This window comes from Dermacentor andersoni, chromosome 3 (assembly GCF_023375885.2).
Source record: "Dermacentor andersoni chromosome 3, qqDerAnde1_hic_scaffold, whole genome shotgun sequence".
Classification (NCBI taxonomy): domain Eukaryota; kingdom Metazoa; phylum Arthropoda; class Arachnida; order Ixodida; family Ixodidae; genus Dermacentor; species Dermacentor andersoni.
The window spans coordinates 110,632,083-110,704,171 of NC_092816.1; the positions used below are offsets into that span (position 1 = coordinate 110,632,083).

Here is a 72,089-nt window from a genome sequence, read left to right on the forward strand (position 1 = left end):
GGCGATTTCAATGCCAAGGTGGGCAAGAAGCAGGCTGGAGACAAGGTAGTGGGGGAATACGGCATAGGCACTAGGAATAGCAGGGGAGAGTTATTAGTAGAGTTTGCGGAACAGAATAATATGCGGATAATGAATACCTTCTTCCGCAAGCGGGATAGCCGAAAGTGGACGTGGAGGAGCCCGAACGGCGAGACTAGAAATGAAATAGACCTCATACTCTGCGCTAACCCTGGCATCATACAAGATGTGGACGTGCTCGGTAAGGTGCGCTGCAGTGACCACAGGATAGTAAGAACTCGAATTAGCCTAGACTTGAGGAGGAACGGAAGAAACTAGTACAGAAGAAGCCGATCAATGAGTTAGCGGTAAGAGGGAAAATAGAGGAATTCCAGATCAAGCTACAGAACAGGTATTCGGCTTTAACTGAGGAAGAGGACCTTAGTGTTGAAGCAATGAACGACAATCTTGTGGGCATCATTAAGGAGTGTGCAATAGAAGTCGGCGGTAACTCTGTTAGACAGGATACGAGTAAGCTATCGCAGGAGACGAAAGATCTGATCAAGAAACGCCAATGTATGAAAGCCTCTAACCCTACAGCTAGAATAGAACTGGCAGAACTTTCGAAGTTAACCAACAAGCGTAAGACAGCTGACATAAGGAAGTATAATATGGATAAAATTGAACAAGCTCTCAGGAACGGAGGAAGCCTAAAAGCAGAGAGAAAGAAACTAGGAATTGGCAAGAATCAGATGTATGCGTTAAGAGACAAAGCCGGCAATATGATTACTAATATGGATGAGATAGTTCAAGTTGCTGAGGAGTTCTATAGATTTATACAGTACGAGTGGAACCCACGATGATAATGGAGGAGAGAATAGTCTAGAGGAATTCGAAATCCCACAAGTAACGCCGGGAGAAGTAAGAAAAGCCTTGGGAGCTATGCAAAGGGGGAAGATAGCTGGGGAGGATCAGGTAACAGCAGATTTGTTGAAGGACGGTGGGCAGATTGTTCTAGAAGAACTGGCCACCCTGTATGCACAATGCCTCATGACCTCGAGCGTACCGGAATCTTGGAAGAACGCTAACATAATCCTAATCCATAAGAAAGGGGACGCCAAAGACTTGAAAAATTATAGACCGATCAGCTTACTGTCCGTTGCCTACAAAGTATTTACTAAGGTAATTGCAAATAGAATCAGGAACACCTTAGACTTCCGTCAACCAAAGGACCAGGCAGGATTCCGTAAAGGCTACTCAAGAATAGATCATATTCACACTATCAATCAGGTGATAGAAAAATGTGCGGAATATAACCAACCATTATATATAGGTTTCACTGATTATGAGAAAGCGTTTGATTCAGTCGAAACCTCAGCAGTCATGGAGTCATTGCGAAATCAGGGTGTAGACGAGCCGTACGTAAAAATACTGAAAGATATCTATAGCGGCTCCACAGCCACTGTAGTCCTCCATAAAGAAAGCAACAAAATCCCTATAAAGAAAGGCGTCAGGCAGGGAGATACGATCTCTCCAATGCTATTCAGAGCATGTTTACAGGAGGTATTCAGAGACCTGGATTGGGAAGAATTGGGGATAAGAGTAAATGGAGAATACCTTAGTAACTTGCGCTTCGCTGATGATATTGCCTTGCTTAGTAACTCAGGGGACCAACTGCAATGCGTGCTCACTGACCTGGAGAGGCAGAGCAGAAGGGTGGGACTAAAAATTAATCTGCAGAAAACTAAAGTAATGTTTAACAGTCTCGGAAGGGAACAGCAGTTTACGATAGGTAGCGAGGCACTGGAAGTGGTAAGGGAATACATCTACTTAGGACAGGTAGTGACTGCTGATCCGGATCATGAGAGTGAAATAATCAGAAGAATAAGAATGGGCTGGGGTGCGTTTGAAAGGCATTCTGAGATCATGAACAGCAGGTTGCCATTATCCCTCAAGAGAAAAGTTTATAATAGCTGTGTCTTACCAGTACTCACGTACGGGGCAGAAACCTGGAGGCTTACGAAGAGGGTTCTACTTAAATTGAGGACGACGCAACGAGCTATGGAAAGAAGAATGATAGGTGTAACATTAAGGGATAAGAAAAGAGCAGATTGGGTGAGGGAACAAACGCGCGTTGATGACATCTTAGTTGAAATCAAGAAAAAGAAATGGGCATGGGCAGGGCATGTAATGAGGAGGGAAGATAACCGATGGTCATTAAGGGTTACGGAGTGGATTCCGAGGGAAGGGAAGCGTAGCAGGGGGCGACAGAAAGTTAGGTGGGCAGATGAGATTAGGAAATTTGGAGGGTCAACATGGCCCCAATTAGTACATGACCTGGGCAGTTGGAGAAGTATGGGAGAGGCCTTTGCCCTGCAGTGGGCGTAACCAGGCTGATGATGATGATGATAGTGAGGTGTTCGCGTAATATTGTACTAGACAGCATACTACCAGAAGTCAAGGAAAAAAAGTGACTCCTGATGATCTTGGCTATGATTCTTTTGGAGTCGTTTGTATTAATGAGGACATGTTCTGTAATGAAAACTCTTCATGGTAAAGTGATTGATAAGTAGCTAGGAACAGCTGAATATTTGTATGTCTCACATGGAAACGTGTTTTCAAGGAAGGCAGTGACTGGAAGGTTTGTCGACTTTGGGAATGAACATTACATTTAACATATATGTTAATATCTGACTGATCCAAATCATGCATATTATGGAATTGGATGACATTTTGTTTAACAGCTGCTGTTGCACTCTCATCCACTGTAGCGCTCGCAGCTTGTGCTAGAAAAAAATTTAGAGGACGCTTAAGCTTCGCTTTGAAGAGAATCGATTGTCAATTAAGGAAATGTGCAGTGTGAGCGGGGGCGCAAATTTATCCAGCTTGAAACACCCTTGCTGAAAAACCTTAGGGCAAAGCTTTGAATTTGCTGAATACAAATAAAAAAATGAACAGAGAACTTGTCATTATAAAACACAATTTAAATTCCTCTATCTTCACGACACTGCCTATGTAATGCACCCCTCATGTAATGTCCCGCCAGGGACCCTTGAGGTTCAAATAAATAAATAAATAAATAAATAAATAAATATGTGTTTGCCCGGGTAGACGCCACTCAACGCTCTCTTCAGCCCCCGTGTGCCGGACCTAATCTCGCCTTCGCAACTAGAAAACATTCACCACCTCTTTAAACGGTTGCGACACTGTCACGTCCGTTGACCACCTCAAACCGGTTTTCGTTGAAAGCCATCTTCCTGCATCGTCTTTCGTCACCACTCCTCCTGCCTTTTTTCTGACAAGCTCACCTTCAAGGACTTCACTTCGAGGTCCAGCTTCTCTTTGCACTGCACAGTGGCGCGACTCTGTCTATAAAGGCCTGTTCCTTGTAGTGACGTTCATGGACAATGAAAGGCGAAGTTTCTCGAGCAACAGTGGCAATACAGCAGGCTGGATTTGACCCTAACAAGAATTCGTGTCATGTGAGCCTCGTCTCTAGACCATGTTCGCAGACGGCCAGGTTCTCGACGGCACCCAGGCTCATGATATGGTTGTCAGATTGTCTACTTCCCTGCGCCTTCCGTGATCTGACAGGTCATTGCCTTCGCTGAGGGCACGTGCCGTCCGCCTACTGGTACTGTTTTGGCAGTACGCTATCGTCATCTCGAACATTTCCACCTGTTGCACGCTTGATTGCAGAAGAGTGCCGCGACCAGTCCCCGCTTCCCGCCCGGTGCATGAAAAGCCTTGTCCTTCACAGTTACCTCGCTGTTTGCATTTCTTCGGTGTCAACAACTTGCACGTGCTGTCATGCTCTCTTGCCATGTCATCGAGAACCACCGTTCACTTTACTCGCTTGGGTTTACTGGCCGTATTCATCACCGCGCAAGGAAGATATGGGGCGCCCATAACATAAAACTATTCAAAGCTTTTCTATTCCAATTCTGCAGTCAGCTCTCTGCGATTGGTCGAAAGCGTTTTTGGACTACCCCCACGTCACCTCTCTGTGACGCGACGTCACGAATACGACGATAGGCCTCCGTCCACTATGACGTGTACACACTGATTATGCATGATTGGACCCAGCGAAAGAACAATAGTTCTTTCTGATTCGATGCCTTTGGCAATTAGACCTCGGCTGTTGGTCAAAAGCTTTAGGGCTGTACCCACTTCACCTGCCTGTCATACGACGTCACAAAACCGCGAAAACTGACCGCGTCAGTGACGTGTACGCGTTAAAGATGCATTATTATGCCGAAACAAAATTGATTTTTTTTCCTGAATAGACGCAGCCTGCCCCGTTCCGAAAGGAATAAAAGATGGCCGGCACCGATCGCTCAGTTACTAGCTACTCGTACCTGCCGGAGAGCACGGGTTTATTTGCGTACAAAAATCTTTTTGCGCGGCCATGTAACGTTTTCGAGCATTTTCGGCACATTTACGACTTCAATGTGGTGACTCTTCTTTGCTGAGGATCCGTTTTAGCAGCATTCTCAACCTTCCATTGCGTGCCGCCGCGATTTTCTACCAGCCACCGCAAGCTATGTAAGGAAAAGCGGACCAGTCCCAGACGCCGACACCATCTTCTTCATCCGGTTATAAATTTTCAGTGCGCTGGCTTGGCCCCATCGATACCCTGCCCACTTGAGTGTGCTCCACGCCTCTTGTCAGCCAATTAGATAAGACAAGGCGTTCAGTGTAGGCAATGTTATTCGCTTTTAAAGCAAATAATAGTGACCTCCTATAAATCAGGAGAGCGTTTCATTGGTCTTTTGAGACAACCCTGTCGGTCCCCGCCCGATGCTTACGTCAGCGGTTACACATATTTGACGTCAGGAGATCGGAATAAAAGTACATTGGAACGGTTATACGTTATAGGGCCCATGTACAATTTTGTTCAAAAGTTCTCAGGCTGCAGCAACCGTGCCCGGAGCAGCCAAGCTCCGCGATCGCGGGCTGCCATCAACAGCGATCGCAGATGCTCGCTGGCTGCGGGGATAAAAGAGAGCGAGAAGGAACATCGCTCCGCCTTTATCACTGCTGTACTCTCAGTGTTCGTAAAGTGGCCGTTCAGCTAGTGGGACATTCAGCTGCGCTGTTACCTTTCGTGATCCCGCCGCGCGAGTCTGCTGCGGACAAAAAAGAACTGCCGCCAAGGAGCCGCCGTGGCTGTCCGTAGCCTACTCTTTGGCACCGCGAAGGTTAACCGGGGTGTTCTGGCGGGGCAAAGTCTCGTGTTTAAAACGTGACAGCAATTTTAATGGGAACTATCCTCCGCGTTCGTATTGGTCTGCCTGTTGTCATCGTGTGTGGGGTGGGGTGCACTGGGTTTATTTTTTAGTTACCTTCAACGTGCGCGGATTTGTTTACCGAATCAACCACCGTGGTGGCTCATTGGATAAGACGTTGTGATGCTAAGCCCAAGGACCTGGGTTCCATCCCGGTTGCGGCGACTGTTTTTCTGATGGAGGCGAAGAACGCCCGCGTGTCGAGATTTCAGCGCGCGTTACAAAACGTCAGGATCGCGGGACACATGAATACGTAGCCCTTCCCTACGGCGTGCTTCATAGCCCTGGCATCCTACACCTCGCCTCCTGAGCATTTCCCCAACCACACACCAAGGACTGTGAGTTCAATATCACTGCATGTTATGAGTTTGCACTCCTACTTTTCGAGCTAAAAACATCTTATGCAATAAAGCCAAACCCAAGACTTGGGCTGGGTGAGGCGACACAACTGGCGTGAAAAAGCTCTAGAGCGCTCACTCGGGAGCACGAAGATATTGAGAAATCGATCCTGGCGAAGCTGCACATCCCCAGGATCACGGCTTTCTACCGCGCGGAGCGCCCTCAGTGAGGACAAAATTTGCAAATGGATATTGCGGTTTAAGTCACTAGTTTTCGCCGCAACACAACATGACAGCAAGAAGGACACCCTTCTTTATCACCGATGGGCTCTGTAGAGCTGTCATGAGCAGAGATTATTAATATGCATCAGTATCCTGGGTACCTCTAATTGCGAACCACGGGCATTAGGACGCGCTCTTGTATTCGGCTGAGCTCGAGGTCGGGGCCGCTCCTTCGCTAGCTTTTCTGCCTTCAACAAATGTGAGAAATAGGAGAACGCTTCATAAACTTTATCAAATGGGTGCACGTATCATGCCAAATAAGCAGTGGTTCTGTGGGTGTGCACGGGTAAGCTTTCGACGAAGATCGAATGTCAGAATTTATACCTCTGCGGCAGATATCGCGCCATTCTCGTCCTTGAGCTGGGCACTACTTGCATGACGATTCGAAATGCCTAATCGACATATTAACAAATATTCATTGATTAGGTTTCTCCTTATTTTAAGGAACACATTGCAATTAAGAAATTGTGAGCGGTGAACCTGCAGAGAATATCCCCATCAGACGATTCTATGGATGACATCGTTTTCAAATTGTTGCCTGCCTTCAAGTTCGCCATAAACATACAATGCGGTTCCACGTACTTAAAAAAATATGGTTCATCCCTCTTTCATAGGAATCGGTGGAACACAAAGTGAAACGTGCCTTCACAGAAGCGGTTGCATATTTGATTCGTGAACTCACGGCTAGGTGCAGCGAAAGGCGAACAATTTGCGGCTCGGATGCGGCGTTGCAGGTTCGCTTGGCGAGCGGCTTCCTGCTAACGAGTCGCTGCGGCGAAGGTACGAAAATTTAGGTACGGCTCCGCAGTGTCTAGGGCAAGCCAGTTTAGATGCGACGCGCTCAGCTTCAGGAATGCGAGTGGTTCAGTTCGTAGCGTGCACCGCGAACGCGCGAAGGCGTTCTGCTTCACGCTGGGCTGTCTGTCACGGCAGCAAAGCGAGATTCACCCGTCGAGGCCATTGACTTTCTGCGCAGCTTAGAGCCGCAGTTTTCAGAGTTCGTGCCATCGCGTGCGAAGTAGTGGGCAGTATATAAGCACTGTTGATGCATGTTGAAGCTCCATTTCGTAGGCGACGAGGCACCACCGGCTAATCGGACGTGAAAGACAAAGCATCATATGCGGAAACTACGTCGTAAGCTCAGCAGAAGGCCTGCACTGCATCCACTACGTTGCACCACGTTGCAGCCTCCGCTGCGAAGCGCTGACCTTCGGCGCTCGTTAGTGCCCTGATGCAGTACTTCGCTTCACCGCTACTAGATGGCGGCACCATGCCTCTGAAGAGAGAGCCTATTTTACATGTTCGCGCCGACGTCACATCTCTTACAGGATGTTGACGTTGTACCACGGCATAACATACTTTGGTCTTAAAAGAAACGACAACACTGTTTTATACATTCGAGCACGATAGGAACTGTACAAACAATGAATTTCGTCGCAGTGTTAAGGAATTAACATCTGAAACTGATATCCTAAGAACAGGTTCCAATTGAATCCGTCTTGCTCTCTGCCTGACTACAATTTGTAAATTGCAGTCTGCGCAGAAAGGTTACCAATTCATAATTTAATTTGAAGAGGATTGTTCACTGTTGTATTATTCATTTCGATTTCTCTTTTAAATAATATCTGCCTCTTTTGACTAATACAGTGCAAGAATTGTAATTGTGCTTCCTGCCACACGTGATGTTTGTATATTACTTAAAGCCTTCGGAGAAACACCCGTTACATTTGTAGAAATGATTTCACAACAGAGGCGGTGTGGTCAATACACAGAATCTCACTATATAAGAACAAGTACCCCGAATGTGCACACATTTTATTTAAGTCGAACGTAGGAGCTATTCGCATGAAAAGCCCGAATTTTCGGTAAAACTTTCTTGACCGTTTCTTGGCACAGAACTGGCTGTGTCGAATCTTTGCAATAACGGCGTATTCTATTAGCATGCGCAATTTCAGCAATCCATAGGATCGGCTTCACAAATGTGACAGGCTTGTTTTGTTGTAATACATTATTTTCCGCTTGGAAGATATACGCAGACTCCTTTGTCACTGTTCTCCGTTAAACACATACACATGGGACCGCAGTCGTTGGTAGTATTACACTGAAAGAGACAAATGCGAGTTGTAGGCCAAAGGTAAAAAAGAATGTTACGTTATTGTTTAGACACATCGTCTACTTGTTTGATACATACGATTGCGTATTACAAAATAATGGCTATTTCTATCTACCAGCGGCTGCACGCGCCACGACTCTACGTCAGGCACGGACTGCAGGATTTATTTCGGGGGGGCAACCCAAGGTAACTTTTCTATGCAAATGAGAGGGATGGTACATTTACTAGCACAAATGTGAATAATGCCCACCATTCGTCATAAAGACGCGTAAACCCGCAAAAGAGAATTGAAATAACGTGTATCTCACAGCTATAATAAGCCTGTGAGATACACCTCTTCTTTACTTGGCAAAGAACCACATCAAATGGGGTCGCGCATGAAAGATGCGAACGAAGAAACTTGCCAAGAACAAGCTAACTAGCGAAAGTGCAAAATGAAGATTTGTAGTAGCGTCATTTGAATTATCTCTGGAAGAATTATAGAGAAATGTATATTTGCGGAACAACCACAGTTTTTTGGGATCCCTCCTTTACAGCTCTAGCAAATGCCAAAACCGACTCGTGTTCTTATTTGGGAAGCTGCGTAACGACGCGTGGTCACCAGTCCCGTAAAACCGGGTAGAACGGAGGACGCTGCTGTTCTAGACGTAGTGCGACCATAGCGGAAGGTTAGAGAAAAAAACCCTATTAGCACAGCAGGGAAGTGGCTACGTCAGGCGGCTCGACTGATAACTGTAGAAGAGTCATTCAAAACACGCAGAATTATTCTGCACTTCCGGCGGCGTTTTCTCTACTTCCTTATTAAATAAAAAGATGGTGATCCATAAATATTTTCACAAATAATTTACGCTTTTCATCCCCGTTTGGCTGTCGCCTTGGCTTTCTCCCTTAGTAGATCGCTTAATTTTTCATCTCCTTGCGACACTTGTTTCCAGTTGCCAATTTTGCATGAAAAGTGCTGTACAATTAGGGAAGAACCAGAAAAGGTAAGGGGTGAGGGTCATATTTCTTATAGGTTGAACGGTTATTACAGGGCTGATGATGGACGTTGTTTCGCAATATTTTTTTTTCCACCTTATCTAACCCATATCGCGGATATATGGTTCCGAGCATCTGCCAGAGTCGCGGCGAGCCGTTACTCGAGGAAATAATGAAGGCGAAAGAAAAGTTAAACGCAAATGGCATTTTCTCTGGCGGCAACTCGTTCCATCAGCATACAGACCAGCTCACTATGAACTGAGTTCCTTTCCTGCCCCTGGATCAGTCTAAACAAAGAAGGTTGAACTAATGAAGCAACAGCGATGCGCGTGATCGTTGAATAGATGGTGACATAAAAATTGTGTTGGGCGTTATAAATAAAATAAAATATTGTATTTAAAACAATGAACTACGGCCTGCCTGCTGCAATACATGGTGACAACGGAATTTACCTTGAGTTAATTGCGCGGGCACCGAATCGATGCGAAAACTGGCCTCCACACCCCAGGAGATGCCAATAACTACCGCCATCCAAAAGGAGTGAGAAACTTGACACCCATTCCGCTCTGTGAAGATGGAATGGGAGCGAAAGCTGACGAGCTCTCAAACGAAAAGCAAAGCATTACCTCCGCTGCGGGTCGGCCTGAAGATAGTGCAACACCGGGCCGACTCGCGGCGGAGGTGAACTAAGCGTTAAGCAGCCCGCATACGCGAGCCAATCCCGAAAGCAATGCAACGCGGTGCCGACCCGGGGCAAACGTGAAGCAGGCGTTAAGCACTCCCCGTAAGTGGGTCCATCCCAAAGATAGCGCAACAACAGGCCGACCCCCGGCGGAGGTGCAGCAGGCATTGAGAACTCCCCATACGTAGGCCGATCACGAAGATATTGTAATGCCGGGCGTGCCCGCCGGGGAAGTTAAGCAGGCGTTAAGCGCTCCCCATACGTGGGTCCATTCCGAAGATAGTGCAACACCAGGCCGATTCTCGGCGGAGGTGCAGCAGTCATCAAGGACTCCCTATACGCAGGCCGATCCCGAACATATTGCAATACCGGGCCAACCCGCGGTGGAAGTTAAGCAGGCGTTAAGCTCTCCCCACACGTGGATCCATCCCGACGGTAGTGCAGCACCGGGCCGAATCTAGGTGGAGGTGAAGCAGGCGTTAATCACCCCGCATACATGGGTCCATCCCGAAGGTTGTGTAATGGCGGGCCGACCATCGGCGGAGGTGAAGCAGGCATTAAGAACACCCCATGCTTAGGCCTATACCGAAGATATCGCGAAACTGGGCCCAATCGCGGGGGAGGTTAAGCAGGCGTTAAGCACCCCGCATACGTGGGCCAATCCCGAAGATTCCAAAGGGCGAGTTATAGGTTCCCGAGTCCACAGGAGTATGTGCCATTGATCTGGGACCCTTTTTGCACATCACCAGGATCGAACCACGTTGTGATTTTTTTTGTTAACGGACGCCGAAAATAACTACGCAAGATAGTCATAAACTGCTTTCGCTGTAAAGGCAGCAGCATGTTGACTGTCGAGTAGATTGATTTGTCGGCGCTTTAGGAATGTGTGTTAGGAGTGGTGGCGTGGGCGGATAGGGGGCGGGGTTTTTTTTCGTCCCCCCCCCCCCCCCCCCTGTGCACGTGCCTAGCTGTCGCGTTAAAAGCTTTACATGCGCTGCTCAGTGCGGTCCTTACATGTATTTTCGTTTGACTAATAAACAATGGTACGACAAGATGAGTCGCTCCGGAAATCAGCATACGCCTTTTTTTCTGTTCCTCGGCAACAATATAGCAGAAGTGGTGAACCTACACTACTTATGCAATCATCTATAGCTTGCTCTATTTTGTCTAATATTCATTTTGTTGATAATTGTGCTGGATCTTATAACAAAGTGTCTAAGATTTATCATTGTGGTCTCTGATTGTCAACGCCTATCTCGTGATAGCTGTATTTGAGTACGAAGTTGAGAGTCGTAGATTTCCTTTGCGAATCTTGATGTTCGAAAAGTATTATGCGGCAATTTCAGTATATATACCATGAAGAATCTTCACAGTGAATAACGAATTGGCATTAGGTAACATACAATTCATAACCTATTTCAAGTAGCCACCGTGTCAAATCAGTACCACCTACTGTAATAGATGAAATTTGTGCGTTAAATCGTCGTTTGCCGGCACTTTATTAAAGTTATTCCTATCCTATCCTTGTGCAATTTTTGACCCCGACACGTTCGCAACACCCCGATATTTGTGTGACTTTAGAATTTACTAGTATAACCAAATACGCCAAAGATGACACTGTGAAGGAATCTTTAAGCCGTCAACAAAAATTAAGAATTTCTGAATGCAGATACCTATGATGTATCTCAGTCCCCAGTCCCCAGCAGCTGCGAAGCTACTGACCACGGCGGCGGTCAGACCTGCGACGCTGCAGAGGGTGCTAAGAATCACTGGCTCCGGACAGGCCGCCATTGGAATATGAACCTGGCAACGTTTAACGCTAGAACGTTATCTAGTGAGGCGAGTCTAGCAGTGCTATTGGAGGAATTAGAGGGCAGTAAATGGGATATAATAGGGCTCAGTGAAGTTAGGAGGCCAAAAGAAGCATATACAGTGCTAAAAAGCGGGCACGTCCTGTGCTACCGCGGCCTAGAGGAAAGAAGAGAACTAGGAGTCGGATTCCTGATTAATAAGAATATAGCTGGTAACATACAGGAATTCTATAGCATTAACGAGAGGGTGGCAGGTCTTGTTGTTAAACTTAATAAGAGGTACAAAATGAAGATTGTACAGGTCTACGCCCCTACATCCAGTCATGATGACCAGGAAGTCGAATGCTTCTATGAAGACGTGGAATCGGCGATGGGTAGAGTGAAAACCAAATACACTATACTAATGGGCGACTTTAATGCCAAGGTAGGCAAGAAGCAGGCTGGAGACAAGGCAGTGGGGGAATATGGCATAGGCACTAGGAATAGCAGGGGGGAGTTATTAGTCGAGTTTGCGGAACAGAATAATATGAGGATAATGAATACTTTCTTCCGCAAGCGGGATAGCCGAAAGTGGACGTGGAGGAGCCCGAACGGCGAGACTAGAAATGAAATAGACTTCATACTCTGCGCTAACCCTGGCATCATACAAGATGTGGACGTGCTCGGCAAGGTGCGCTGCAGTGACCACAGGATGGTAAGAACTCGAATTAGCCTAGACCTGAGGAGGGTACGGAAGAAACTGGTACATAAGAAGCCGATCAATGAGTTAGCGGTAAGAGGGAAAATAGAGGAATTCCAGATCAAGCTACAGAACAGGTATTCGGCTTTAACTCAGGAAGAGGACCTTAGTGTTGAAGCAATGAACGACAATCTTGTGGGCATCATTAAGAAGTGTGCAATGGAAGTCGGTGGTAACTCGATTAGGCAGGATACCAGTAAACTATCGCAGGCGACGAAAGATCTGATCAAGAAACGCCAATGTATGAAAGCCTCTAACCCTACAGCTAGAATAGAACTGGCAGAACTTTCGAAGTTAATCAACAAGCGTAAGACAGCTGACATAAGGAAGTATAATATGGATAGAATTGAACATGCTCTCAGGAACGGCGGAAGCCTAAAAACAGTGAAGAAGAAACTAGAAATTGGCAAGAATCAGATGTATGCGTTAAGAGACAAAGCCGGCAATATCATTACTAATATGGATGAGATAGTTCAAGTGGCTGAGGAGTTCTATAGAGATTTATACAGTACCAGTGGCACCCACGACGATAATGGAAGAGAAAATAGTGTAGAGGAATTCGAAGTCCCAAAGGTAACGCCGGAAGAAGTAAAGAAAGCCTTGGGAGAAATGCAAAGGGGGAAGGCAGCTGGGGAGGATCAGGTAACAGCAGATTTGTTGAAGGATGGTGGGCAGATTGTTCTAGAGAAACTGGCCACCCTGTATACGCAATGCCTCATGACGTCGAGCGTACCGGAATCTTGGAAGAACGCTAACATAATCCTAATCCATAAGAAAGGGGACGCCAAAGACTTGAAAAATTATAGACCGATCAGCTTACTGTCCGTTGCCTACAAAATATTTACTAAGGTAATCGCAAATAGAATCAGGAACACCTTAGACTTCTGTCAAGCAAAGGACCAGGCAGGATTCCGTAAAGGCTACTCAACAATAGATCATATTCACACTATCAATCAGGTGATAGAGAAATGTGCGGAATATAACCAACCCTTATATATAGCTTTCATTGATTATGAGAAAGCGTTTGATTCTGTCGAAACCTCAGCAGTCATGGAGGCATTAAGGAATCAGGGTGTAGACGAGCCGTATGTAAAAATACTGAAAAATATCTATAGCGGCTCCACAGCCACCGTAGTCCTCCATAAAGAAAGCAACAAAATCCCAATAAAGAAAGGCGTCAGGCAGGGAGATACGATCTCTCCAATGCTATTCACAGCGTGTTTACAGGAGGTATTCAGAGACCTGGATTGGGAAGAATTGGGGATAAAAATTAATGGAGAATACCTTAGTAACTTGCGATTCGCTGATGATATTGCCTTGCTTAGTAACTCAGGGGACCAATTGCAATGCATGCTCACTGACCTGGAGAGGCAAAGCAGAAGAGTGGGTCTAAAAATTAATCTGCAGAAAACTAAAGTAATGTTTAACAGTCTCGGAAGGGAACAGCAGTTTACGATAGGTAGCGAGGCACTGGAAGTGGTAAGAGAATACATCTACTTAGGACAGGTAGTGACTGCTGATCCAGATCATGAGAGTGAAATAATCAGAAGAATAAGAATGGGCTGGGGTGCGTTTGGCAGGCATTCGCAGATCATGAACAGCAGGTTGCCATTATCCCTCAAGAGAAAAGTGTATAATAGCTGTGTCTTACCAGTACTCACGTACGGGGCAGAAACCTGGAGGCTTACGAAAAGGGTTCTACTCAAATTGAGGAAGACGCAACGAGCTATGGAAAGAAGAATGATAGGTGTAACGTTAAGGGATAAGAAAAGAGCAGATTGGGTGAGGGAACAAACGCGAGTTAATGACATCTTAGTTGAAATCAAGAAAAAGAAATGGGCATGGGCAGGACATGTAATGAGGAGGGAAGATAACCGATGGTCATTAAGGGTTACGGACTGGATCCCAAGGGAAGGGAAGCGTAGCAGGGGGCGGCAGAAAGTTAGGTGGGCGGATGAGATTAAGAAGTTTGCAGGGACGGCATGGCCGCAATTAGTACATGACCGGGGTTGTTGGAGAAGTATGGGAGAGGCCTTTGCCCTGCAGTGGGCGTAACCAGGCTGATGATGATGATGATGATGACCTATGATGTTGGCTAGTTAGCGGAGTGGCAAAGATGTTACCAAACGACACTCATCACCAAAACTTGCGGTCAGGCTGAAAGCTGTGAATTTTATTGTACCCAGCAATTACAACTGTCAGTAAAAAACCATATAAGGTGCTTGCGGTGATGTAATCAGGGCAAGTGCCTTATCTTAGACCTTTATATGCAATATCCAACTTATACAGAGGCATGGACAGTGTAATTAGGTATTCTAAAATTGAAAAGATGGTGGAAAATTGCAGTTTGTTGTTTCTTGTTACTCCCGCCTGCTAGTCATCAACATCGCAGCACACCTTCGTAGCTCACAGAAATATTTTAGAAATGCAGAAGCAACATTGGAGCGAACAACATATAACCTGCTACTATCTTATTTACACCAACATATGTGTCATTATAGCTAGGTTGCCGAAGCCTAATGATCGTACCAAAACTTTGCATTTGCGATCAGCTAAATTTCTTTATTAACTTTGTCCGCTTATTTATGGCCAAAAGAGATTAACCGGAGTTAATTGAGCGCTACTGTAAAAGGGATCTATTACACTAAAAGAAAACCTTTTGAGTAATTAAGTGGTCAGATGCCGGACCGTTATCTAAAACGTCGTCAATTTTCCGAATGGAGAAAGCCTGGTATTGTTTCCCTACAATGACACAGTGTATATTTATTTATTAAATATATTGGGTGCAACATTTAAATAGAAGTGTGAGTCGTAGAAATATGGCGTATACGTGAGCTTCTCGCTGCGAGTCACAGATTGCGGCAAATGAAACCGTAGAAAACTCGTTACATGCCGTCGAAAACATTACTTACTTGGACGGACAGGCACTCTTCTTCCAGAGACCTTCCTGACACCACTGGATACTTCAGGCAGCCGCCTCTGTAATGGGAATGGTAAAATATGTGATGGTGGTCGGTATGCTTCATGGATCTTCAGCCGCAAAACTGGTTCTCATAACAATTCGAACAAAACCAATGCAAAACATTGTGAATCGATACTGCGCCAAGTACTGACATATTATCGGGGCTTTCATTCCAATCTGATCTTTGTACCAATTATGTGGCACGAACCGTGCGCTCAGCTATAAATTTGAGATGTGGACATGCGAAACTACACCTATACAAGGACGAGGCAAAGATCAAGATACCCGTCGCAGCTGAGTGCTGGTCTCATGTGCATATACACCAGGCAGCTGCGGACGCCTGCCTTGCACTGCAGACCGCCATGCCAGTGCTACGCGCACCCGCACTGCACCAAATCCTAGAGGCAGGTAAAGCTGTGTTTCAGAAGCCAGAACTAGCGTTGATACGAAAAATGCCACACCTTGAAGCTGGAACAATAGGCCGCTGAATGTCGCAATGATCACCGCCATTGAAAGTTCTACTAGCGTGGCTGTTTTTTTTTTTTTTGTGGCAGAAACAACGTCACTGTATGCTGTATATTTCCGTCACCTAAATGCTGCTGTGGTTAGGAATGCTTGCCTTTCCTTCAACTGAAGTAGGTACTGCCCCCCTTGGAGAGGATATGTGTATCCACAGCACTCAACGATGCTCGTGTATCTAACTAAGGGGGCGCGGCTGAGGCGTGGGAGGGACTGGCGAATATCGCCACTTTATGTAATTGTTCTGGAAGCATTATTTTAGCTTTACCGCAAGAACCTTTCTTTGGTGCTTTAACATTCCTTGTGATTGGCGGCCAAACTTTCTCGGCTGAGGGTACGGGCTGTCGCTCAACGATATTGAGGAGCACGTACGCAAACCTTGAAATTGCGGCGTACGGAATGTGAAAAGAGAGTTTCGTGGCGTCTGAAAAGTTAGACGCTCTGGTCTGTGAAGGCACTGTGCACGTTCTCCGTGTCCTGATCTGACGGTCGAGGCACGCTTACGCCGCCGAAACCACCATGGTAACATCAAGAACAGACGAGGCTATACAAGACAAATTCAGCACCTCTGATGGATGGATTATAAAAGTTGGAATAAACCCAGGAAACTAGGAAAAAGTTATTTAGCTTCGTGTTAGGTTTGGTCAGAAGGTGTGAAAAATGCGAAGGCTGAAGGTTTTAGAAAAAAATTATAAAGACGGGTCGATGTGACTCAGTAAATGACAATGAAGGGTGATCTTATGTGCAAGTTGAGTTACTTGTGCTTGTGTACTAAACTGGAATTCCGTCCTTGAAACTTGTTCACATATTGTTTCTTTCAAGAAAGACAACAATTTATTTGTAAATAAAGTGCTTATGATTTCACGCAGGTTTGATTGCAAAGAAATTTGTGAGTACTTCTATACGAACTGCGTATCGCCAGCATTGTTCAGTGGACAAACTTTTGCCAATCTCCGTGAATACGGGGCGATGTCTGCCTTCAAAGAGGTAAGAAAAACGGAAAAGTAGGTGACATCAAAAACAGTATTGAACTGACGCTTTTCTAGGGTGAAATCGATTCCAGTGCAGTTTTTTGCAATACGTTAAAAACAAGGTTGAGTCCGTCTACTTTATGAGTAATGATACCATGGTTAAATTAGTTGGCGTATCATTTAAGATGCAATACGAAATCTAAATTTTAAGAAATTATATGTCAGAATGAATAAGTAAAAGGCCTAAAAATTGTGATTTGACTGATGATGACTTTATCATGAACTTAAAAGTTCGGCAGCATGTTACAATCCTGTAACACGTGAAGGCGAAAGCCTGTTGCACACGTGGTAGTGCATTAATGCAAGAATAATGAAAGGAGGGGTCATTATTCTTGCAAGAGATAACGAGCCTCGAACGCATATCGGCTGCGCTTTTTGTCGATGTGAAACGCATCGATGTGAAACGCTATGATAACGTGGCGCATGAAGCCATCCTTGATTCCCTAGAAATTAATAGAATTTCTGGACGAGTGCTTCGGTGTGTTCGGAGCTATCTATTTAAAATATCCTTCTTCGTACGAAGAGCGCATGGTCGAACCGCTGGCCACTGTAGTTGTCGTGGCGTCCCGCAGGGCGTGGTTTTTAGCACTAAATCTGCTCCTCAATCTGTTAAATCTTGCAATCCTAGGACTTGCCAGCATTCTACCACATACAGCCAACCTTCCCATGTATGCTGAAGACTTAGGAATATGGGCTTCGGCAGTTACAAGTGTCCAGGTGTGTGGACGGTTCCAAAAAGTTGCCATCTTGACATCGTCGTACCTGCGTGCGCAAGGCCTCAGCATTTCAACCGATAAGTGCGCCTTAGTCGCTTTTACCCGCAAGTCCATGAACACCATCATCATCAGCCTGGTTACGCCCACTGCACGGCGAAGCCCTCTCCCATACTTTTCCAACAACCCCGGTCATGTACTAATTGTGGCCATGCCGTCCCTGCAAACTTCTTAATCTCATCCGCCCACCTAACTTTGTGCCGCCCCCTGCTACGCTTCCCTTCCCTTGGGATCGAGTCCGTAACCCTTAATGACAATCGGTTATCTTCCCTCCTCATTACATGTCCTGCCCATGCCGATTTCTTTTTCTTGATTTCAACTAAGATCTCATTAACTCGCGTTTGTTCCCTCACACAATCTGCTCTTTTCTTATCCCTTAACGTTACACCTATCTGTTTTAGGCTTGTAGCGCAGCTCGGAAGAGCAAAAAAGGAAGGAGGTAGGGGTAATCAAAGTGAACAGAAAAAAGAGTGAGCGCTAACTTCCAACTGACGGTTTATTTCGTGACACAAGACTACTTATACACTCGGCAAACCATATGACATCAGGAGACCTCAGCACCAGGGATTCTCAGCACCCATGCTGCGTCGCAGGTGTGACCGCCACCGTGGTCAGTCGCTTCGCAGCTGCTGGGGACTGAGGGCCGGGGTTTTATTGTTGTGTTGTGATTGTTGAGACCTGGTATCCCATTTCTATCGACCACCGAACAATTTCATACGCTAATTCGCGCCGATTCCTGGGCGCTATAATTGAAAGAGACATTTCATGGAACCCCCACATCTCATACTGGAAGAAGAGGCTTACTTCTATCGCCCATATGCTAAAGTTTTTGGCGGTAAAACACGGGGAACATCCGTGGCATCTATGCTTCAACTATACAGGACGCTCTTCCTAGGATACTTGAGATACAGTACGCCAGCGCAGTCCAATGCTAACAAACGAACATGTATGTCCTACAGAGCATTCAAGGCCAACCCCTTCGAACATATCTGGGGCTACTTCGATGTGCTTCAACCGTAGCAACAATGGCCACCGCGAGAGCTCACCCAAAAACTACTTATATAGCTGTCGACGCTTTCCGCGTGCATGTTCGCAATGTATTGAGAGTTCCTAAGGTCCTCGCTCACTTGCTTGAGAAAAGACCCAAAGCACTGTTTTTCGGATCAGTTGCAGCTAACCAGTAGACCTTGTCATAGAGATACTTTCACGCAACAAGAACACCAACGCCTTTTTGGTGCTTGAAAAGCCTCCTGTGTAACCTGCTGTTCCAGGAATTGTGAAGAAGGCTAGCTTGATCACCATGGCTCTGAAGCAGATCACAGTCGAACTTTTGCATTGTTCGTACGGTAACCGAATCCATGCTTACTCGGACGGCTCGGTCTTGGAAAGTTCGGTGGGCGCCATTGTTATTCCATCTCAATCGGTCGTCGTTAAGTTTATAACTTCACACTTCACGACATCTACAGGTTTCTAAGTGGCCGCTCTTCGCTCTGCTACAGAATAAGGAATACATGGAAAAAGAACTGCCTAGCAAACGAACAATACTTTGGAATTTGAAAGCGGTCCTCCAAGGATGTCATATGGTTTGCCGAGTGTATAAGTAGTCTTGCGTCACGAAATAAACCGTCAGTTGGAAGTTAGCGCTCACTCTGTTTTCCGTTCACTTTGATTACCCCTACCTCCTTCCTTTTTTGCTCTTCCGAGCTGCGATACAAGCCTAAAACAGTCATGACATACCAACTAGCCCAAACTGCCACGCGTTACACCTATCATTCTTCTTTCCATAGCTCGTTGCGTCGTCCTCAATTTGAATAGAACTCTTTTCGTAAGCCTCCAGGTTTATGCCCCGTAGGTGAGTACTGGTAGGACACAGCTATTATATACTTTTCTCTTGAGGGATAATGGCAACCTGCTGTTCATGATCTGAGGATGCCTGCCAAACGCACCCCAGCCCATTCTTATTCTTCTGATTAGTTCCGTCTCATGATCCAGATCCGCCGTCACTACCTGCCCTAAGTAGGTGTATTCCCTTACGACTTCCAGTGCCTCGCTGCCTATTGTAAATTGCTGTTCTCTTCCGAGACTGTTAGACATTACTTTAGTTTTCTGCAGGTTAATTTTTAGACCCACTCTTCTTCTTTGCCTCTCCAGGTCAGTGAGCATGAATTGCAATTGGTCCCCGAGTTACTAAGCAAAGCAATATCATCAGCGAATCGCAAGTTACTAAGGTATTCTCCATTAACTTTTATTCCCAATTCTTCCCACTCCAGATCTCTGAATACCTCCTGTAAACGCACTGTGAATAGCATTGGAGAGATCGTATCTCCCTGCCTGACGCCTTTCTGTATTGGGATTTTGTTGCTTGCTTTATGGAGGACTACGGTGGCTGTGGAGCCGCTATAAATATCTTTCAGTATTTTTACATACGGCTCGTCTACACCCTGATTCCGTAATGCCTCCATGACTGCCGAGGTTTCGACAGAATCAAACGCTTTCTCGTAATCAATGAAAGCTATATATAAGGGTTGGTTATATTCCGCCCATTTCTCTATCACCTGATTGATAGTGTGAATATGATCTATTGTTGAGTAGCCTTTACGGAATCCTGCCTGGTCCTTTTCATGACAGAAGTCTAAGGGGTTACTGATTCTATTTGTGATTACCTTAGTAAATAGTTTGTAGGCAACGGACAGTAAGCTGATGGGTCTATAATTTTTCAAGTGTTTGGCGTCTCCTTTCTTATGAATTGGGATTATGTTAGCGTTCTTCCAAGATTCCGGTACGCTCGAAGTCATGAGACATTGCGTATACAGGGTGGCCAGTTTCTCTAGAACAATCTGTCCACCATGCTTCAACAAATCTGCTGTTACCTGATCCTCCCCAGCTTCCTTCCCATTTTGCATATCTCCCAAGGCTTTCTTTACTTCTTCCGGCGTTACATTTGGGATTTCGAATTTGTCTAGACTATTTTCTCTTCAATTATCGTCGTGGGTGCCACTGGTACTGTATAAATCTCTATAGAACTCCTCAGCCACTTGAACTATCTCATCCATATTAGCAGTGATATTGCCGGCTTTGTCTCTTAACGCATACATCTGATTCTTGCCAATTCCTAGTTTCTTCTTCAATGTTTTTAGGCTTCCTCCGTTCCTGAGAGTATGTTCTATCCTATCCATATTATACTTCCTTATGTCAGCTGTCTTACGCTTGTTGATTAACTTCGAAAGTTCTGCCAGTTCTATTCTAGCTGTAGGGTTAGAGGCTTTCATACACTGGCGTTTCTTGATCAGATCTTTCGTCTCCTGCAATAGTTTGCTGGTATCCTGCCTAATGGAGTTACCACCGACTTCCATGCACACTCCTTAATGATACCCACAAGATTGTCGTTCATTGCTTCAACATTAAGGTCCTCTTCCTGAGTTAAAGCCGAATACCTGTTCTGTAGCTTGATCTGGAATTCCTCTAATTTACCTCTTACCGCTAACTCATTAATCGGCTTCTTATATGCCAGTTTCTTCCGTTCCCTGCTCAGGTCTAGGCTAATTCGAGTTCTTACCATCCTGTGGTCACTGCAGCGCACCTTGCCGAGCACGTCCACATCTTGCATGATGCCAAGGTTAGCGCAGAGTATGAAGTCTATTTCATTTCTAGTCTCGCCGTTCGGGCTCCTCTACGTCCACTTTCGGCTATCCCGCTTGCGGAAGAAGGTATTCATTATCCTCATATTATTCTGTTCCGCAAACTCTACTAATAACTCTCCCCTGTTATTCCTAGTGCCTATGCCATATTCTCCCACTGCCTCGTCTCCAGCCTGCTTCTTGCCTACCTTGGCATTAAAGTCACCCATTAGTATAGTGTATTTAGTTTTAACTCTACCCATCGCCGATTCCACGTCTTCATCGAAGCTTTCGACTTCCTGGTCATCATGACTGGATGTAGGGGCGTAAGCCTGTACGACCTTCATTTTGTACCTCTTATTAAGGTTTACGGCGTGGTAATTACGACCAGATGGCGTCTCAAGTCAACGAAATTTACCATTTCGCTTGTGAACGAAGACATCATATGATCTTTCAGCGACTGCCGGGACATTGTCGCATTTTTGGTAATCACTTCGCCGCGTACGCTGCTCGACGTGCCCAGACTGCAGCATCGACACTCCTTATACCTTTATGGAGAGTAGACGCTGCAAGAGAGCTTCGAAACTTCACGCGTAATGTAACGTTGAGTTATTGGCATACATCGCGGAACTCTAACCGTCGATTATACAGCCTCGACCCATCACCGAAACTGAAATTAAGATCAAACCACGCACGACGTGTCGCAGCCCTGCTGTGTCGACTGTTGGTAGGAGTAACATCCACGTACTCCTGTAACTATCGTATTGGAATGGTTGACTCACCGATGTGCGCTAAGTGCAAGTGTGAAGAGACCATCATTCATCTTCTGAGCCATGGCATCACATTTCATCAGTTCAGAAATCCATTCGAGCGCTTCTTCAGTACGGGAAGGCAACAGCCTTGAGTACCTGACTGTAGATATGCTGCACCTAACTTAGTGCGTGTGAAGATGCGATGCAGATTCATGTCTTCTCTCTCTCTCTGTCTTTCACTTCGCTTCCCTTCGCCACGTGTACGGTAGACAACTGGACTGAGTCCTGTTAACCTGCCTTCCTTTCCTTCTTCCTTCTTTCGCTCTCGTTCGTTCATTCTTTCTTTCTTTCCGGCTTTCTGTCCTTTAATTTCTTCCGTTCTTTATTTCCTTGTTCGTTTTTTCATTTTTCGTGCTTTTGTTAGTTCTTTCTTTCTTTCGTTTGTTCATTCATATTCTGTCATTGCATCTTTGCTTTCTTAAGGGGGTATGAGCCATTCCTGATAACATTTGACAGTGGAGCAGGCGCCGCTTTTTTCGGGTAACAGCCATTGCGACGAGCCCCTTAAGGCTTTCGCCTTAAAACAATGTCGTTGTACCTTTGGATCGTAGGATAGAATACCGAATTCTTGGAGAAATTTGTCTTTATTTTAACCTTGTTATCGGCTGCATGTACAAACTGTTTTTAGACGAGCTGATTTAGGGGTCGAATCATTCTTTACCGATATTGAACAAAATTTAAGTGCCAAGCTTATTACAAGGTTATTACCAGCGATGCTAGTTAACACAACGTCATAAGTGTAGGATTACGCGTTTGTCAATTGAATCTTGACACCACATTTTTAATTGGAAAACGATGTATGCGCGCGATTGCGAAGCTATCGACATACCAGCTGGCACCTAAGTGTTAACAAATCAAAACTATTCGCTCGGTGTTCAAAGATATAATACCATCGGTTATTTCAAAACTGGGGTGGGTGGTGAAAGTGAACTTCTTTCATGAGCCAGCAAATACATTGTACCGGCTGCTCCTCAGGTCCAAGAAGGTTCAGTTTCACCAATGCGTAATTCGTGACCTGCGTAGAATGAAAAGATTTTCTTTCGACCAAGAATAGTGATTAGGTTTAGGGACAAAGACTAGACCATTTCACATATGATTTAAAGCGAATTTCTTTATTTAGTGTGCCATTGCGCAACGATGCAAAGAGTAAGGACCACGAGCAAGATCCGTGCAGCCTGACGAAAAGCCAGCATCAGGCCCGAGTAGCTCACTGTGGAAGCTTTTTGCAATGTCTCTATTTTTTTCACTAGCATATCATGTTTACGGTTCAGCCAGAGGGGGCTTGACTGCTGATATTTAGACTATTTATTTCACGAGCGAAGGCTTTTAAGAGCTTTCAGTCGTAAGCGGCAGAGAGAGCGAGAGAGAAGAAACTTTATTAATGAATGGCCGGCAGTTTCGTTGTGGTGGCCTCAGGTGGCGGCTCCAAGTCCTTGGACTCGGGTGGCATCTTTGGCTTGCCGGACGGCCCAGAGCTGGTCTGCCAACTCTGAACTTTTGAGAGCCGCCTCCCAGCGGTGGCGACGCCGATGGAGAAGGTCCCCGGCGGGCCCCGCAGGCGGCAAGAATTTTTAATTTTGCGTACAAAATTATGCATGGTAGCTGCCTTGCTTATGGATTAGGTTACATCGCATTATGGAAGTTATTGTGCGTGGTTTTTTAACATGGAGAATTTTCTCAGGCCGGCACGTTTACATTCCTTATCGAGCTTGTATTTTCAATTTTTTAAATGCTGCCTGTGTAAAATAGTAGGTGTACAGGTCGCACATAAGAGAGATATTGTATTTTCACTAGCAAAAGTCTTGAGATGATGAAAATTGCGCGTGTTCGAATGGCATAATTATCTAGAGTGACATGATGCTTTTTCTTGCAATTTCTGGAAATGTGCTGACAATCCTGTTCTACAATAATAGCTTGCCTCATAAAAGAAACGTTGCTCTCGGTAGATCTTCAGGTTGCTGTCTCGCCTCTTTGCGGGCCTTTTGAATAACGTTAAAATAAGTGGTCAATAGACGTCCGCACGCCAAGTTTCATCCTAGACACCAGCGCTCGTTTCTCCCCTGGCGGAACGATTTGACCTCCAACGGGTGTAGGCTCCCGCCGCTTTCCTTCACGGTCGCGCCCGCGTTTACTTGGCGCTGCGCGCAAAACGTCTCTTGTTTGCGACGGCGCCTCTTCGGATGAACAGAAATTATTATTGTGTTGTTAGCTGCCACGACAGCAATTTAAACACGAAAGGGTTGATGCCACCAGTGAATTTCTGCCGATTCGCAAGGAAATGGTACGAAAAAAGCAGATGACACACATGGGATTACTGCGGTGCGCCGAACGAAGTAAACAACTGGCAAACGAAGCGAGCTCGTTCATTGATCACTCGTGAGATTATGACGGTAGTTATGTGTAACCCACATGAATTTCATGATTACTTGGTATATAATTCTTTTATTCATATAAAAACTTTCATTTGCTCGACCAGCGCTTGTCGTGTGTTCTTTCTCGTGTTTCGTTTGTGTGTGCGCTGCCCAAGAATGGAAACCACATCTGTTGCATGCGCTAGCAGTGGCCAAGGTTCACGCGTGCCGAGAAATTGAGTATGTGCACGATGCATTGCACCTGACCGATGTTCTTTTCTGCATAACCCCTGCACCGATCGATCGAGTTACTGGACGATACATGCCCGCGTCTTGGTCGCGCCGGCATTGCTGAAGCAGAAATAATTACTAATACGTTCAACTTCCGTCTCTTGAGCACTGTTAAAAAAATGGCCAAGCTATTTACATTGCTGCCTGTATTCTACATTGTAGGGAAAGTACTAGTTGTGTGCAAATGTCGTACTTGTGCTATGCGGCGATATATTTTGTTTATTTCCGCGCAGTGTCGATGGAAGTCCGTTGTCGCCATCAGACACAGCACGGATCTGCAGCAAACATTTTGTGGTAAACTGCAAGAATGACTAGCTCATACGAATCTTATGTGCCGAAGATTTTTCTGGCGGCACATACGACGTCGTTTCCAATTACCTGCTCAGCGTCACTTACATGGCTAAGCAGACGCTGCCATTTCGCCGCATTGCATCCAGAAAAATTATCGTCAAGCGTACCGATCTTCTTAAAGGCAAATAGAAGCGTGTACGTCGTCCTTGGAATAAAACGTCCACGCACACGCACTTAGGCACACACCGCGCGCGGTATGAAACGTTCCCAAACACGCGCAGTGCAAGAGGCAATCAAGGCGGTGCGAACGAGAGGTGGGAGAGGCGTACCACCCGCTAGTTGAATTTCGCCCCGCATGCGGCGCTCTCGACGCCGGCGCAGCAGCGCCGCCCGTGGTGCAGTTCTTGTCGATAGTGGAAAAAAATTTACATCTCACAACGCTGCTGCCTACTGATCTAACGATAAAGCCTCGTATGTCTCGTATGTATTAGCGTGTATATTCTCTGAACTCCGGCTGCGACTGTGCATCTGGGGTCAGAGTCTTGGTGCGTCAGCGGCTCTTAGCTTTGTGCGTGCTGTGTGTTCTCGGCGATCACTTTGCGTTGAAGCCATAGACAGCACGAAGATGACTTCGCTTGCTGCTGCTGCCGCGTTTCCTCACGCCAGCGTTTTTACAGTGAGTGTCTGCGGTCATCCAGTGTGATGTGCTCGTGCTTGCTGTGCGCGCTGACACCATGCTTATTAATTTAGATAAAAAGTGAATCTTTACAAGTTGATGTGGTCGATAATAGTACTATTCTTACTTCATATGGCTTTCTGCTAATTTGCTGTCGCAATCGATGCTTCTCCTTTTTGACGAAACTGCGACTTCTTTTTGTGATTGCTGCCATTGACTGGTCATGAAGATTCTCACTGTGTCGCCATATTTCTAGCGCAAAACCCAGGCCTCATTTTCCAGTTTACGGATCTGCTGCGTGCTTGGCAAGAAGATTTAACAGCATTGATGATACCCATTAAAATTTCATCAATCAGTACTAAAAACTGCGATGTAATCAGCGCGAACCAAAGTGCTGACTTGGATTTTATGTATATAATAAAGCTTATTAACTTGTTGTTTATGCTAATTATTAGATAAAATATGTCAAGAAACTAGTACACAAATGCATAAAATGGTCTAGTAATGCGTAAGCATTCTTTGGCTCAGCTGCTACGTCACTTTTGCTTACTTATATAGCCAGCCTATCCACGTCTACTCGTCTTTAATTAAATTATGGGGTTTTACGTGCCAAAACCACTTTCTGATTATGACGCACGCCGTAGTGAAGGGCGCCGGAGATTTCGACCACCTGGGGTTCTTTAACGTGCGCCTAAATCTAAGTACACGGGTGTTTTCGCATTTCGCCCCCTTCGAAATGCGGCCGCCGTGGCCGGGATTTGATCCCGCAAACTCGTGCTCAGCAGCCCAACACCATAGCCACTGAGCAACCACGGCGGGTCTACTCATCTTTACCATCATCTAATATTACACTGTTATAAGGATTACATGCCTTGACTTGAAGAATTATGTATTTATTTGGCAGATATCTCGGATGAACTGAGCCGAGACGTCGTCACAATGAATTTATTTCCTCACCGCAGCATGCTTTATTTTATTTTGTATTTTACGGTTTTGTTCCGACCTTGACGCCGTGATGGCGACGCAGCCAGTTTTCCTACCAACGCTACAAATAATTTCACAAATACACTGTTATAACAATTACATGTGTTAACTTGGCCAAAGATGCATTTATTTTGCAGATATCAGGCGTCACGGTACGGACATATTTTGCTGGGCTACTCATCAAAGAATGCTTACGCATTACTGTACGACTCGAGGAAACTTTGGAAACAGGGAAACATCCCTTGAAATACTTTTGACTTGCACTAGATGTCATATAAAGTGAGGCCAAAGCAGCTTTCACTCTCATGAATGCAATGCAGCGCACAGAGACATTCTGTTCGCCGCGATGCGGTTCATGGTTTGAATCCCGGTAAGAAGCGATTTGTTTTCTAACGCTACCAATAATCTAGTATTGCACTATTATAACGATTTGATGTGTTAAACTGACGAAGTGTGCCCTTATTTTGCAGATATGAGCCTTTGCGAGAAAAACAGATTTTGCTGGGGTACCCACTAAAGAAAGCTTGCTTACGCTTCCGTCCATGCTTCGAATCCTGGTCAGATTTTTATCTAATGCTACCTATCATCGACTATTACACTATTATAACGATTACATGCGTGAACTTGTGCAATTATGCATTTATTTTACAGATAAAGGCGGCACAGGACGGACTAATCTTGCAGGGGTGCTCGCCAAAAGATGCTTACGCATTAAAAAACAAATCAGGAAGGCGACAAAGGCATTGCTGTCTCATAGATCGCGGAACAGGTAGTCGCTGATGCATTCATTTCTTTAGTTACCAGCCTTCCTAAACGTATTTTCTTTTATTTATTTATTAAGCCTATTTTTATTTTATTACCAACCTATCTAATCAGTGCGCAAAAATTCGCGTGGTCAAGTATAAACAAAAGCAAGTCGTCCAGTGCAGAATCTGTACTTGGCCCTTGCTTCACAAAACACCACATTCATCATCATCGTCCAGCACGCCATCGTATGCCTTCTGAAGCTATACTTGCAGCCTGGCAACATTGAGTTTCATATATGTTAAAACAGGAGTGACCATGGCGTGTGTGTATTTGTCAGTTTTGATTTTCCCTTTATTGAGCAGGATCAAGCGAAACAAGTAATTTTTTCATTAATATGTTGATTCTCTTGGCGCCTAATCTCAATAATACTTAGAATTTTTAATTAGCACTGTCCGAGACTCAAGGCTTTCCACAGACCATTTGAACAAGAACGTTACCCTGATGATCGCATCATACAATGTATCCCCATTATCACTCCCCGCACTCCTATTTTTCTACCGTTTCCCTTCCCTCTAAGCAGAATTGCACGGTAAAGGGTATTACCTTAGGTGAACCACTCTGCATTTCCTTTAATAAATGCTCATCTCTCTGTCCTTGTAGAGAGCTATTAGAAAACTTAAAATATTCTAGGCAAACTAACAATACGTAATCTCGACGGACATCGGTTTCGGGTATTATTACCGTATGGGCTGTCATAAAGAATGGCGAAAGTTCTTGCTGCTCGTAAGTCTCAGTCATTACCACAGTCAAAATGTCTGCAATAACACCATTGAATTATCTTACACTGTAGCGCTTAGACCACCCGGTATCTGAAACTTGACATTATTTAAATGATTAAAAACCATCTTATATTCTTCCATAAAATACAAACATGTATTATTTTCTTACATTCATCAACTAATGCTGACACCAAGTGAATGAAAATAATTCTAACCCACTCAGCCTTAACGCGAACACGGGGTAAAGCTTTTGTAATATTCGCGATATTTTTGGTATTACTTCTTTTTTGTATACAATGCTCGGTTGTGTTTTATTTACCCCCATTTCATTCAAGAAGCATACTTCGCTTCTTTTCCTGCATCCAAAGCTCTTATTGTTGGGAATTCCCTTGCGCACAGTTTCTAAGCCATGGCGGCGAACTTTATCAATCGTTGCCAGATAACTCATGCTAATGCGTTATGCTGAGCTTTATGCTAGACCAGCTGCAGTAATAAAGTTTTTTTTGATATGGCATGCGATATCTACAACTTTAAGCGCTTTGAACAAAATCTAGGCAGCACAAATAAATAAAGTACATAGAACGCACACAAACAATTTACCCACCGTAGCGAAGAAAACAGGCGTGTGCTTCAGGCGCATCGCCAACGCCTCGCTCGAGAACAGAGCTCACGCGCTCGGTGTCGGACGCTTGATCAACATACCTGCCTGTGTATCGGTCAACGCTCTGGCTTGTTAATTAAACCACCTTACCTGTCTTAGTGGAGGTTGCTAGGTTTTCCCCAACGCTGGAACTCCGCAGTCGGAAGTTGCCGCCCACCATACCTGAAGACGCAAGCCACCGGCCTCGCCCAGCCTTCTTTGTTCCGGCTCGCTGCGTCAGCGGGACCCAGACATCTTCAGCGGCTCCGTCAGAAACTCCATCGAAGGCTGGCTCTCATCCTATGAACGCGTGGGTGCCCACAACAAGTGGGACGATGCTCTCAAGTTGAGCAACGCGATCTTCTACCTCACGCGCGTCGCGAAGGAGTGGTTCCGCAACCACGAATGTGATCTTCGCACTTGGTTAGATTTCAAGACGAGCTTCACGCTAGTTTTCGGTCGGCCCGCAGTGCCAAAGCTTCGTACCGAAGAGCGCTTGCGCAACCGTTCCCAGCAGCCCAGTGAGAACATCACCAACTACATAGAAGACGTCTTCGACCTTTGCAAGCACGCCCGATGACCGAACCCGATAAGATCCGCCATATTTTGAAGTGCATCCAAGACGACGCCTTTCAACTGCTCCTATCGAAAAACACGCAAACTTTCGCCGAAGTCGCTGATCTTTGTCAGAGTTACGATGAACTCCGCAAACAACGTATCCTGACCCGCCGTTCTTCCGCGCAGGATATCTCTGTTTCGAGCTTGACAGCCCACGGCCCCCTGCTCTGTGAGATCAAAGATTTCAACCGTGCCGAAGTCGTTCGGCAACCGTCTCTGCTCATTGCCGTTCTAAGTTCTACGCTACCTTTGACTCCAAACCTGCGACAAGTGATACAGGAGCAAGAATCTGAGGCTATTCCGTACCCCCGTGCACCGCCGCCCGCGCCTGCGCATATAACACACTCCGAAGTTGTAGCGCGGACCGTGCCACCGGCGTTTTTGCCACTACAGCCCGCTGTACTATCGCTTCCGCCCGCGATTCCCACCAGGAGAACAGCCAACACTGGACCATGGCCCACGCCCGACAACCGCCCAATGTGCTTCAATTGCGGCATCCCCGATCACGTGGCACGGTTCTGTCCCCATCGCTCATGGCTTCCCCGAGCTGTCCAACCTGCGTCATCATGCGCACCTCCAGTTCCGTTATTGTCGTCGGTTCGTGAATCATGTCCGACTTCTCTACGCACCGCGAAACCTGGCCACGAGTGCCGATCGCCACCTCAGCGACGCCGTTCGCTTTCGCCAATGCATTTTCGTGCGACTCCTACCAAGCAGAGAAACTAGTCGCCGCAGCTCCCGAGGCAACAATTGCGTCTGTGACGAACAGCACAACTCCTCGCTATTCACTGACGAACGTTATTGAAGTATCTGCAGATGCAGTTGGTTGCAGTTGCGCTAGTAGACACAGGAGCCACCATTTCTGTAATTGCCAAAGAACTTTGTCGCTCGCTCAGAAAAGTAATGACACCGTTGTCTGTGTTGTCGCTCCGTGCGGCAAGCGCACAGCGCATTACCTCTGTTAGGGTAGGCACTACCGAGCACATCCACCAAATACGTAAGGTGGTTTAACTAACAAGCCAGAACGTTGCGTGATACACAGGCAGATCTGTTGATCAATCGTCTGGCACAGATCCCGCGAGCTGTGTTCCCGAGCGAGGCACTGACGATGCGCCTGAAGCGAACAACAACAACAAAAACAACAACAAGAAAACAAACTCAGAAATCAGGCAGAAATAGGGCGTTACACAGAGACAAGTTGCTACTACATACTTTGTTTCCGAGACACAGGCAGCGACGAGAGCGATAAGAATTAGGAGCTTAGCCTTCATGTTTGCGCAGCCCTTCTGTTCTTTGGTCAGCACTTTGCGAATTTATACTATACTGACATTCTTCCTACGATGACGTTATTTGACGCCAGTACGATGATTAATCAAGATGATAGGGCATTGTTCCCGGATATGCGTCTGCGACATTTCGTTCGAGAAGTCAAGGTTTACTGCTTTAATGTTTGGGGTTGTGCGCACTTGTCACAAATGAATGACGCGCTGAAAACATCTTGCTTGCTGTACTTGGAATGGAAACTGTTTAAGCAGCCGTAAAAGTGAAAGAACATATTGATTAAAATACCTTATTTTAAAAGGAGGAACCACAAGAATGGTGGGAAGAGGGGGCGTAGTCAAACTGTAGTTTGTAGATAAGACTGCAATGACAACATAACCAACAACACATTAGAAATGTTTAGCAAGTGGTGTTTTGGGATCCGCTATTACTAGGATCTAATTGGGAATGCGCTAGCGAATCCGGCTCTGCCGCTGCTTTGATTCTGCCCATCACCTCATCAGGACTCAACCTATAGCTGAAAGCATATGCTGCGATATCGATTGCAAGTCCTCGTATGACTAATTGAAAAGGCTGCCGGTAGATCTGCCGCGAGCACATCACGAATAAGGACATGTGGTACGAACAGCAAGCGGCGACTAAAAATATATTACGGACGTTTGGTCTTCTGCTTTAAGCGGACGTCGTCTATCGTCTCCAAAATCAAGAACGACAACAACAAAGCAATCAATGTTTTTCACAGCCATTTTCAGTCACATATAAACCTGATCTATAGATCAAAGCTCTTGCAACAGCCGTACACCCGCAATATCGGCTCCGATGGTAACCTTCATTTGCCGGGGGCCTGTAGGTGTACATCGGTGATCATTAGAGCCACGGCCAACCACGACCATTGTGAATCTGTTCCACGTCGTGAAGTTCTTGTTAAGTGAGTCTTTGTTAGCAAGCCCTCTTAGACGTCGTTAACCGTGGCTAGTGCTGGGCGCTGTTGTTGCTTTCCTGCCGAGCAGCACAACATAGGAAAACAGACAAATGTCTACGATATTACAAAATTAGAAAAAAATAAACGATACTAACATATCGTCACTTCAACAAACATAAGCCCTCAAGTGCATCATTTCTTTATTAAAGTAAATGGCTTTTTCAGCCTTTATGTTCGGTTTTGAAAGTTGGAGAAGTTAGGGACTTCTATTGCGCACATAACTTTATTATGCCAACAAGATGTTTTAGGCGCAAGGGCTCTCGCCCGACGCCTTTCTGGCGTCTAAAGCTTTAGGCGAAACCTTGCTGTCGGTGGAGGCGTTATGTCGCATTCCTCCGCCGCCTCCACGGACGGTGGCGGGGTGCGCTCGTTGCTGACATCCGCTGCGCGTTTCCTGCCGTAAAATGCTGCTTTGTCTTGCAGGCCCACCACAGCTTCGCATAAAAGTGAAGCTGTAGTCAGCTTCTACAGTGGGTGTAGTCTGCTTGATTATTTCTGTCACTACTTGAACCATGCAACTGTTATGAAGCGCCTCAATAAAACACAAGTTATCGGGTGATATACATAAAGGTTAGGCACAGTTAGCACTCCCGAAGATCAGCGTGAACACTATGCGCGGTGACCCGAACAGCAACGTCAGTATGCACAGCTGCATCTCGTTCAAGCAAGGCACGACGCAGCGGTTCCTGCCCAAAGCAAGCTACGCGCAGTTATCACGCCTCAAGAGCGGCGCGAATACGATGAGCAACGAAAAGAACAGCAGCGTCATTATGCACAACCACGTCGTGCACACGCTCGGCAGGACCAAGTTCAAGGCTACGTCACATTGGTCTATCTGATCAGGTGATAACACAGCTTCACTCAGGTTAACACAACTTCAAAGAACGGAAGAATTACAAATTACGTAGCGAAATAAACACGCACTGGCGTTGCTGCCTATTGGAGTGAGGTGCAGGCGAAGGAGGCGTTAATCTGTTACTCAAGATGATTATGTTTCCGGGTTCACCAGGAAAGAAAGGTATCCTTCTGAACCCGCAGGGGGGTTCACAAGGAAACCTTCGCTTCGAAAATTATAGTGCGACGCTTCTGCTACTCTCCTCACGCGAGGAGTGACGCGAAAAGTGTGGTGGGCAGTGAGTGCGCCCCAATCTCCCCCCCAACTATCTCAGGAAAACTTTGTGTACCGTGGACTTCAACAGCAGGCTTAATCACCTTCGAGCTCTCTTTATATGGCTGCTCACACTATCTTTTTAAGCTACTGTTTATGTGTTGTTTTTCGAGCCTCAGAACAATGCGTGTTAAAAAGGAGGCATTGTCGGGTTCCATCAGTCTTTCCTAGTATTTATTTGTACTACGTTATCGCAGTTATTAAGTTGTGGCTTGGTGGAAGACGCGGCTACATTATTTTAGATCTCTTGATAGCTGTTGCGAATTATGTACTTCAAAATGCGTGTCTGATTACGCCTCTCCTGACCCCCAGAAGACGTGGAGGAGGCTACTCCCTTTTGCACCCAAGTAACCCCAACATCCTGCGGTGGCGAAGAGGTAAAGTTTCCGCCTCGCGTGCAAGAGGACCGTGGTTCGAATTGCGGTGCCGCGCAATTTTCCACCGGATAAGAAAACAAAATCTGCGTGTTGATAAATTTGCATAAACAGGCCTCGAGTGCGGCCTGATCCCGGTTACCAGAACCGGTAACGCACTCTCTCACCAGAACACGATTGGCCACCCTGGTGCAGTACTTGGCTGCAACTTCCTATATTAATACAACAATCAAATCCCAGCCCTCAGTCCCCAGCAGCCGCGAAGCAACTGACCACGGCGGCGGTCAGACCTGTAACGCAGCACAAGGTGCTAAGAATCCCTGGCTCCGGACAGGACACCATCGGGATCTGAACCTGGCAACGTTTAACGTTAGAACGTTGTCTAGGGAGGCGAGTCTAGCAGTGTTATGGAGGAATTACAGGATAGTAAATGGGACATAATAGGGCTCAGTGAGGTTAGGAGGACAAAACAAGCACATACAGTGCTAAAAAGCGGGCACGTCCTGTGCTACCGAAGCTTAGCTTAACGAAGGGACGAGAACGAGGAGTCGGACTCCTTATTAATAAGGATATAGCTGGTAACATAGAGGAACACTTTAGCATTAACGAGAGGATGGCAGGTCTTGTTGTGAAACTTAATAAGAAGGGCAAGTTGAAGGTCGTACAGGTCTACGACCCTAATTTCCAGTCACGATGACCAGGAAGTCGAAAGCTTCTATGAAGACGTGGAATCGGCGAGGGGTAAAGTCAAAACAATATACACTATACTGATGGGCGACTTCAATGCCAGGGTAGGCAAGAAGCAGGCTGGAGACAGGGCAGTGGGGGAATATGGCATAGGCTCTAGGAATAGCAGGGGAGAGTTATTAGTAGAGTTTGTAGAACAGAATAATATGCGGATAACGGATACCTTCTTCCGCAAGTGGGAAAGCCGAAAGTGGACGTGGAGGAGCCCGAATGGCGAGACTAGAAATGAAATAGACTGCATACTCTGCGCTAAACCTGGCATCATACAATATCTGGACGTGCTTGGCAAGGTGCGCTACAGTGACCATAGGATGGTAAGAACTCGAATTAGCCTAGACTTGAGGAGGGAACGGAAGAAACTGGTACATAAGAAGCCAATCAATGAGTTAACGGTAAGAGGGAAACTAGAGCAATTCCGGATCAAGCTACATAACAGGTATTCGGCTTTAACTCAGGAAGAGGACCTTAGTGTTGAAGCAATGAACGACAATCTTATGGGCATCATTAAGGAGTGTGCAGTAGAAGTCGGTGGTAACTCCGTTAGACAGGATACCAGTAAGCTATCGCAGGAGACGAAAGATTTGATCAAGAAGCGCCAATGTATGAAAGCCTCTAACCCTACAGCTAGAATAGAACTGGTAGAACTTTCTAAGTTAATCAACAACCGTAAGACAACTGACATAAGGAACTGTAATATGGATAGAATTGAAAATGCACTCAGGAACGGAGGAAGCCTAACAGCAGTGAAGAAGAAACTAGGAATAGGCAAGAATCAAATGCATGCGTTAAGAGACAAAGCCGGTAATATCATTACTAATATGGATGAGATAGTTCAAGTGGCTGAGAAGTTCTATAGAGATTTATACAGTACCAGTAGCACCCACGACGATAATGTGAGAGAGAATAGTCTAGACGAATTTGAAATCCCACGAGTAAACCCGGAAGAAGTAAAGAAAACCTTGGGAGCTATGCAAAGGGGGAAGGCAGCTGGGGAAGATCAGGTAACAGCAGATTTGTTGAAGGATGGTGGGCACATTGTTCTAGAAAAACTGGCCACCCTGTATACACAATGCCTCATGAGCTCGAGCGTACCGGAATCATAAGAAAGGGGACGCCAAAGACTTGAAAAATTATGGACCGTTCAGCTTACTGTCCGTTGCCTACAAAGTATTTACTAAGGTAATCGCAAATAGAATCAGGGACACCTTAGACTTCTGTCAAGCAAAGGACCAGGCAGGATTCCGTAAAGGCTACTCAACAATAGACCATGTTCACACTGTCAATCAGGTGATAGAGAAATGTGCGGAATATAACAAAACCCTTATATATAGCTTTCATTGATTACGAAAAAGCGTTTGATTCAGTCAAAACCTCAGGAGTCATGGAGGCATTACGGAATCAGGGTGCAGACGAGCCATACGAAAAAATACTGAAAGATATCTATAGCGGCTTAATAGTTAGTTAATGGAGAATGCCTTAGTAACTTACGATTCGCTGATGATATTGCCTTGCTTAGTAACTCAGGGGACCAATTGCAATGTATGCTCACTGACCTGGAGAGGCAAAACAGAAGGGTGGGTTTAAAAATTAATCTGCAGAAAACTAAAGTAATGTTTAACAGTCTCGGAAGAGAACAGCAGTTTACGATAGGTAGCGAGACACTGGAAGTGGTAAGGGAATACATCTTAGGGCAGGTAGTGACCACGGATCCGGATCATGAGACTGAAATAATCAGAAGAATAAGAATGAGCTGGGGTGAGTTTGGCAGGCATTCTCAAATCATGAACAGCAGGTTGCCAGTATCCCTTAAGAGAAAAGTATATAACAGCTGTGTCTTACCAGTACTCACGTATGGGGCAGAAATCTGGAGGCTTACGAAAAGGGTTCTGCTTAAATTGAGGACGACGCAACGAGCTATGGAAAGAAGAATGATGGGTGTAACGGTAAGGGATAAGAAAAGTAGCAGATTGGATGAGGGAACAAACGCGAGTTAATGGCATCTTAGTTGAAATAAAAAAAATGAAATTGGCATGGGCAGGACATGTAATGAGGAGGGAAGATAACCGATGGTCATTAAGAGTTACGGTATGGATTCCAAGGGAAGGGAAGCGTAGCAGGGGGCGGCAGAAAGTTAGGTGGGCGGATGAGATTAAGAAGTTTGCAGGGACGACATGGCCACAATGTGTACATGACCGGGGTAGTTGGGAAGTATGGGAGAGCGCTTTGCTCTGTAGTGGGCGTAACCAGGCTGATGACGATGATGAGGAACCCCAACGTTAGCTGGCGTATGCAGCACAACATTCGCGCCGTCTCTCGTACTAATTCACATCTACACCGATCGAGCCACGTGCCTGATTTTGATTACAGTATATCCGACGACCACGCAGGAACAATACCAAGGGAGGCGTGAAATCCCAGCGTCGCCACATATTGAACAGCCTAGAACATCTCGTGATACGTTCGTAAAAAGAGGCTTAACTCGTCCCGTGAAATTCTTCCCTTCTTCATCTCGCCCATGCGCATGAACCTTGTCTTGCGCAAGTTTCCTCGCACTTGTATTTTGATTTCTTGTGCGTCAGCTTGTGCGTCAGCAATCCATACTTTGTAGGTGGAAAACAAACGCTATTTCTCTGTAAAAAGTACAAAAAAAAATAAAATAAATAAAAGGCTGAAGCATTCGAAAGAACGTGGCTTTACCCCTATCGCGTACCAAAGGCTATGCACGTTTTGACATTTGAGTAGCTTCATGTCTGGCGGTGATATTCGGCAATCACATTTAAAAAAGCAAAGCGTCTTAAGCACACTCTGTGTGTTTTCTTTGAAATCGAAATTTCCAAGAAAATGAACGCGCAGGCAAGTTTAATTGGATAACTCACTGATAGCTTATATGTATTTGGAAAGGTGTAAAATAAATATCTAAACATGCGCCCTTTCTATTTGACCCTAGAGAGCCCAACGTATCATTTTTGAAACCCTGAATTTGATGCCTTAAAAATCTGATTTAGTGCTGTAAAATTGATGTACAGCTTATACTGAAGTTTTTGATATTCTGTTGAGAGCCTTCAGTTGTGAATAGTTCAGCAAATGTTTTACTGTATAAATTATTACCATACCGATTTATTTTTTTTATTAAATTTTCGCTGTTCATACCGATATACTCTCCCAAGCCAGAAATACGTGTGAGCAAATTGTTTTCTTTTTCTTTGATGTGGAATGGTGATCAAGCTTTCTGAGGTTAATATATGACTTGCACTTCAACACGAATGTGAACCATACACATACGTCACCACAAAACTCCTGACGGAGTTGAAATTGCAGCCTCACAGCTGGTATTTTACCTCAGAACCAATGACCTCAGAACCACGCGCTCTTCTCGCTCGCTGTACCTTTAGGAATGGAAAATAAAAAGAAACTTCGAAATGTCGAAGAAGGGGTTCTTTGTTAACTGGTGAGAGATGGATAATGTACGCAGTTGCCATGTGGCCTCCAGCACGACGTATCTTACTAGTCAGCGGAAAGGCGTCAAAAATATTTAGGTGCGTAAACATGCTGTCCAGCTTGCATTCTTCTCAGCAAGGGCGAGTTAAATACGTGGAGGATTTAGCCGTACTTCTTATTCAATGTGGCTGCAATAAATACATTTGTGGCAATAACGCTACTTTGCAGGGATAATACGTTTCTTTTCATTTGCATTTCTGGTAACAAACACACTTCCCATCGTTCAAACAAAATGAAAAGAGGAATGTTCTACTTCGGAAAATTGACTTGCTACAGTTTGCACTTCCTTATGCTACCATCTTTCATTGTTAATGACCCTAATATTTGGTCTGTTTTGTTCAGTTTCATACGTAATTACTGAAAGTATTTTTTTACATTTGCTACATTTCAGCTGGTTGTCGACCTGCCCAGCAAGCACTGCAGGCATTTGAGGTGCCCTTTAGTCAACCATAGTTTTTGAAATCTGATAGAACATTATGGAAGAATTAAGAATAAAAATATTTCTGTTACATCACGATGCCTTCCGCAGGCGATGTTATCAATTTATTAGACTCAGCCAATCAGCAAAGCATTCCAGTAGAACACGTTGTTGGACCAGTTTGTCCATAGCTTTCTAAAGATGAAGCGCCGGCAGAGACAGCACACTAAGAAAGAACAAAGAGAGGAGAAGGCGCTTACAGACAGGAATCGCCTTGTGCTGTCTTTGTTCTTCCTTATTGTGCTGTCTCTGTTAGTGCTTCATCTTTTGAAACATTGCAGCCCTTGAGAAACCGGCACGAAAAATTTGTGGCAGACATGGAACTCGTACCTTCACCTACATGTCTCCTCACACAGGTTTAGTACTGTTATATAGCAGCAAAAGTCATACAGCGGGACAAGAAATGTAAACACGTTTCCCTATATATGCACTCGTTCATAGAACGTGGGAAGGTTACCTGCTAGTCCAAGTCGCGAAACGCTGTCGACGGTGCATGTCATTTGCACAGCACCAGAATTAAATGCGTTCATTGATGGTTCCGTTGCTGGTTCCTATATTCGCTGATGACATTATGCGGCAGTGAAAGCAAATCAAACGAGGCAAACCGCGCTCAAGAACGTATATAAAACATATGCCACATGCACGTCCTCGATAGTTTAGGCAAGGGAAAAGGTGGAAATTGAGATTTTCTGGGACAGCAGAAAAAAGAAAACGAAAGAAAATACCACGCTGAGAGATAAATGTACCTTTTTTTTTGCGCCCGAGTAAGCCCTACATTACCTGGCATTTGCAGCACAGCATTCGAGCCATCTTTCGCACTAATTCGCACGAACACCGATCGAGCCACGTGCCTCAGCTTGATTACAGGATATGCGGCAGCTATGCAGGAAAAAAGCAGTACCTGGGGATGCATGAAAGTCCATCGTTCCCACACATTGAACAGCGTATAGAATATGTCGTTATACGTTCATAAAAAGCGGCTTAACTCGACCGTGAGATTCCTCCCTTCGCCATCTTTCCCATGTGCATGAAGCTTGTCCTGCGCAAATTTGTTCTGACTTGCATTTTTATTTCTCATACACATTTATAAGAAACATCGTGTGCGTCAGCTATCCAGATTTTGTAGGAGGGAAACAAGCGCTATTTCTCTGTAAAAACAACAAGCAAAAATAAAATGCTTCATCGTTCGCAAGAACGTGGAATTAGCACTATCGCGTCCCAAAGGCTAGGCAGGTTTGACCTTTGAGTAGCTTCAAGTTTGATGGTGCTATCCGGCAAAAAACTTTACAAAAGCAAAGCGTCTTAAGCACAGTATGCGTGCGTTCCTTGAAATCAAACTGCTCCAGGCAGTTTAGAAAATGAACTCGCAGGTAGGTTCAATAAGATTTCGAAAGGTGTAAAATAAATACCTAACATGCACCTTTTCTATTTTACCCTAGAAAGCCCAACGTATCACTTTTAAAATGCTGAATTTGATGCCTGAGAAATCTGATTTAGCGCTGGAAACCTGATGTACATCATAATTATCGTCATAATCATCATCTTCATCAAAAACATCATCATCGTCATGTTTTATGTCCACTACAGGACGGAGGATTCTGCCTGCGATCTCCAGTTACCCCTGTCCTGCGCCAACCGATTCTAACTAGCACCCGCGGATATCCTTATTTCATCACTCCACCTAGTCTTTTGTCGTCCTCGATTGCGTTTTCCTTGTCTTCATACCCATTCTGCAGCCCTAATGCTCCAATGGTTATCTGACCGGCGAATTACATGACCTGCCCAGCTCCATTTCTTCCTCGTGATGTCAATTAGAATATCGTCTATACTCGTTTGCTCTCTGATCCAAAGCGCTCTGTTTTTGTCTCTTAATGTTATGCCTAGCAATCTTCGTTCCATCACTCTTGGGGCGGTCCTTAACTTGTTCTCAAGGTTTTTCGTCAGTCTCCAAGTTTCTGCCCCACATGTGAGCACTGGTAAAATGCACTGATTGTACACCTTCCTTTTCAATGATTGTGGTAAGCTCCCCGTCAGGAGGTCGCATTGTCTGCCGTATGCGATCCAACCCATTTTTATTCTTCTGTGAATTTCCCTTGCATGATCAGGGATCCCTGTGAATAATTGACCTAGGCAAACGTGCTCATTAACATACTCTATAGGCCGACTGGCGATCCTGAACTCGTGTTCCTTTGCCCGGCTATTTATCATTAACTTTGTTTACTGCATATTAATCTTCAACCCTACTCTTACACTGTCTTTCTTAAGGTCCTCAATCATTTTCTGCATTGTTACTGAATAGAATGATGTCATCGTCAAACCGAAGGTTGCTGAGATATCCGCCGTCGATCTTTACTACTAAGCGTTCCCAGTTTAACAGTTTGAATACTTCTAAGCACGCAGTGAATAGCATTGAAGAGATTGTGTCTCCCTGTCTGACCCCTTTCTTTATAGGTATCTTCCTGTTTTTCTTGTGTTGAATTAAGGTACCTGTAGAACCTGTGTATATATTTTCCAAGGTATTTACGTAAGCGTTCTGTACTCCTTGATTACGTAATGCCTCTATCACTGCTGGTATCTCTGCTGAGTCAAATGTTTTTTCGTAATCTATGAAAGCCATATAGAGAGGCCTATAGTACTCTGCGAATTACTCGATAACCTGATTGGTGACATGGATGTGAACCATTGTAATGTATCCCTTCCTGAAGTCAGCGTGTTCCCTTGGTTGCGTAATGTTTAGTGTTGCCTTCATTGTAGTGGAGATAATTTCGGTAAATATTTTATATAATACTCGGACTAATTATATGAAATATTTACCAAAATATTCTCCAATAGAATAAGGGCAACACTGGGCTTTAGTCAGATGACTAACCTGATGTACAACCTATACTAAATTTCTTGATATTCTGGAGGAAGTGCTCAGTTGTGAATAATTCAGCAAATGAATTACTCATGAAATAATTACCATACTAAATTATTTTTATTCAATAATTCTTCCGCTCTTTTCTTCATGCTAATAAACTCTCCGAGGCCAGAAATACGTGTAAGCAAGTTGTTTTAATTTTCTTTCGACGGGGAATGATGATCAAGCTTTCTGAGTTTATTATATGGCTCGCGCTTCAACACGAATGTGAAGCACGCACATACGTCACCACAAAACTCCCTACGGATTTGAAATTGCAGCCTGGCAGCTGGGATCGTAGCGCAGAGCCTATGATCTCAGAACGACACGTTCTTTGCGGTCACTGTACTTTTAGGAATGGAAAATAATAAGAAACTTCAAAATGTCGAACAAGGGCTTCTTTGTTAACTGGTGAGATTGATAATGTACGCAGTTGCCATGTGGCTTCAAGCGCGACGTTTTTTTTTCCTAGACAGCGGAAAGGCGTCAGATATTTAGGTGCGTCAACTTGCTGTCCCGCTAGGATTCTTTTCGGCAAGTGCGAGTTAAATGCGTGGAAGATTTAGCCGCACTTCTTATTCAAGGAGACTGCAATAAATTCATATGTGGCACTAACGCTACTTTGCAGGGATCATTAGTTTTTTTTTCATTTACATTTCTGGTAACAAAAGCACCCCTCGTCGTTCAAACAAAATGAAAAGAGGAATGTTCTACCTCTGAAAATTGACTAGCTACAGTTTGCACTTCTTTATGCTACCATCTTTCCATGTTAATGGCGCTAAGCATTTCACATCTGCTACATTTCAGCTGGTCGTCTGCCCAACAAGCATTGCAGGCATTTGAGGTGCCCTTTCGTCAACCATAGTTTTTTAAATCTGCTAAAAAGTTATGCAGAAATTAAGATTGAAAACAGTTCAGTCCCATCACGATGTTTATTGCAGGCGATGTTATCAATTTATTTAACTCAGCCAATCAGTAAAGCATTACTGTAGAACACGTTGGGGGGCTAGTTGGTTTAGAGCTTTCAAAAGATGAAGCGCCAACAAAGACTGCACACTAAGAAAGAACAAAGACAGGACAAGGCGCTTACAGACAGGAAGCGCCTTGTCCTGTCTTTGTTCTTCCTTATTTTTCTATTTCTGTTGTCGCCTCATTTTTTGAAAGATTACAGTCCTTAAGAAACCCGCGCAAAAAAGCAGTGGCTGACATTGACCTCGTACCTTTACCTACATATCTCCTCACACAACTTTATTACTGATATATAGCAGCAAAAGTCGAACAGTGGAACAAAAAATGGGAACACGTTTCCCGGTATATACACTCGTACCTAGAACATGTGAAAGTTATCTGCTGGTCTGAGTTGCGAAATGCTGTCGACGGTGCACGTTATTTGCACTGCGCCAGAATCAAATGCCCTCGTTCGTGGTTCCGCCGGTGGTTCCTATACTCGCTGATGACTTCATGCCGCTGTGACGGGAACTGAAACGAGCCAAGCCCCGACCAAGAGCATACACAAAACATATGTCACATTAGCCTCCTTGTTATCTTACACAAATGAAGGGGTGAAAGTTGAGATTGTCAAGAACAAACAAAAAAATGCCATGAAAGAAAATAGCACGGTGAGAGAGAAATTTCACTCATTTTCTTGCGTTTCAAAACCACCGCACGTGAATGCTGACCAAACGTAGTATCTGCATTAAGAAATCAAAAGTGCTCTCAGGCAATGCCTGTCTACTTGTAGCAATACCACAAGTGCAGAGCGACCTCGCGTCCCTATCCTTAAAGCTCAAGCACAACGTAAGTTAGGGCCGCGTAAAAAACCTAGCTTGGGATTTACCGTATATACAGAGAAGCCTGCGTGCTAAATTTGACATTTCAATTACAAGCGGAAGTGTCACAAAAAGGTCGAGAAACATATTTTGATAGGAAAAATTAAAGAAAAGGAAATCACGCAGAAATTCCTGTGTCAGTTATCAAAGCATGCGTAAGCATTGGACCACTTGCTCATTCCCACGCAGACCGGTGTCTTTACCAGCGCTATGAAACTTGAATAAAGGGAAAATCGGACATCCACCCGTTCGTAGCAATTGCTACAAAGGAAACCCATACGGGTTTCTCGAAAGAAAAGCCTCAGAGTTGAAGAAAAATTCGTCCTAGTCCGGGACTTGAACCCGGGACCACCGCCTTTCCGGGGCAGCCGCTCTGCCATCTGAGCTAACCAGGCGGCTAGCAGATGGCAGGGCGAAGTCGAATTTGTCGAGAGCACGAAGCAAAGGCTAGAGTTTGACGTAGTAGTTCTGCGGAAACCCGCAAGGTGGAGAGAAGTAACGAATAAAGGGAAAATCGGACATCCACCCGTTCGTAGCAATTGCTACAAAGGAAACCCATACGGGTTCCTCGAAAGAAAAGCCCCAGAGTTGAAGAAAAATTCGTCCTGGTCCGGGACTTGAACCCGGGACCACCGCCTTTCCGGGGCAGCCGCTCTACCATCTGAGCTAACCAGGCGGCTAGCAGATGGCAGGGCGAAGTCGAATTTGTCGACAACACGAAGCAAAGGCAAGAGTTTGACGTAGTAGTTCTGCGGAAACCCGCAAGGTGGAGAGAAGTAAGGAATAAAGGGAAAATCGGACATCCACCCGTTCGTAGCAATTGCTACAAAGGAAACCCATACGGGTTCCTCGAAAGAAAAGCCTCAGAGTTGAAGAAAAATTCGTCCTGGTCCGGGACTTGAACCCGGGACCACCGCCTTTCCGGGGCAGCCGCTCTACCATGTGAGCTAACCAGCCGGCTAGCAGATGGCAGGGCGAAGTCGAATTTGTCGACAACACGAAGCAAAGGCAAGAGTTTGACGTAGTAGTTCTGCGAAAACCCGCAAGGTGGAGAGAAGTAACGAATAAAGGGAAAATCGGACATCCACCCGTTCGTAGCAATTGCTACAAAGGAAACCCATACGGTTTCCTCGAAAGAAAAGCCTCAGAGTTGAAGAAAAATTCGTCCTGGTCCGGGACTTGAACCCGGGACCACCGCCTTTCCGGGGCAGCCGCTCTACCATCTGAGCTGACCAGGCGGCTAGCAGATGGCAGGGCGAAGTCGAATTTGTCGACAACACGAAGCAAAGGCAAGAGTTTGACGTAGTAGTTTCGCGGAAACCCGCAAGGTGGAGAGAAGTAACGAATAAAGGGAAAATCGGACATCCACCCGTTCGTAGCAATTGCTACAAAGGAAACCCATACGGGTTCCTCGAAAGAAAAGCCTCAGAGTTGAAGAAAAATTCACCCTGGTCCGGGACTTGAACCCGGGACCACCGCCTTTCCGGTGCAGCCGCTCTACCATCTGAGCTAACCAGGCGGCTAGCACATGGCAGGGCGAAGTCGAATTTGTCGACAACACGAAGCAAGGGCAAGAGTTTGACGTAGTAGTTCTGCGGAAACCCGCAAGGTGGAGAGAAGTAACGAATAAAGGGAAAATCGGACATCCATCCGTTCGTAGCAATTGCTACAAAGGAAACCCATACGGGTTCCTCGAAAGAAAAGCCTCAGAGTTGAAGAAAAATTCGTCCTGGTCCGGGACTTGAACCCGGGACCACCGCTTTTGCGGGGCAGCCGCTCTACCATCTGAGCTGACCAGGCGGCTAGCAGATGGCAGGGCGAAGTCGAATTTGTCGACAACACGAAGCAAAGGCTAGAGTTTCACGTAGTAGTTGCTACAAAGGGTGGATGTCCGATTTTCCCTTTATTCGTTACTTCTCTCCACCTTGCGGGTTTCCACAGAACTACTACGTCAAACTCTAGCCTTTGCTTCGTGTTGTCGACAAATTCGACTTCGCCCTGCCATCTGCTAGCCGCCTGGTTAGCTCAGATGGTAGAGCGGCTGCCCCGGAAAGGCGGTGGTCCCGGGTTCAAGTCCCGGACCAGGACGAATTTTTCTTCAACTCTGAGGCTTTTCTTTCGAGGAACCCGTATGGGTTTCCTTTGTAGCAATTGCTACGAACGGGTGGATGTCCGATTTTCCCTTTATTCGTTACTTCTCTCCACCTTGTGGGTTTCCGCAGAACTACTACGTCAAGCTATGAAACTTGATACGGCATGTACAAAGAACAGCGCTGCGGCGACGAGGAGCGGTGCGGATGGCGGAGCAATGTGCACTGACGACGCAAGCAAAGTACTACCGGCGGAGGTGTCTGGTGCGCTGGGAAGCTTCCGATCATTATAAGCCGTTATCCCTCTTTAAGCGCTTTATCCATCCAGCGTCGAACTATTATGAACGGCGACAAAAAGCAGCACTTAGTCGACGGCTGTATATGAAACGGCTACGGGCACCGTTATCTTGAAAGCGATCCGCGATGCCGACAGAGAGTGCGGACTGCTGAGGGCTTCGCGCGCTATGTTTTCACCGCTTACTTAGCGTTGAAGAGATGTGCGCATTCCCGTATGCTGAAAGCGATCTGCGAAACGGGCAAATTGCGGCATGTGCTAAGAGCTCCACGAGCGCCGTGTTTTCGCCGCTCCGTGAATGATGAAGTGGCAGGCAGTAGGAAGGCATACAGTCGCTCGATGCTGCCGGCTCCATGTTGAAAGCGATCGTCGTACACAAAGGACGGAAGGACAGCTTTCTCGTTGCGTAAGCGTAGAAATGCTTACGCGTTTGAAAACACCACCGCTACTCCCTGCTTGTGCTGACTCACGAGTTTAGGGAAGGAACCGCTCGGCATGACCTTCGAAATAAGGTGCGCACCCCGTAGCTGCTTAGTGGCTATGGTTTTGGCCTGCTCGGCACGACGTTGCGGGATCGAATCCCGGTCAGGGCGGCCGCATTTCGATGGGGGCGAAATGCGAAAACACCCGCGTACTTAGATTTAGGTGCCCGTTAAACAATACCAGGTGGTCTAAGTTTCCGGAGTGCCCCACTACGGCGTGCCTCATAATCAGATCGTGATTTTGTCACGTAAAACATCATAATTTAATTTTTTTTTTATATTAAGGTGGCTATCACCGCTGCGAAATCGCGGAGCAGGGGGGGATCGGCACGCTGGTACTTACGTGTTTGCGGCCACCACCAGGTACAAACATTATCTGCTTAGGGGCTGTTTAAACGCTGAAACGAAAAAAAAAATCCAAGAAGAAACAAAAATAAAGTTAGCGATATACGAAATTATATCTACAGAAATGTTCAGGAAGCAGTAAAGCGTGGCCTGAACACAAAATCAACAAAAGGAAAAAGGATAGTGTAAGATGTAAGTAGCGAAAAAGCAGCAATTTGGATGACATAGTGAAAGTAGCAAATTTCTATGATGACCTCTACAGTACCCAAAGCCGCCATGCAGTCTTCATTGGAAGTGGTGATGAATAGCATAGAGACGCTCCTCCTACGACTAGCGGTGAAGAAGGACCCTGAAAGATACGTCCAGGGAAAAGAGCGAGGAAAAGATGGAAAAAATGTCGAATTAACCAGAAACGGAGGAGATATAACGCTTAAAAAGCTTATAACCGCTTAAACGGCTATGCCTCACGGCACCAAGAGTAACATAGAGTTGAAAGAATGGCAACATGATAGCAATTCATGACAAGGGAGACGAAAATATTGCAAGAATTGTAGGCCCATTGCTTTCAGTAGTGCATTAAGTACTCACGAAGATAGCTTCCAATATAAATCCTTTTTTTTTCCCGATGCTCGCGTCAACTAACGCACGGGATTGACATTAGACCTGATGTGCGTACTGTTGCAAGTTTTGGCAGACTATCTACCTTTCTTTTTACTTAACACTGTCTTTCTTAAAAACTATTAATGGGTTTCGTTCTCAGCCAAAACAATGCGTGTTAATAAGCAGACATTGTCGGCGTTCTTTCAATTTTTCCTAGCATTTCTTTGCTCCGGATTATCGAAGCTAACAAGTTGTCGTTTGGTTGAAGATGCGGATACATTATTTGAAACCTTTGAAAGCTGTTGCGAATTGTGTACTTCAAGAGGCGTTTCTGATCACGACTCTGTCAACCCCAAGATGACGTTGAAGAGGATACTCCTTTTGCACCCGTGTAACCCCAACGTTAGCTGGCGTTTGCAGCACAGTATTCGTGCCATGGTCGCACTAATCCGCATCTACACCAATCCAGCCACGTCGCTCAGCTTGATTGCAGGATATGCGACAGCCATGAAGGGAGAAACAATACCAGGGGACGCGTGAAATTCCAGCGTCCCCACAGATTGAACAGCCTATAGAATATCTCGTGATACGTCCATAAAAAGCGGCTTAACGCGACCTGCGAGATTCCTTCCTTCGCCATCTTTCCAATGGGCATGAAGCTTGTCTTGCGCAAATTCGTTCTCACTTGCATTATCATTTCTGAAACGCATTTCTCAGAAAGAGCGTGTGCGTCAGCTATGCGGATTTCCTGGGCGCAAAACAAACGCTATTTCTCTGCAGAAAGCGCTAAAAGAAATAAAATGCTGAAGGGTTGGTAAGAACGTGGCATTAGCACGATCGCGTGTCAAACGCTATGGGATTTTGACCTTTGAGTAGCTTCAAGTTTGATGGTGCTATCCGGCAGCGACATTTACAAAAGCAGAACGTCTTTAGCAGACTCTGTGTGTGTTCCTTGAAATCAATATATCCAGGCAATGTAGAAAATGAATACGCAGGCAAATTCAATACGATAACTCATTGATAGCTTATATGTATTTCGAAAATTGTAAAAATAGAATATCTAAATATGTAACGTTTCCTTCTGACCCTAGAAAGCGCAACATATAATTTTGATACGCTGAATTTGATGCCTGAGGAATATGAGACAGTGCTGTAAACCTTATCTACGTCATTATCATCATAATCATAATCATCATCATGCTGTTTTATGTCCGCTGGACGAAGGCGCCTCCCTGCAATTTCTAATTACCCGTGCCCTGCGCCAGCCGATTCCAACTAGCGCCCGCTAATTCCTTAATTTCAACGCCCCACCTAGTCTTCTGCCGTCCCCTACTGCACTTCTCTTATCTTCGTACTCGTTCTGTATTCCTAATGGTCCAACGGTTATCTAACCGGCGTATTACATGACCTGCCTAGCTCCATTTTCCCCTCTCGATGTCAATTAGAATATCGTCTATTGTTACGACTTTGCACCGCTGCCACCACTATTTCGACTTTGAGGTGGTCCCGTAGCGCTCGTCACCCGTTTCGTGACAGAGCGTTGGTAGCGAAGACTCCGAGTCAGGCGTCGGTGAGAATAACGAAAGGGACTTTATACGTTATATACAGGTCATTATACAGGACAAGATCGGATCGGCACTGGGGCCGAGAGCTCACAGCAAACGCGACTGTTCCCGCACGGCGACGTCCGACGAAAACGCGTGGCACATCTCACTCCACTCGAGAGCGGCACTCTGCTCCCGGTGGGTCGGCGGATCCGGTTTTCCAGGCGGCTGCGTCCGGCCTTATAATGCCCCGAGAAACCATTGTCCCTCAAACGGCCCAATACAAAGCCAGCACTGGACGGTCGTCCGAGAGGTCCAACCAGCGACCGCGCTGGCCCCCCGGTTCAAAGTTGGCGGGCGCGGTGACCTCCAGGCAAAGGGAGGTACGGCGCGGGGCTGTCTGGCACTTGGTTGAACGTTTGGACATGTCGCTCGCCGATAGTTCTCCACAGGACACCGCTGCCTGATGGCTAAGCATCTTGACTTGTCAAGGGAGAATTAGGGCGCTGTGCCTTTCGGCACAGCCCCGGGTTTGTCCAAAGGGCGCTCGCAGGATAAATTATGCATCTTGTAGATTCGGAATCCAGGCTGGTGGTAATGGCACAACAGCATCCCCGCCATCTGATAAGGCGCCGGGAAGACGAGCTGCCTCCATGTGGCTCGGATGCCAGGCGCGCACGTTCGTCAGGCTAGTCCAAGTTCACGTCCAGTGTCTGGACGCCAGGTAACTTCACGTGCCCAGGTCCCACTCGCCAGGACAGGAGCTCTGCTCACCGCTTTGTCGCCAAGGCACCTCAACCAGCTCCGCTCGGGTCGTTCCTAAGCCCTTGCTTCTCGCCACTGGTCCCGGTTGGTCGTTCTGCAGCTTGCAAAACGGACCGGCAAAAGGCAACACCCAACACGAACAAGTGCCCTCTGTTTCCCGTCAAACACCAGACAAGGCCATAATCCAAATCAACCTCACTAAATTGCTATCCCTCTTTTTGCTCCCGCTGCAACAAGAGGCAGGTGTACGATCTGGTACCCAAGGCTCAAACAAACAGTTTTCAAATTAACAACACACCAAAATATCATGAACAATTAATAATCAGCAATAATAATGACAAATAGAATGGTCCCCTTGAAATCACTTGCACCGAAACATACTACTGAGGAAGCAAATGATGTCATTCATTTTAACCTTGATCTCCCTGTGAACAGGACAGGTCGTCGCGAAGCAAGAGAAGGTAAGTAACGAGTAGGCCACTGAAAGAAGCGAGGCCTAGAATGCACGACTTAGAGCATCTGCGTTCGCGTTCAACCTTCCATTCTTATAACGGACAACGAGGCTGTGCTGCTGGAGGGTCATGCTACATCTCAGCAAACGGCCGCTTTTAGAGGACATGCTACTTAACCAAGTTAGAGGGCAATGGTCTGTTTGCACAACAAACTTAGAACCGGAGACATAACAAGCCAGCTTCTGAACGGCCCACACAACGCAGGCGCACTCTTTCTCAGAGGTACTGTATGCCTCTTCTCTACAACTTAGTTTGCGACTTAAATACAAAATTGGTCGTTCATGACCGCTAGCATCTTCTTGGCATAGTACCGCTCCCATGCCGCGATCACTCGCGTCGCATTGAATGATGAAATCTTTCGAAAAGTCTGGTGCCGTCAGAACCGGCTTATGGCTTAATGCTCGCTTCAGCATTTGGAACGCATTTTTTTTCTTTGAGTCCCACGTCACCTTAACGGGCTCTGACTTCCGAAGTGCGTCGGTTAGCGGGTTGGCAAGGTCAGAGTATTCTCTCACATAGTGTTGGTAATATCCAGCTAAATCTAAAAAGGCCCGTATATCCGTCTTCGTGGTTGGCCGGGGATAGTTCAAAATAGCAGCTACCTTGATGTCGGACGGTCTACGCCGGCCGCGCCCCACCACATGGCCCAAATAAGTCACTTCACCGCAACCTAGGTGACATTTAGCTGGTCTCACAGTAAGACCTGTCTCTTTCAACCGGCTCAACACGACTCGTAAGTGCTCCAGATGTGATTCCCAAGTGTCCGAAAATATGGCAACATCATCGAGGTACGGCAATGCGAACTCGCCTAAACCATGAAGCACTCTGTCCATCAGACTAGAGAAACAATACGGCGCGTTTTTGAGGCTGAAGCTCAACATGAGTGGGCAGAATGTTCCAAGCGGGGAAACGAAGGCGGCATAGCGGCTAGCCCGTTCCGTAAGGGGTACTTGCCAATAGCCTCGCACGAGGTCCAGAGTAGATATATAATTGGACTTCGACACCGTCTCTACCCTTTCTTCCAGGTTCGGTATCGGATATGTCTGATCTCGAGTTATCGCGTTCAGACACCGATAATCGACACATGGCCTCGGATCTTTTCCTGGAGCCTGGACTAGTATCAAGGGCGACGTGTAGTCGCTCTCACTTGGTACTATAACCCCAAAGTCACGCATGCGCTGAATCTCCTCAGCCATTATTTTTTTCTGCACGGGCGAACAACGGTACGGTTTACTGCGGATCGGTTGATCAGAGGTTAACTCGATGTAGGGCTCTAGGACCGTTGTTCTACCAGGATGGTTCGAAAAAACCTCCCTAAACTCTGAAACGATTCCCTTTAAATCCTCCTTTTGGGCGGCACTTAGACGCGCTTCCAACGTCAGCTGTTCCACCATTAGCTCTAAACCACATACCTTCATATCAGCCGTCGTCAGGATTTCGGCCCCTTCCTTATAGTCAGCATTTATCGTCATGCTTATAATCGCGCGACGCTGAATGTAGGGTTTCATCAAGTTGCTGTGGTAAATTTTGTTGGGCCGTCTCCCTAATTTAACTTCGTAGGTGGTATCGGAAAGCTTAGTTACAACCTTTGCGGGCCCCTCCCAATGAACCTTGAGCTTGTTTTTTTTCGACGGTCGCAGCAACATCACTTGGCTACCTTCTTCGAAGGTGCGTTTTTTTTGCTGACTTGTCGTAGTATTCCTTAGACAAGGTCTTCGCCGCCTTCATGTGGCTCTCTACAATATCTTTGGTTTTCCCGAGTCTCTGGAGGAGGTCGAGGACGTACGAGACTACATTTGGGTCGTCGTCACTGCCTTCCCAAGACTCTCGCAGCATGCGCGACGGAGTTCTTAGGCCCCGGCCATATACAAGCTCTGCGGGGCTAAAGCCGGTGCTCTCATGGGAAGCCGATCTCAAGGCGAACATAGTGGCGGGAATGCAGGCCTCCCAGTCACAGTGACGCTCAAAGCACAGGGCTCTCAATATGCGCTTCAGCACCGAGTGCATCCGCTCTACTGGGTTAGATTGCGGGTGATGGATGGAACTGTGCGCTACTTTAATGCCGCATCTTTCTAAAAAAGTAGAAGTTAGGCAGCTGGTGAACACGCTGCCATTGTCGCACTGAATCTCGGGAGGGAACCCGACGCGTGCGGACATTGAGAGCAGAGCGTCCACGACCTGGGAGGAATTTAGCTCCTTAAGAGGTACTGCCTCGGGGAACTTGGTCGCGACACACAGGGCGGTCAGAACATACCTACAACCGTTCGTTAATTCTGGAAGAGGGCCTACAATATTGATTACTAGTCGCCGAAAAGGTTCGGATATGGCTGGCACCAACTTCATCGGTGCCTTCCACTTGTCAGTGGATTTGCCGATTCTCTGGCAGGTGTCACAAGAGCGCACGAATTGTTCGACATCCTTCCAACAATACGGCCAATAAAACTCCTCAGCCATTCTAGCCTTGGTCTTTTTCAAGCCAAGATGCCCTGCCCACACATTTTCGTGCGCGAGTTCCAGTAACTGTCGGCGATATTTCCGAGGAATCAGAAGCTGTTCATATTTGCGACCCTGCTTATCCGTGTAGCGGCGGTACAATAAGCCAGATTCCTCGTAAAATGAAACCCTCTTTTTTTTCACTCCCAGTTTGACGCTCTTCATCAGATCGGTTATTGAACAGTCTTCCTTTTTGCTCGCGAATCAGAGTTTCTCTTTCAATTGCAGCCAGCTCCTGCCAGCTGGCGGAAACCGGAGCGAGTGTGGAGCCTGCGTCGCCTAACTGCGGCGTCGTGTCCATATCGCGGCTAGCACTGGACGCGTCACTCCCAGTCACTTCCAGGACACGCTCGACCAGGCCAGCCTCCGAGCTCTGCCTCTCCCGTGCCTGCTCGCCACTCAAGTTACCTTGATCAGTCCGTGTGCCGCACCGCTGTTCGCTCACCGACTCAAAGTCAAGTTCCCTCGACAGCTGGCGCGCTTTGGATAGCGTGAGGGCCTTGTACGCCACTTCGGCAAAGAATGACTTGCCCTGATCCTTCAGCAGCTGCTCCGAGCTATTTGAGAAGAGGTAGGGAAAGTGCTCCGGGAGGGCGGCAGACACAGCGGCTTCTGTGTTAAGTTTCCCAAACTCTCCTTCAATGATAACCGTTGCGATCGGTAAACAGACACTCTCCTCCTCGGCCACTTGCCGTATCCAAGCGCACTCTCCCGTAAAATGATTCGAGGAGACGAAAGACGGGTGGATAACGTCCATAGTTGCTGCAGAGTCCCGAAGTGCTAGGCACTTCTTGCCGTTTACCTTAATTTCCCGCATATATGGCTCCTATAGTCGTATGTTTTTGTTAGTTTCCTGTATTGTTGCAAAAGCAATTTTCTCTGGGCAGCTCGCAGCGATGTGCCCTTGCTTTTTGCAATTGTAGCAACTTAACGGCTTCCGTTTTTCAAAAGAACGCGTCGTATCGTTTCGCTGCTTGGGACCATCGTTAGCATTCTGAGATGCATTCTGTGCTTCCTTTACAGTTTCTTTGGTAAGGGACTCGTCTTTCCGAAACTCGCGACGCGTGATTTGCTTCCGTTCGTCGGGCTTCCCGGAAAACCCATCTCTCCTATCTGCTTTTTCTACGCGCACTGCCTTGCTGTGCAAGCTGCGGCGGGTGTAATACTCTCCCGCTAACTCTGCTGCCTTGTTTAGCTTAACCTCCTTTAGCCTATCTTGCAGCCAGAGCCTGACATCCTCATCAATGCAACGGTAGAACTGCTCCAACGCGATGCATTCGACGATTTTGTCGCGGTCGTCGTAAACCTCTTCGCCCTTCAGCCATTCCACCAGGTCGGCTTTTAGACGAAACGCAAAGTCAACATTCGACTTCCTGCCCTTTTTTGCATACCGGAACCTCTGCCGGAAAGCTTCGGGCGACAATTTGTACTTCCGCAGTAGCGCTTCCTTCACATCACTGTAGCTCTCAAACGCCTCTTTCGATAAGCAGGTTATTACGTCCGATGCTTCCCCAGGAAGCAAGGCTAACAGATTCTGTGCCCAGAGGGATCGCTCAATGCTATTCCGTTCGCACACGTGCTCAAATTTCACGAAGTATTTGGCCATATCCTCTCCGACGACAAAGGGTGGAAGTTGATCGCGTATTCTTGGAACGTTACAAGTGAGACTAGGCGCCGGCGTGCTATTTCGGGTCTCCAACTCTTTCATTTTAAGCTCGTGCTCACGACTCTCTCTCCTTTCCTCCTTTTCCTCCTCGCGACGTTCCTTTTCTCTCCTTTCCTCCCTTTCCCGACGTTCATTGATATCCGCCCAGGCCTCTTCGGCTTCCTCAGCCGTTACGTCCCCAGTCCTCATGACCTCAAGAATCGCATTCTTTCTTTTCGTTGAGCCCAACTCAATGCCCAACTCCTCACAAATTTGGAGAAGTTCCTTGACCTTGTACTTCTCCATCGTTCACACTGTCCTCCTGCTGTTTACCGTTTTTGAATATACCTGCCATACGCTACTATAATGCTACTAGTAAGACATCCGGAAGTATTTCACACACTGCCCTGTTTACCCCCTCAGCATCCCCTGGTTTTCAAAACACTCTCACTAGGCTTGAAACACACAAGGTTAACACAATGCAACACCATATCCTTCCCTGAGCTACTATAACCTGTGTCAGAGAAAGTCTGGTGTTTGAGGTAAACTTCAGGCACTCACCGTGCCGAGGTAGCCGATGCCGGTCAATCCCGTAGCTGCCATCCACTGTTACGACTTTGCACCGCTGTCACCACTATTGCGACTTTGAGGTGGTCCCGTAGCGCTCGTCACCCGTTTCGTGACAGAGCGTTGGTAGCGAAGACTCCGAGTCAGGCGTCGGTGAGAATAACGAAAGGGACTTTATACATTATATACAGGTCATTATACAGGACAAGATCGGATCGGCACGGGGGCCGAGAGCTCACAGCAAACGCGACTGTTCCCGCACGGCGACGTCCGGCGAAAACGCGTGACACATCTCACGCCACTCGAGAGCGGCCCTCGGCTCCCGGTGGGTCGGCGGATCCGGTTTTCCAGGCGGCTGCGTCCGGCCTTATAATGCCCCGAGAAACCATTGTCACTCAAACGGCCCAATACAAAGCCAGCACTCGACGGTCGTCCGAGAGGTCCAACCAGCGACCGCGCTGGCCCCCCGGTTCAAAGTTGGCGGGCGCGGTGACCTCCAGGCAAAGGGAGATACGGCGCCGGGCTGTCTGGCACTTGGTTGCACGTTTGGAGATGTCGCTCGCCGATACTTCTCCGCAGGACACCGCTGCCTGACGGCTCAGCATCTTGACTTGTCAAGGGAGAATTAGGGCGCTGTGCCTTTCGGCGCAGCCCCGGGTTTGTCCAAAGGGCGCTCGCAGGATAAATTCTGCATCTTGTAGATTCGGAATCCGGGCTGGTGGTAATGGCACAACACTATACACGTTTGCTCTCTGATCCAAACCATTCTCTTTCTGTCTCAACGTTATGCCTTGCAATCTTTGTTCTATTGCTCTTTGCGCGGCCCTTAACTTGTTCTCAAGCTCTTTTTTTAATCTCGAATTTTCTGCCGCATATGTCAGCACTGGTAAAATGCACTGATTGAACACGTTCCTATTTAATGATTGTGGTAAGCTTTCAGTCTGGAGGTCGCATTGTCTGCCGTATGCGATCCAACCCATTTTTATTCTTCTGTGAATTTCCCTTGCATGATCAGGGATCCCTGTGATTAATTGACCTAGGCAAACGTGCTCATTAACATACTCTATAGGCCGACTGGCGATCCTGAACTCGTGTTCCTTTGCCCGGCTATTTATCATTATCTTTGTTTACTGCATATTAATCTTCAACCCCACTCTTACACTGTCTTTCTTAAGGTCCTCAATCATTTCCTGCATTGTTACTGAATAGAACAATGTCATCGTCAAACCGAAGGTTGCTGATATATCCGCCGTCGATCTTTACTCCTAAGCGTTCCCAGTTTAACAGTTTGAATACTTCTACGCACGCAGTGAATAGCATTGAAGAGATTGTGTCTCCCTGTCTGACCCCTTTCTTTATAGGTATCTTCCTGTTTTTCTTGTGTTGAATTAAGGTACCTGTAGAACCTGTGTATATATTTTCCAAGGTATTTACGTAAGAGTCCTGTACTCCTTGATTACGTAATGCCTCTATCACTGCTGGTATCTCTGCTGAGTCAAATGTTTTTTCGTAATCTATGAAAGCCATATAGAGAGGCCTATAGTACTCTGCTGATTACTCGATAACCTGATTGGTGACATGGATGTGAACCATTGTAAAGTATCCCTTCCTGAAGTCAGCGTGTTCCCTTGGTTGAGTAATGTTTAGTGTTGCCTTCATTGTAGTGGAGATAATTTTGGTAAATATTTTATATAATACTCGGACTAATTATATGAAATATTTACCAAAATATTCTCCAATAGAATAAGGGCAACACTGGGCTTTAGTCAAATGACTAACCTGATGTACAACCTATACTAAGTTTCTTGATATTCTGGAGGAAGTGCTCAGTTGTGAATAATTCAGCAAATGAATTACTCATGAAATAATTACCATACTAATTTATTTTTATTCAATAATTCTTCCGCTCTTTTCCTCATGCTAGTAAACTCTCCGAGGCCAGAAATACGTGTGAGCAAGTTGTTTTAATTTTCTTTCGACGGGGAATGATGATCAAGCTTTCTGAGTTTATTATATGGCTCGCGCTTCAACACGAATGTGAAGCACGCACATACGTCACCACAATACTCCCTACGGATATGAAATTGCAGCCTGGCAGCTGGGATCGTAGCGCAGAGCCTATGATCTCAGAACGACACGTTCTTTGCGGTCACTGTACTTTTAGGAATGGAAAATAAAAAGAAACTTCAAAATGTCGAACAAGGGCTTCTTTGTTAACTGGTGAGATTGATAATGTACGCAGTTGCCATGTGGCTTCAAATGCGACGTTTTTTTCCTAGGCAGCGGAAAAGCGTCAAAGATATTTAGGAGCGTCAACTTGCTGTGCCGCTTGGATTCTTTTCAGCGAGGGCGAGTTAAATGCGTGGAAGATTTAGCCGCACTTGTTATCCAAGGAGACTGCAATAAATACATTTGTGACCCTAACTCTACCTTGCAGGGATCACAAGTTGTTTTTTTTTCATTTACATTTCTGGTAACAAAAGCACCTCTCGTTGTTCAAACAAAATGAAAAGAGGAATGTTCTGTTTCTGAAAATTGACTAGCTACAGTTTGCACTTCTTTATGCTACCATCTTTCCATGTTAATGGCCCTAATATTTCGTCTGTCTTTTTAGTTTCTTAATTGACCACTGAAAGCATTTTCACATCTGCTACATTTCAACTGGTCGTCTGCCCAACAAGCATTGCAGGCATTTCAGGTGCCCTTTCGTCAACCATAGTTCTTTAAATTTGCTAAAAAGTTATGCAGAAATTAAGAATAAGAACAGTTCAGTCCCATCACGATGTTTATTGCAGGCGATGTTATCAATTTATTTAACTCAGCCAATCAGTAAAGCATTACTGTAGAACACGTTGGGGGGCTAGTTGGTTTATAGCTTTCAAAAGATGAAGCGCCAACAAAGACTGCACACTAAGAAAGAACAAAGACAGGACAAGGCGCTTACAGACAGGAAGCGCCTTGTCCTGTCTTTGTTCTTCCTTATTGTTCTATTTCTGTTGTCGCTTCATCTTTTGAAACATTACAGCCCTTAAGAAACCGGCGCAAAAAAGTAGTGGCTGACATGCAACTCGTACCTTCAGCTACATTTCTCCTCACACATTTTTATTACTGATATATAGCAGCAAAAGTCATACAGTGGGACAAGAAATGGGAACACGTTTCCCGGTATATACACTCGTACATAGAACATGTGAAAGTTACCTGCAGGTCTGAGTCGCGAAATGCTGTCGATGGTGCACGGCATTTGCACAGCACCAGAATCAAATGGGCTCGTTGGTGGTTTCGTTGGTGGCTCCTATATCGCTGATGACTTTTTGCCGCTGTGATGGGAACTCAAACGAGCCAAACCCCGATCAAGAGCATACACAAAACATATGTCACATTAGCCTCCTCGTTATATTAAGCAAGGGCAAAGGCGAAAATTGAGATTTTCAAGAACAAAAAAAAAAAATATGCAATGAAAGAAAATAGCACGATGAGAGAGAAATCTCACCTATTTTCTTGTGTTTCAAAACCACCGCACGTTAATGCTGACCTAACGTAGTATCTGCATTATTAATCCAAAAGTGCTCTCAGGCAATGCGTGAGTACTTGTAGCAATACCACAAGTGCCGAGCGACCCATGTCCCTATCCTTAAATGTCAAGCACAACGTAAGTTAGGGCCGTGTAAATAACCTAGCTTGGGATTTATCGTATATACAGAGGGGCCTGCGTGCTAAATTTGAGAATTCAAATGCGTGCGGAAGTGTGACAAAAAGGCTGAGAAAACATATTTTGATAGGAAAAATTTGAGAAAAGGAAATCACGCCGAAATTCTTCTGTGAGTTATCTAAGCATTAGTAAGCATTGGACCACTTGCTCATTCCCACGCAGAGTGGTGTCTTTACCAGCGCTGTGAAGCATGATCCGGCCTGTGCAAACGACAACGCTGCGGCGACAAGAACTGGTGCGGACGGCGGGGCAAGGTGCATTGATAACGCAAGCAAAGTACTACAGATGGAGGTGTCTGGTGCGTTGAGAAAGTTCGGATCATTTTAAGCCGTTATCGCTCCTTAAGCGTTTTATCCATCCAGCGTCAAACTATTATCAACGGCAACAAAAAGTACTCCATCGGCGGCTGCGTATGAAACGGCTGCGCGCACCGTTATCTTGAAAGCGATCCGCGATACCGACAGAGAGTGCGGACTGCTGAGGGCTTGCTGCGCTGTGTTATCAGCGCTTACTCAGCGTTGAAGAGAGACGCGCGTACCCGTATCTTGAAAGCGATCTGCGAAACGGGCAAATTGCGACATGTGCTAAGAGCTCCGCGTGCGGCGTGTTCTCGCCGATCCGTGAGTGTTGAAGCGACAGGCAGCACGAAGGTATACAGTCGCTCGATGCTGCCGGCTCTTATCTTGAAAGCGATTGCCTTACAACACGACCGGAAGGACAGCTTTATTGTTGGGTAAGCGTAGAAATGCTTACGCGTTTGAAAACACCACCGCAACTCTCCGCTTGTTTTGACTGACGTGTTTAGATGCGGAGCTGCTCGGTATGAGCTCCGAAATAAGGTGGACTCGCCGTAGTTGCTTAGTGGCTACGGTTTTGGGCTGCTGGGCACGATGTTGCGAGATCGATTCCCGGCCACGCCGGCCGCATTTGGGTGGGGGCGAAATGCGAAAACACCCGCGTACGTAGATTTAGGTGCAAGGTGAACAAACCCAGGTGGTGTACATTCCCGGAGTCCACCGCTACGGCCTGCCTCATAATCGTAGTTTTGACACGTAAAACATCAAAATTTAATTTTTAAGAAATAAGGTGGCTATCAGCGCTGCGAAATCCAGGGGGAGAGGGGTATCAGCACGGTGGTGCGTAGATCTTTGCAGCAACCACCAGGTGCAAAAGTAATCTGCTTAGGGGCTGTTTAAACGCTGATTTAGTGGCTATGGTGTTAGGCTGCTGAGCACGAGGTCGCGGGATCGAATCCCGGCCACGGCGGCCGCATTTCGATGGGGGTGAAATGCGAAAACACCCGTGTACTTAGATTTAGGTGCACGTTAAAGAACCCCTGGTGGTCGAAATTTCCGGAGTCCCCCACTACGGCGTGCCTCATAATCAGAAAGTGGTTTTGGCCCGTAAAACCTCACAATCTAATCTAATCTAATCTAAACGCTGATACAAAAAAAACAAGAATAAAGTTAGCGATATACGAAATTATAAATTCAGAAATGTTCACTAAGCAGTAAAACGTTGCCGCAACATAAAATCAATAAAAATAAACTTGGCATAGGATAGGGTAAGATGTGAGTAGTGAAAAATCAGCAATTTGGATGACATAGTGAAAGTAAAAAATTTCTTTGATGACCACCACAGTACTCAAAGCAGCCATGCTGTCTTCATTGGAAGTGGTGATGAATGGCATAGGGACGCTGCCCATACGACTAGCGGTGAAGAAAGACCCTGGAAGATATGTGCAGGGAAAAGAGCCAGGAAAAGGTGGAAAAGCTGTTGAATTACCCCAAATGGAGGAGATATAATGTTTAAAGAGCTTATAGCCGTTTAAACGGCTATGCCTCATGGCATCAAGTGAAACATAAGAGTTGGAAGAATGCCAATATTATAGCAATTCATGAGAAGGGAGACGAAAGAATTGCAGGAATTGTAGGCCCATTGTTTCCTCTCAACAGTGGAAAAAATATTCACGAAGTTAGCTTCCAATAATATTCTATCTTTCCCCAATTCTCGCGTCAGCTAATGGATGGGATTAACACTAGACCTGATGTGTTCATTGTTGCCAGTTTTTGCCGAGTGTCCCCTCTTCTGGATTTTGTTTCTCTATGGGCCCGCCAGCGTGAGGCAGAACGCCCTCGCGCGTTCGCGGAGCACGCTGTGAACTCTGCCACTCTCGCTCCTAAAGCTGAGTGCATCGGCACTCAAGTGGCTGCCCAATACCCTACGGAGCCGCACCAAATTGTCGTACTTTCGCCGGAGTGACTCGCCAGCCGTACGCCGTGCGCCAAGCAAACCTCTAACACAGTCACCGGATCGCAAATTGCGCGCCATTCGCTGCAGTGGATGTGAGTTCGCGAAGCAAACATGCAACAGCTTCTGAGAAGACACGTTTCATTTTCGTGTTTGACCGATTCATATGAAAGAGGGATCAACCATATCATCCTCGCTGCAGCCGCTGCCGCCGCCACCGCCTGGACATCGCGTCAGCGTGTGGTTCAGAGCGTGCGTATATGTTGGAACAACATGGCAGAGATGAAAGGTGCCTTGTGAAACATGCTTGGACGTTTGCATCACATCGCCACAGTGCCCCTGTGCGTCGGCGCAATTCGCTCTTGACTGCTGTAATTCTGCGTGAGCCACCCGGAAAAGCATTGCAGAAACTGCAATGCTTACCTTTGCACTAATGCGCAACTGCAAAAAGGAATGCAGACAGTATGGTAAAAAGGAGATGAAGAGAAGAAGCAGGTAGAACCCCCCGGCCCACTCACAAAACGAGCGAATAAGAGCCTCGCCATTCTTCGCTCATGGCAGCTCGCATGAAATAGCAGGGGAACGCAAAATACAACTTAAGAAAGCAAGACACGTTCTAGTTGACACGAATCATAAGAAGCCGCCAACAAGCATTGATACCGAGGACAACTTAGGGGAAATTGCTTGTACTTACTAAATGAATTGAATAAATAATAAATTATTGGAAATATAAAGTGGAAGGAAAAACAGCTTGCCGCAGGTGGGGAACGATCCCACGTCTTCGCATTATGCGTGCAATGCTCCACCAATTGAGCTACCGCGGCGAATTTTTTCCATCCACTTTTTGGGTATTTACGTTCCTTAATAGAACCCTGGGGTTGTTAGCCAGCACCACCTCTCACGAACCTTGGCAGCGGATCAGGAACATCCTTTCTGCCGCAGGCGTCACGAGTACGAGTACGAGAGGCGTCACGAGATGAAATTGTAACAGGTGAACTTGCAGAGAATATCCCCATGAGATGATTCTAGGGATGACATCGTTTTCAAAATGTTGCCTGCCTTCAAGTTTGCCATAAACATACAATGCTGTTCTACGTACTTAAAAAAAAGTATGGTTCATCTCTCTTTCATAGGAATCGGTGGAACAAAAAGTGAAACGTGCTTTCACAGAAGCTGTTGCACGTTTGCTTCGTGAACTCACGGCCTGGTGCAGAGAAACTCGAATAATTTGAGGCTGGCCGGCCGTGTTGCAGGTTTGCTTGGCGAGCGGCGTCCTGCTAACGCGTCGCTTCAGCGAAGGTACGAGCATTTTGGTACGGCTCCGTGGTGTCTAGGGCAAGCCAGTTTAGTGGCGACGCGCTCGGCTTCAGGAATGCGAGTGGTTCAGTTCGTAGCGTACACCGCGAACGCGCGAAGGCGTTCTGCTTCACGCTGGGTTGTCTGTCACCGTAGCAAACCGAGATTCGCCCGTCGAGGCCATTGACTTTCTGCGCAGCTTAGAGCCGCAGTTTTCAGAGTTCGTGCCATCGCATGCGAAGTAGTGGGCAGTGTATAAGCACTGTTGATGCATGTTGAAGCTGCACTGTTGATTCATGTTGAAGCTGCACGGCTGATTCACGTTGAAGCTCCACATCGTAGGCAACGAGACGTCACAGGCTAAGCAGACAAAGCATATGAGGAAACTGCGTTGAAACCTCAGCAGAAGGCTTGCACTGCCTGCACTAAGATGCACCACGTTGGAGCCACCGCTGCGAAGCGCTGGCTGTTGATGCCGGTTAGTGTCATGATGCAGTACTTTGCTTCACCGCTACTAGATAGCGGCACCCTCCCTGTGAAGAGAGAGCCTATTTTATATGTTCACGCCGACGTCACATCCGTTACAGGAAGTGGATGGTGGACCCCGGCATAAAACACTATCGTCTTAAAATAAACGACAGCAGGGTTTTATACCTTTGAACACGAAAGGAACGGTGCCAACAAGGAATTTCTTCGCAATGTTTAGGAATTAACATCTGAAACTGATGTCATCCTGAGAACAGGTTCCAAATGAGTCCGCCTTGCTGTCTCCTTGCCTACAATTTGTAAACTGGAGTGTGCGCAGTAAGGAAACCAGTTCATAATTTAATTAGTTGATGATTGTTCATTGTTATAATATTCATTTCGATGTCTCGTTTAAGTAAAAACTGCCTCTTTGACTAATACAGTTGAAGGATTGTAATTGTGCTTCCTACCACGCGTGACTTTTGTATATTACTTAAAGCCTTCTGAGAAACACACGTCATGTTTGTAGAGGAGGAGTAGATTTTAATGGAGAGAAAGGAGGAGACGTCGGCCTGGAGAGCGTGTCTCTAGCCTGCTACTCCTCACTGGGGAATGGGGAAGTGGGAAATACAGGGAAAGGTAGGTGGCGGATGATTATGATATGGTACAATGAGATACTATATACACGTTGTCCAATATGCGGATGCGCACTGGAGACGCAATACACTAAGAGTAATCTTGTCCCTACAAAAAGTAATCTTGCCACAAAAAGTTTTTGCGCAAACACATTTCGCACTGACTACACGTCTCACAGCTTCTATAGGCGATCATCTAAACCAGTCTCACTTAAAAAGTTCGAAAGTGCTTTTATGGCACGTTGGGCACAGTCGACACTCCTCCACGCGCCCAAAAGCTTTTCTTCTGAAAAGGGGCGGGAGTCCAAGCTGTCAACTGTAGATTTGAGTTTTCTTCGTTCGGCCGCATATTGAGGGCACACGCAAAGTACGTGAGCTATTGTCTCGAGAGTGTGACAGACGCTACATTCAGGGTCCCGTGTTTGTCCAATCTTGTGAAGGTATCGGTTGGTGTATGCCACACCCAGCCGTAATCGATGAATGAGCGTTTCCTGGCTTCTCCGCAACCGAAGTGGATGCCGGAATCGTAATCCAGCGTCAAGTCTATGGAGGCGCTCTTGTCGATGTTCGGGGTTGTCCCAATGTTGCGCCGTAGAAGTTTTAAGGGAGGTATGGAGCAAGGCGTTAATGTCATACCGGGAAAAATGAATTTTTATAATAGTTCCGTCAGTGTGCGCCTGTTTTGCTTCTGCGTCAGCCTGTTCGTTTCCAGCTATTCCACAATGGCCAGGAATCCACTGCAGCACGATGGTTTGTCCGGAATGAGACGCCTCAGCAAGCAGATACATGATGTCATAAACCAGGGGACTATATGCGGTTCTGTCACTCATATAATTGCTGATGAGTTGCAGTGCTGGTTTTGAGTCGCAGAACATTGTCCACTTCTCGAGACTTTGTTGCAGTATGCAGCGAACTGCTTCTCGAACTCCGGTCAACTCAGCTGCTGTAGACGACGTCCTGTGTCCTATCTTGAAACGTTGTGCGATCCCCATTCCTGGCACCGTGTAGGCCACCGCGGAAGAGGTCTGTGTCACAGAACCATCTGTAAAAATATGTTCGTAATATCCATACATGTAAGCAATGTATGATAGCGCGAAATGCTTGAGGCCAGCAAGCAGCATCTTCGACTTCTTCGTTATTCCAGGGATTGAGAGCCTGACCGTTGGCTTTGCCATCGTCCAGAGTGGAACTTCGGGTATGTCATACGGTTCGAAGGCCGACGGCAATGAGTCTTGCTGCGACAACACGGCTTCTGAGTAGGCGGACACAGGCCGTACGCTTGTGACGTTCGTGAGTGGATGGTTCCTGTGTCTAGTCAGTACCCTTAGATGCACTCGCAATGGCTCATGTTGCAGATAAACTCGAGCTGGGCACGCACGTGCCTCTGCAATAGTGCCCCAAGTAGACGCACATCGTGGTAGTCCTAGGCAAATTCTCAGTGCGCGAGCCTGAGCACTTTCAAGTGTGCGTACAGCAGTTGTACTAACCCCAGAAAGTACAGGCGCACTGTAGCGGAAGTAGCCAACAAAAAGTGCCTGGTAGAGCTGCAGAAGAGATGACTTGGATGGCCCCCATAATTTTCCAGACATATGTCGAATGATCTGAGTAAAGCTGTCTAGCTTTTTTCTTAATCCTGAGAGGTGCTTCGACCAGGATAAGTCACGGTCGATGATGACTCCGAGAAACTTGTAGTGGGTTACTGAAGGTATAATCTTCCCATCAATCATAACGGGGTAGCAGGCCATTGACTTTCGTGTAAATGCCATGGTTGCACTTTTTTCCGGTGAGAGCTGCAGTCCGCGACTGTTTAGGTATGTGGACGTTATTGACACCGCGCGCTGCAGCTTCGTTTGTACTTGTAAGCGCGTTAAGCTCGTGGTCCATATACAGATGTCGTCTGCATACACAGAGACCGAGACTGCGCCTGCGTGTTCTTTGACCAGTCCGATGAGAACGATATTAAATAAGGTTGGGCTCAATACACCTCCTTGAGGCACTCCACGATAGACGGGGTGGTTCTTTATTTCCCCGTCTGGAGTTGTCATGAATATCGTTCTCTCTTGAAGATAGCTGGCTATCCATTGATGCATACGTCCCCCGACATCACATTCTTCTAGGCCATTTAATATTGCATCATGGAGAACGTTGTCAAAAGCACCATTGATATCTAGAAAGACAGCAGCCGTTAATCGACGGCGACGTTTCTGATGTTCAACAGTTGTTACTAGGTCAATAACGCTGTCGATTGACGACCTACCCTTTCGGAAACCTGTCATTGCGTCTGGAAATATATTACGCTTCTCCAAAAACCACTCCAGGCGCGTCAAAACCATGCGTTCCATGGTTTTACCTATGCAACTGGCAAGCGCCACAGGTCTGTAGGAAAGCATAGCATGGGGTGTCTTGCCTGGTTTCAATAATGCCAGAATTTTGCTTGTCTTCCAATGTGCAGGCACAGTTCCCGAGCACCACGAGAGATTGTATAAAGCCAGGAGCTCTTCAGTCGCTCGAGGCCTAGATGGCGCAAGGTAGAATAGGTAATGCCATCAGGACCAGGCGCACTTGAGTGTCTTGAGGATGAAATCGCTGCACGTAGCTCTTGCAGCGTGAACGGGAGGTCGAGGCGATCGTCCATTGTTGGAGGAGCACACCTGAGCACTGAAGCTACCGATGTTGTAGATCCAGAGAGGTGTATGCAGAAATCTTCCGCGATTTCCCTCTCACTGCGCGTCTGGATGATAGCCAAAGCTCGGAAGGGACGTAGCTGTTGTGGAGGAGATGGTAGTGCTCGTACAACATGCCATATTGTGGACAACGGTTTTCTTGGGTCCAGGCTGGTGCAAAATGACCTCCAACGTTGTCTGTCGAGCTTGTCTAAGTATCTTTGAATTTTCTTTTGCACACGGCGTGACGTCCTCAAGTCTGATATCAATTTAGTTCGCCTGTATTTCCTCTCGGCGCGACGTCGGACTGCTCGCAGCTCTTCATATATAACGTCAACGGATGTTCTTGAATTTGAAGTTTCCATGATGCGTGTTGTTGCGTGCATTGCTGCTCTAATGCACTCTTCAATCTCTTTCGGTGAAATTACACAGTTGCAAGATTCTTCTAGCTTGTACTGAAACGCATCCCAGTCAGTGCGTCGCGTATGAGAACTTGGAAGTCTTGTAAACCACCTCAGTTGTACATAAGTAGGTAGGTGATCACTGCCATACGTTTCAGCATCTGTGCACCAGGCAGCAGAAGACGAAAGGCATCGTGAAGCGATAGCTAAATCGAGACAGCTGCTGTACGTCGTGCCACGAAGAAATGTTGGTGAGCCATCGTTCAGGATCTCAAGATCATTGCTGCTTGTGAAGTTAAGAAGTTGTCTTCCTCGAAGGTTTGTGATGCTACTACCCCAAAGATGGTGGTGCGCGTTGAAATCGCCCACAATAATATGAGGTCCTTGGCAAGAGTCAAGAACAAGTTTCAGGTGTCCAGAGTCAAATCTTCCCCTGGGAGAAATATAGCCACCGATGATCGAGATTATCCGGCGCTTTAGCTTCAGTGTTATAGAGACGTACTCGTTGCTGTTATGCACCGGAACTTGGTTTAGCGAATACGTGAGGTCACATCGCACATATAGTAAAACTTTGCTAGTATTTCCACTTGTCCCAGACGCGAATTGTTCATAGCCAGAGAGTCTAAATGGCGATGTCATATTCGGCTCGCATATTACGATAACTGGAAACCGATGCTTGAGCACTCTCAGTTTAAAATCTCCCAGGCGACCCCGTAGACCTCGTGCGTTCCACTGGAATATTACGGAACCGCTTATCCTTTCCTGTAGTGACAACCTTGAAGTTGATGATGCCATGGCGTTTACTAGCCTTTATACAGCAGCAAGCACTGGTTCTAGTGCGTCGAGAATTTGCACCGCAGCCTTGGCAACGGGCGTCTTAACTCCGATGAGCAGCATTCGCAAGGAACGAATCAACTGTGCAAGCATTGCCTTGATTTGCCTATCCGACGATGAGGGTTCATGGTCACGCTGGCGTTCCGGCTGCACTTCTGTACTCCGAGATGGCAGGGAAGGCCATATTGTAGTGTCCTTGGTGTTTAGAAGAGTAGACGTGGTTAAAGGTGCCTGTGACGTTTGACGACTTTTCCTGAAGTACAGGTTGTCCTGTTGTCGATGCTGATCTCCTTCTGCGATTACGTGAGCGCCTCTGGCGGCGGTGGACCTTGGTAGCAGCTTCTCTGTGTGTAGATCGATCTCGTACCATTTTCCTTAGCACGGACATTTCAGTCTTTAATTTTGGACAGTCCTTCGACGTTGCCTCGTGTGGCCCATCGCAGTTAGGGCACTTCAAATCAGAGCCAGCACACGTCAATTGATCGTGATCACCACCACAGCGCGGACATGTCATCTTGTTCACGCACACAGCACTTACATGCCCGATTTTCTGGCATTTACGGCACTGCAAGGGCCTAGGAATGTATGGACGGACAGGATGGCGCACATAACCCACTTTTACATGTGTTGGTAAGGTCTCTCCCTCAAAAATGAGTTTTATGCACCTCGACCGTCCAAGACGGTGTATGTCTGTGATACGGACGGTTGATGAGATTAGCGTTGGGAGATGGTCATTATCAATATGTGTATCGACATCGTAGATAACACCAGCGGTGGTGCTGCCTCCATGTACGATGAATGAGCGGACAAGTATATTTCCTAGCTCAGTTACAGATTTCAAGGCGTCGAGGCTGGTTCGTGTAGTCACATCAACAGTAAGTATGTTTCTTCTGGGATTAATTCGGACCTCTCTAATTTGCCCTGGAGCCAGCCTCTCGAGATAGGCAGTGACAGTTTGCCTATTGAGGGAATTGAAGTTGCCTGTAGCAGCGACGGGGATGTAGGCGATTGTGTACGCTTGCTGTGTGGGCAGCTTATTGTAGTTAAGCTCACTCACGCTTGATGTCCTACGAAGTTTCCTCTTCAACCGACGATTTGTGACCTCGGTATATCCGCCGTCAGAATCCATGTCGTCGACGTCTGAGCAGCTCGAAGAGCTTGGCAGAGTCGCGTTGAGGTGGTCGAGCGCAGCAGACCAATTTGCAGCTTGGAGGTCAGCCCCCAACCTTGGCGGCAGAGGAGGCGGAACGTCCGTCATTGCTTTTGATATCGTACCCTCCACGGGGGCGACGGTACGCACAAATTTAACCGATAAAACCAGAGCGAAGCAGGACTAGCAGCTGAACAAGAACTCGTCTTCTTCGTCTTCCTCCATGTTTGTAGAAATTATTTCACAACACAGGTGGTGTGGTCAATACGCAGAATCTCACTATATAAGAACAAGTACCCCGAATGTGCACACATTTTATTTAAGTCGCACGTAGGAGCTATTTGCATGAAAAGCCCGGATTTTCGGTAAAGCTTTCTTGACCGTTTCTTGGCACAGAACTCTGTGTCGACAATTTTAATAAAGGTGTATTACATTAGCATGCGCAATTTCAGCATTCCATAGAATCGGCTTCGCAGATGTGGCAGGCTTGTCTTGTTGTAACACATTATTTCCCGCTTGCAGGATAGACGCAGAATCCTGTGCCTGTGTTGGTCTCCGTATAACACGTACATGTCGGGCCGCAGTCGGCGTTAGTCGTACACTGAAAGAGGCAAATGCGAGTTGTAGGCCAAAGGTAAAAAAGAATGTTCCGTTATTGTTTAGATACATCTCCTACTTGTTTGATACATATGATTGCGTATTACGAAATAATGGCTATTTCTATCTACCAGCGGCTGCAGGCGCCACGACTCTACATCAGGCACGTACCCAGGATTTATTTCAGGGGGGGGGGGGGGGGGGGGGCAAACCAAGGTCACTTTTCTATGCAAACGAGGGGGAGGTTACTTTTACTAGCACAAATGTGAATAATGCCCACCATTCGTAATAAAGACGCGTAAACCCGCAAAAGAAAATTGAAATAACGTGTATCTCACAGGTACACGCTTATGAGATACACCTCTTCTTTACTTAGCAAACAAAGAACCACATCAAATGGACTCGCGCATGAAAGATGCGCAGAAAGAACCTTGCCAAGAAAAAGGTAACCAGCGAAAGTGCAAAATAAAGATTTGTAGTAGCGTCTTTTGAATTATCTCTGGAAGAATTATGGATGATGATCATGATGAAAACGTTTTATTTAAAGAAAAATGGGAGGGGAGTTAGGAGAAGGGTGGTCGGATTCTAATTCCTAGAATTATAGAGAAAAGTTTATTTGCGGAACAACCACAGTTCTTTGGGATCCCTCCTTTACTGCTCTTGTTATTCGGGAAGCTGCGTAACGACGCGTGGTCACCAGTCGCGTACAACCGCGTAGAACGCAGGACGCTGTGGTTCTAGTCTTACCACGAACTCAGCGGAAGGTTAGAAAAACGCCCCTATTAGCACAGCATGGAAGTGGCTACGTCAGGCGGCTCGACTGATAAATGCAGAAGAGTCATTCAAAACACGCGGAATTATTCTCCACTTCCGGGAGCGTTTTCTCTACTTCCTTTTTAAATAAAAAGATGATCCATAAATATTTTTACAAACAATTTCCGCTTTTCCTCCATGTTTGGCTGTTGACTTGGCTTTCTCCCTTTGTAGATCGCTTAATTTCTCATCTCCTTCTGACTCGTGTTTCCAGTTGCCAATTTTGAGCCAGAAGTGCTGTAGAATTAAGGAGAAACCAGACAAGGTAAGGGGTGAAAGACATATTGCTTATGGGTTGAACGGCTATTGCTGGGTCTGATGATGAACGCTCTTTCGCATTATTTTATTTTCCGCCTTATCTAACCCATATCGCGGATATATGGTTGCGAGGATCTGCGAGCGTCGCGGCAAGCCGTTACTCGAGGAAATAATGAAGAAAAAGGAAAAGTTAAACGCAACTGGCGTTTTCTCCGGCCGCAACTCGTTCCATGAGCATACAGACCAGCTCACTATGAACCGAGTCTCTTTCCTAGCCCTGGATGAAACAAAGAAGGTGGAACTAACGAAGCAACAGCGATGCGCGTGAACGTTGAATATATCGTGACAAAAAATAGTGTTCGGCCTTATAAATAAAATAAGAAATTGTAATTAAAACAATGAACTACGCCCTGCCTGGTGCAATAGGTGGTGACAACTGAATTCATCTTGAGTTAATCGCGCGGGCACCGAATCGATGAGAAAACCGGCCTCCCCACTCCAGGAGATGCCGATAACTACCGCCATCTAAAAGAAGTGAAAAACTTGACAACCATTACACTCTGTTAAGATGGAATGGCAGCGAAAGCTGACGAGAGTCAAAGCTCTCAAACGAAAAGCAAAGTATTACTTCAGGTTCGGGTCGGCCTGAAGATAGTGCAACACAGGGCTGACCCCCGGCGGAGGTGAAGTAGGCGTTAAGCACCCCGCATAGGCGAGCCAATCCCGAAAGCAGTGCAACGCGTGGCCTACCCGTGGTAAAGGTGAAGCAGGCGTTAAGCACTCCCCATACGGGGGTCCATTCCGAAGATAGTGCAACACCAGGCGGACCCCCGGCGGAGGTGCAGCAGGCATTGAGAACTCCCCATACGTAGGCCGATCCCGCAGATATTGCAATACCAGGCCTACCCGCGGTGGAGGTTAACCAGGCGTTAAGCTCTCCCCATATGTGGATCAATCCCGAAGATAGTGCAAAACCAGGCCGACCCCCTGCGGAGGTGCAGCAGGCATTAAGAACTCCTCATGCGTAGGCCGATCCCGCAGATATCGCAATACCAGGCCCACCCGCGGGGGAGGTTGAGCCGGCGTTAAGCTCTCCCCATAGGTGGATCCATCCCGAAGATAGTGCAACACCAGGCCGACCCCCGGCGGAGGTGCAGCAGGCATTAAGAACTTCCTATACGTAGGCCGATCCCGAAGATATTGCAATACCGGGCCCACCCGCGGTGGAGGTTAACCAGGCGTTAAGCTCTCCCCATACATGGGTCCATACCGAAGGTAGTGCAACACCAGGCCGACCCTCGGCGGAGGTGAAGCAGGCGCTAAGCACCCCGCATACGTGGATCCATCCCGAAAGTTGTGCAATGCCAGGCCGACCCTCGGCGGAGCTGAAGCAGGCATTAAGAACTCCCCATACGCAGGCCGATCCCGAAGATATTGCAATACCGGGCCCAATCACGGGGGAGGTTAAGCAGGCGTTAAGCACCACGTATACGTGGGCCAATCCCGAAGATTCCGAAGGGCGAGTTATAGGTTCCCGAGTGCACAGGCGCATGTGCCATTGATCTTGGAGCCTTTTTGCATTGTCACCAGGATCGGCCCCCATTGTGATTGTTTCTGTTAACGGACGCCGAAAAAAACTACGGGAGATTGTCATACACAGCTTTCGCTGTAAAAGGCAGCAGCATGTTGACTGTCGAGTAGATTAATTTGTCGGCGCTTGAGGAATGTGTGTTAGGAGTGGTAGCGTGGGAGGATAGGGGTCGGGGTATGCATGTTAACTGCGGACCCTCCCCCCCCTCCCTGAGGACGTGCCTGACTGTCACGTTAAAAACTTTATATGCGCTGCTCACTGCGGTCCTTACATGTATTTTCCTTTGACTATTAAACAACGGTACGACAAGATGAGTCGCTCCGGAAATCAGCATACGCCTATTTCTCTGTGCCTAGACAAGAACATAGCAGAAGTGGCGAACCTACACTACTTATGCAATCATCTCTAGCTTGCTCTATTTTGTCTAATATTCATTTTCTTGATAAATGTGCTGGATCTTATAACAAAGTGTCTAAGATTTATCATAGTGTTCTCTGATTGTCAACGCCAATCCAGCGATAGCTGTATTTGAGTACGAAGTTGAGAGTGGTAAATTTTTTTTGCGAATCTTGATGCTTGAACAGTAATATGTGGCAATTTCAGTATAGATACCATGAAGAATCTTCACAGTGAATAATCCATTGGCATTAGGTAGCATACAACATAATTTTTTTTGAAGTAGCCACCGTGTCAAAGCAGTACCACCTACTGTAATAGATGGAATTTTGTGCAATTTTTGACTCCGACACGTTCGCAACACCCCGATATTTGTGTGACATTGGAATATACTAGTATCACCAAATACGCCAAAGATGACATTGTGAAGAAACCTTAAACAGTCAACGAAAATTAAAAATTTCTCAATGCAGATACATATGATGTTGGCCAGTTAGCGGAGTGGCAAAGATGTTACCAAATGACACTCATCCCCAAAACTTTCTGCCAGGCTGAAAGCTGCGAATTTTTTTGTACCCAGCAATTACAACTGTCAGTAAAAACCATATAAGGTGCTTGCGGTGATGTAATCAGGGCAAGCGCCTTATCTTACACTTTTATAAGCAGTGTCCAACTTATACAGAAGCATGGACAGTGTAATTAGGTATTTTAAAATTTAAGAAACGGTTGAACATTGCAGTTTGTTGTTGCTCCCACCTGCTAGTTATCAACATCGCAGCACACCTTCGTAGCTCACAGAAATATTTTAGAAATGCAGGAGCAACCTTTGAGCGGCCAGCATATAACCTGCTACTATCTTATTTACACCAACATATGTGTCATTATAGCTAGGTTGCCGAAGCCTAATGATCATATCAAAACATTGCATTTGCGGTCAGCTAAATTTCTTTATTAAATTTGTCCACTTATTTATGGCCAAAAGAGAAAAACCGGAGTTAATTGAGCGCTACTGCAGAAAGGATGTACTACACTGAAAGAAACATTTTGAGTAACTAAGGGGTCAGATGCCGGACCGTTATCTAAGGCGTCGTCAATTTTCCGAATGGAGAAAGCCT

The 72,089-nt window shown here is 46.3% G+C and overlaps 1 long non-coding RNA gene across 1 annotated transcript; it reads right to left on the reverse strand.

Annotated features, from left to right (window-relative positions):
• Positions 1-7,705: 7,705 nt before the first annotated feature.
• Positions 7,706-30,710, reverse strand: LOC129386332 (uncharacterized). The gene is made up of 3 exons (XR_008613752.2): positions 30,532-30,710; positions 15,141-15,207; positions 7,706-8,006 (listed from the first exon to the last, which is right to left on the reverse strand). It is a non-coding gene; the product is annotated as an uncharacterized lncRNA (long non-coding RNA).
• Between the last annotated feature and the right edge of the window lie 41,379 nt (positions 30,711-72,089).